General features: G+C 36.6%; 1 pseudogene; it reads right to left on the reverse strand.

Moving 5' to 3' along the window:
* Nucleotides 1–10,690: 10,690 nt before the first annotated feature.
* LOC131492419 (importin subunit alpha-1-like) lies at nucleotides 10,691–59,393 on the reverse strand (annotated as a pseudogene).
* Nucleotides 59,394–72,089: the final 12,696 nt, after the last annotated feature.

Here is a 72,089-nt window from a genome sequence, read left to right on the forward strand (position 1 = left end):
TCTTCTTTTTTCTGTTCCATCTGTTTATAATTCTATTTTTGGAACTTTTCAACTACCATATTCGTCCTTATAGTTTCACACAACAGCCTTTACTGCTAATTACAATGTCCAAATTTCCTATATGCTCATTTTTCAACCCTTGGACCCATATAGTCAGTTTCTCCTGTATCACTCCACTTGCATATCTCATGAGCATCTAACTGACATTGCCTATTTGCCCCCGTCTTTGAAGCCTCCCTTTCTTTTGCACCCTAAATCCAAATGATCGATGAGTTCTGAAGATTTATTATCTTCATAGCTCTAGAATTTATCTTTTCTTTTCCATTCCCTGTGGCATTACTTAACAAAGTCCTCTTTATTAGGGACTACCTAATTACTTAAACAACTTTCTATGTCAGTGGTTCTCAATCTTGGCTGTACACTATAATCAATTAGGGAGATTTTAAAATCCCTGATGCCCTGACCACACCTCAGACCATTACATTAGGATGTATGAAGATGAAGTTCAGGCATTCTAATGTGCAGTGAAGGTGGGGAATCACTGTTCTAAGCGGTCCCTGTATCCCAAATGCTAGTGATGCATTTAAGTATGATGTCAGCATGATGTTGTCAGGTTCTATAAACCTCATCATGCTATCCCCTTTCTGTGGACGATTTAAGAGTTCCCCACCGGGGCGCCTGGGTGGCTCAGTCGGTTGGGTGTCCGATCTCGGCTCAGGTCATGGTCTCGCGGTCCCTGAGTTCGAGCCCCGCGTCGGGCTCTGTGCTGACAGCTCAAAGCCTGGAGCCTGTTTCAGATTCTGTGTCTCCCTCTATCTCTCTGACCCTCCCCCGTTCGTGCTCTGTCTCTCTCTGTCTCAAAAATAAATAAACGTTAAAAAAAAATTAAAAAAAAAAAGAGTTCCCCACCACCTTCAGGTAAAAACTAAATTTCTTAGCATATAGTTTAGTGCTCTTTATACCTTACTACATCAGTTATTAATTTTAATAGCTACTACCTGCACACAATAAATACTTAAAAGAGCGCAAAAAGAAAATACTTTGAAAAAAACCACAAACAAACCATCCTTTCCACGAATTTCTCAACCCCCAGATCCTTACCCCACCTCCATAGGCAACTATTGTTCTCAGGGTCTTTCACAGAATATTCAATGTTTATATTTTTTCCTTTTAAAATGAGATTGATAGAACATCAATTTAAAATGAGATTTAAAGAACATATTACCTTCACTTAACAGTGTATTTGGGAGATACATTCATCTCAACATATATAGGGGGATGGATCATATTTTAAAATATAGCTTCACGGCATTGCATTAGGTACGTGTAAAATCAGTCATTTAGTGAAGACCTGATTCAAGTCCTTACCAGTCTTTAGCAATTGCAAACATGGTCGCTGTGAACAACCTTGCACATGTCATTTTGGGCACATGCCCAAAAGATAGGTGCATTTTTATATTTTGATAGGAATTGCCAAATTATCTTCAAGTAAGGCTGTGCCTATTTAGATTTCTATCAGCAACACCCGTTCCCTACATCCTTTTCATCACAAGGTGTTAATCAACTTTTTGATATTTCCCATTGTGTGCTTATTTCAACTCTTGAAGTGTTGAGATGCCATGTACATCGTTTCCTCTGTGACCAGTCTGTCCATAATTTTTTTCTGAGCCATTTTCTATTTTATGGTTTCCTCAAATATTAACCAAAATCCTTAAAGAAAAGATTGTTAACTTGATCATGAGGAGTGTGGGGGAGGTGTGAGAGAGGAAATGCGAGTGTGTATTCACAAAGCTAGCAAAGACAGAGGGATAGAAGAGGAAGAAAAGGCCTAGCGGGCATCTGATCACAAGTGGCTTTCTTCTGCTAAGAGCCTTAAAGGTCATGGGTGGCAGAGAGAGAAGATACCGAGTGAATGCTTTCTTGGTTGGAGAGCTACACGGACCTGTCAATGGCCTCTCTGGAATGAATACTTCCAGGAAGAATACACAGTCAATTTTTTATCTGAAGAACATGGTTATTTTTTGAGCCCTACTTTGTCTGCCTATCTATACACTAGCAGAAACCAAACTGGAAATTTTAAATAAAGGAAATTTTAGATAGGGTGTTCTTTTGTTTTGAATTATTTTCTTTAGCGTTTGTTCATTTTTTGATAGAGAGAGACAGAGTGTGAGTGGGGGAGGGGCAGAGAGAGAGAAAGGGAGACACAGAATCCTAGGCAGGCTCCAGGCTCCGAACTGACAGCACAGAGCCTAATGCGGGGCTCGAACTCACAGACGGTAAGATCATGACTTGAGCCGAAGTCGAACACCCAACCGACTGAGCCACCCAGGTGCCCCTAGATAGGGTGTTCTTGTTTCCATGCTCCCATATACATTCTGAACCTGAGAGAATAATGGCAAAGAAGTTGAATTTATTTTCCTGTGAAGTGTCATCATGTCTATATTCCATAGAACTAATAACCTAATAGTTATACAAATAAATACATGATTTGTGAGAAAAAACTTTTAAACTGTCAAGACTTTATATTCTCATAAAGAGAAATCATCTCTTAAGGACCGTTTTAAAACAAAACTAGACCTAATTCATATTTCACCAAATTTCACTTGTTGCTGTTTGTGATCATGTGTCCTCTCTGTGTGCTGTACCTCGATGAGTAAAGGAAGCTTCAAGGATGGATTTTTCAAATTTGGTTACAAATATCTGGGTTTTTTTTGTTTTGTTTTGTTTTGTTTTGTTTTTGTTTTTTTTTTTGCCAATGTGCCCAACAATGAGAATGAAAGATCGTAGGAGTCAGGGTGAAATGGAGGCTACAAAGTCTACTTTGAGATGCCAGCCATCTCTTCTGAGAGTCAGATTGTGAAGTTACTCTCTGACCTCGTAGTTCTTAGTTCAGGCCACTATTTTTTCTTTTTAGGCTTAGCTTGTACACTCAATTGATTTGTATTTGCTCTTGTTTTGAGAGAGAGAGAGAGAGAGAGAGAGGGCGCAGGATGAGGGGGGGAAGGGCAGATGGAGAGAGAGAGAATCCTAAGAAGACCCCATGCTCAGTGTGCAGCCTGGAACTCAGGCACCCCGCTGTCCACCCAATTGAATACTCTTCCTTAAATGACCAATTTACACTTTTCATGGAAAGAACAACACACTGGTTAAGGTCATCACACTAATGAAATGATCAGAAATTTTCTTAATGAAGCTTCAGCTTCCATGTTATGGAGGACATAATAGTAATTTTGTTCCTTCTTAAGATAATTTTTATTTTTTTGGAAGACTAAAAAATGTGCTATTAGCTCTCTATTTGTTACTTTATTCTTTCTCCACCTGCTTCTTAAATGTATGCCTTTCTCGGTTTAGTTCACAGTTTTCCTCTCACTCTATATACTTTATTCATGTTGCAGCATCATAAAATTCACTCATGCTATACCTCAGATGTGCAGAGAAATTGTCGTTCCCCAGACTCCCATCTGCTGGTTAGAGGGAAATTATATTTTAGCTATATTTACTTTAAAATTTGGTGTGTATGAGACATGTTAATAGTCTCTAAGGTATCACGTATTCTAAGAATAATAGAAAAAAAAAGAACCAACTACTCAGTCACCTAGATTATTTCATCCTTTGCAGCTTGTTTTACGAGGTAAGAATAAGGATGTGGCTTATGAGACCTCCGTGTGGAGGAGATGGCTTTTGGTCATGAAGGTGCTGTGCCCTGACCCTCCCTTTTGCCTGGTACTTCTGCTATCACTGACATGCCAAGGGTTATAGGTTTTAATTGGAACTCACTGGCATTGCTGACTCTTCAGGGCTGCCTTTGACCCCATTTGGCGTTTACGAGGTGCTAATGTCCTTTTGTCCAAACTTTCTTTCTTCCTTCCTTTCTTCCTGCCTTCCTCCCTTTCTTTCTTTTTCTTTTTTTCTTTCTTTCTTTTTCTTTCTTTCTTTCTTTCTTTCTTTCTTTCTTTCTTTCTTTCTTTCTTTCTTTCTTCTTCTTTCTTTTCCTTCCTCCTGAGAACATTGGAGAATGTCCCTTGATTCTTTCTTTGATCTACATAAATTATCTCTGAGAGGCTCCTTTTCTAGGTCCACAGGACTGCCTGAGGTTTAGAATCTCTTTGGTTTCATTCCCCTTAATGAGTGTGAAGATATTTTTTAGGGTGGAGAGCCCTTGAAACTGAGGTTCAGCCTTCCTAAATACAAAAAGTGCCTGTTACCCCACACTGCCAGTGTGCTGCAAAGGTGTGGGTCTGGGGATCAGATCCTTAACTATTTGCAAGTATTGCAGAGCTATGTTCCCTCCCTAGATTTGGAGTAATATACTCCTCTTTCTAGAGAGTCCAAACCCCTCTTTCCTCAAATATACCTCTTCTGCCTGCACTCATCATCCAGAACATCTGGTCAAATCTCAATGACTTCCATATGCAAACTGCTTCTTAGATATCTCTATGTCTGTTAGATCTCTTAAACCTAACTTGGGCAAAATAAAATGTTTCATTAATTCTCCCATTAGTTTTTCCCAGAGGTCTTGCCATCTTCCCCATTCCCCTCCCAACCTTGAGGTTTGAGTTTCTCATGCCCAGAACATGATGTTTCTTTTTGCCCTGGCTCTTCAACCCTTGCTCATATCTAGTGTATCAGCAAGTATTGTCATCATTACCTCTAAGACCAGAAGCTAATGTATCCATTTCTTCCCCCTCTTTCCTTGACTACTATAACCACCTCTTTTCCCTGACTGGCCCTCTACTCTGTATTGAAAGTGACATAAGTCAGACTATGTCTCTCCCTTGCTTGAAACCCTTAAGGCTTATCATGCTTAGGAGAAAATCCTGTGTGTTACCCTGGCCTCGTGACCCTCTGTGATCTTGTCCTTGTCCCCTTTTGTGTCTTCATCTTTAAGTCACTCTAACTCTTGTCCATTATGTTTCAGAGTTCCTGAACTTCTGTTCCTCAAACAAAGTAGTTCATTCCTGGCCCGGAAAGTTTGCACTATGATTCCCTCCTCCACAAAAGCTCTTCCCCTACTCCTGGTTGGAAGAGTGGCCTCCATCTTGTTATTTATATACCAGCTTGACTGCCATTGTTTCCAAAGGCCTTCTCCAACCACCTAACCTAACATAGCCTCATGGTCTTTGGCTATGACTTTTCTTTATTTCTACTCTCTGCCTAGCATTCAGCATGCTGAATGTTCTTTTCAGTACTGGTTTGCTTATTCCTTTTTTTCCCAGCTCTTTCCATTCCATTCTAGAAGAGGCCTTCTCAAAGCAGGTACTGAAAAATACATTTCTGAACGGAGCAAATCAATGAATAAATGAATGTGGGTTTTCCCAAAAGAGTTTTGTTCAGACAGCTTCTGCTTTGGCACCTATAATGTCCTTGTGAGTAAGGACCGCCTACCCATTTGGAGCAAAGGGAAAGAAAATAAGACATAAATTATTATCTGAATATATTTTCTGCCCACTCTGTCATAGTATATTTAAATAGATTGAGGTGCCTGGGTGGCTCAGTTGGTTGAGTGTCTGACTCTTGATTTTGGCTTAGGTCATGATCCCAGGGTTGTGGGATCAAGCCCCTCACTGGGCCCCATGCTGAGTGTGGAGCCTGCTTGAGATTTTCTTTCTCTCTTTCTCTCCCTCTCTAAAAAAAATTAAAAAATGAAAAATAAATAGATGAAAGAAGGTAAAACTATGTGGCTTTCACATGCTTAAAGTCAAGTGAACATAAGCAAATCCTTGAACATCTCTGATTCTCATTTTTTCTCACCCTTAAAACTTGAGTACTAAATCATGCCTCACAAAGGAATTTTAAGAAGCAATGAAATGTGCATGTGAAAGTGCTTTACAAAGTGTTTAAATAAAAGCCAACCTCGGTAACAGGTTACATTCATGTCCCTGCAAGAGTGGATCATAATAGAAAAGGATGTAGATGCTGAAGACTTATTTTAAAGCCTAAGATTAAATTAGGTTGACCAACCATCTGGGTTTTCCCAGGACTTAAGGGTTTCCTGGGATGTGGGCCTTTGTGTGGACAAACTGATCTGCTGTGGTCACATTATTCACTGGGCTCTGCACCAGTCAAGCCACTGTAAAAATTTATTGCCACTTTCATGGTCCATAAATACAAGGTATTAAGGTAAAGTAACAAACCCAGAGGGGTCTGAAATGTAAGTAGAAACATGAGGAGTACAGAAACCCTGACAAGCCAAGAAGGATAGAAAGAGTCATACATCAGAGTGTGTTTGTGGAGAAGGTTCAGGTAATGAGGACATCATAACTAGCTTTAAACATTTTTTCAGTTATGCAAGATGAATAGATTCTAATGCTCTGCTGCATGGCATAGTGCCTCCAGTGAACAATTAACTACTGTACACTTAATACTTTTTTGAGGGTAGACGTCATGTTAAGGGTTCTCACCACCAAAAAACAAAAATCAAAAAAGCCAAAAAAAAAAAAAGCAAACCACCCCAAAGCCCAAACAGGCATGCTAATAATGACTATGCTCCAAACGCTCTACTAAGCCATAAGAATGCAAAACGTAGAGGAGTCATTCACTGCCTGAATACATCTCTGAATCCATCTAGTTTCTTCCTTCCTATTCCATCTTAGTAGAGGGTAGAGTTCTCTCTAATTTTCCTCTCCTTCTGCCTGGTGTCCAAATATTCAAGTATTACAAGACATGAATCATACAGCAACTGGAGTATGTATTTAAAGGGCTAATCCAATTCTTTCATTCCTTGTTTAATCTTGCTAATTGAAGGGATCCATTGCTATTAAAGATGATCAAAATAGGAGCCTAGACATGACCTAAATATCCCTGGCCCATTGGTACCTCCTGGCCTCATTTTCATGGATCCCATACCACCTGCTCATTGCAATCATTAATTACTCATTCAGTTCCTCAGACACTATTGCCCACTTACCTTCCTCGGGAGCTTTGCACAGACTGTTTCCTCTGCCAGGATCACTCTCATCACTGCTTGCCTGTCCTACTCACAATTCAACCTAATGTCAACATAAATATGACTGCTCATTGGTAATGGGGCGACACTGGAGTAGCCTTCTCTTTATATCTTCTCATTAGCCCTAGTTTCTCCTATATAGTGCTTATTTTGACCCTAGTTTAATAATTATTTGTGTAATTATTCAGTTAAACCCCACAACACGGTGCCAAGCATCCTAACATCAACCACATCTGCCTTCTATCTACTGTTGTGTGTTCCTATATCCCTATGTCCTAGGATAATTCTTGGCACATACTAGACATTCAGCAAATATTTAAGTGAACAAGTAAACAAATGAATAAGTGAATGAGTAAATGAAGAAATCAAAGAAAAAGTTCTAGGAGCCCACAATCCGTTAGAGAAATCTCATGTAAAATGTTTACATGCCTGACATGCTAATATATATTATTAATTTTTTTTTATTTCCCACTAAGTTCCAGTGAGGCAGATAAGGCAAGGATATAATCTGCATTTGACAGAAGAGGAACCTGAGACCCGTAAAGGTCAAAGTAGTGACACCAGGGTCATGTAAAAACAAAAGCAGACCTCTGCTCAAACTGAGATCTGATTTCAAACCCTATGCTTTTCCTTTGCTTTGTATTGTCTCTTTTTAGGTGAGAGAAAAAGGCAGACAACAAACTAATAAGTGAACAAAGACCCTGGGTAACTCTTTAGTTCTAGATACACATCAGAAAGTGACTATGCCATAAATCTTCCCACCTCCTACATCAAGTTATCTGAGAGCTGCTCTTCTAGAAATAGCACCTGCTGAGATGTGAGTGATCTGTGTTACTGGAGAGCTGCCTGAGGGGTCATGTGCATGGCTGCAAATTGAATCTCCATATCCCTGATGCTGACAGCGGGTCTCACTCTCTCCAGTGCACATTAACACGGAACAACTGGCCAGTTATCAAACTCGCAAATCTTCAAAAGGGAAATTACTAAGCAAAATAAGGCAGTCAGAGAAAGATAAATATCATATAATTTCACTCATATGTGGAATTTAAGAACAAAACAGATGAACACAGGGGAAGGTCCAGAAAAATAAGATAAAAACAGAGAGGGAAGAAAACCATAAGAGGCTCTTAAATATAGGCAACAAACTGAAGAGTGCTGGAGGGGAGGTGGGGGGGGATGGGCTAAATGAGTGATGGGCATTAAGGAGGGCATTTGCTGGAATAAGCATGGAATGTTATATAGAAGTGATGAATCACTGGGTTCTATTCCTGAAACCATTACTGCACTGTATGTTAACTAGCTTGGATTTAAATAAAATTAAATAAAGAGCAAGAGAATTTATTTATGTTCAACCATTCTCCATATATAGAGGAACAAAATCTCCTAGAACTGGACCAAGGAATTTATATAATATTCTCACATACTCCAGAAGATTTTGATGATCAGTCAAGTTTGGAAATTTGATGTTCACTCCTTTGATCATTACAATCCTGTGACTTAAGTTTAGATAATAAATGAGAAAGACAATGTGATTTGCCCATGTTAATACAACTAGTAAGTACTGCAGCAAGGACCCCGAACTCAGGTGTTCCAGCTCCTAGCAGCTGACATATTTCATTATGACACACTCTAGTTTTTAATTTTTTAAGTTTATTTATTTACTTTAAGAGACAGAGAGAAGTGAGGAGGGGCAGAGAGAGAGAGAAAGAGAGAGGAAATCCCAAGCAGGCTCCCCACTGTCCGCGCAGCACCTGATGCAGGACTAGTGCTCACTAACCATGAGATCATGACCTGAGCCACCAAGAGTCCGACGCTTAACCGACTGGGCCACCCAGGCTCCCTCGACACACTCTAGTTTTTAAAAGAAATGCTGTATCTTATAGGAAAGGGCTATGAAGAAATTTCAACGAGAGTAGCTAAAAAGAGGGTGTTATTTAGGTTAAAATGTTCAGCCAGATTCTCTCATGTGTTAGAAAGTTAGTTTTAAAAAGGTCCAAGGCAGTGGTCCTCCAACTCCATCATGGGTAAGGCTCATTTGGGGCCGTGCCACTGGAAATTCTGATTCAGTGGGGCCTTGGGATTCTGTACCTTGCAAAAGCCCCAGGGGTGATTCTCACGTGCATAGTTCGGCTTTGGTGAACATTGCTCAAAACTCCCTTCTAGTCTCAGACTATGATGATTATTTGCCTCTAAAGTGGTGGTTCTCAGCCTTGACTACACATTATAACCACTTAGGGAATTAAAAAAAAAATATGTTGAAGCCACATGCTAAGAGATTCTGATTTAATTTGACTGGGATGAAACCTACTTAACAGTATTTTGGTAAAGCTTTTTAGGTGATTCAAATGCGAAGCAAGGGCTTTAGAAGATAGATCAATTTTTGGAGTCACATGTATTAACTTTGCCTCCAGATTAAGGCAGGAAGTAAATTGAAGGAATTCTGATTGCTTTTCTGCTTTCTAGGCATAAACAAAATTATAAGGTATTTTGCAAAGATAATAGCACTCTATGGTGACAATATGCTAACAGTTGTGTGCTTGAAGATTAACATATAATCCACTACTTGAGAGACTTTTTTTTTAATGAAACAATTATGGAGACCACTTTCAAGAGATGTGGAAAAGCAAGCCCCAGCACATGGGATTAAACAACTAAAACTAAAGAAAAACCAGAACCATTTCCAAATCAGCAACAGTTATATTCATTTGATTACGTTGATACGCATTATTAATTTGGCTATTTATATTTTAATTTACAAAGCATACAGACGAATAGCTGTGTAACTTCTGGGAGGCAAAATTTCTTTTCACAACAATAAACAAAAGCAATAGCAATAACAACCACAAAAGAAGTTTAATTTCGGATCACAAGCCATTGTGTCTGATCAATTATGAATATTAAAACAAGATTGCTGACACTCAGTTCTTGTTGTTTAGTTTTAGTTGGAAAGAAAAACATCTTTCCCAGTCATAAAGTAACTTCTTCAAGACTACTTCTAGAATCAGTGACTAAAATCATAAACATTTCTGAATATAAACTATGAAATAGAAACTATGCAAGAGCACAGAGTGCTAGAAATCAAGAGTACTGAAGGTTTCAGTTTCAGAATCATTATTTTTTAGTCTTGTGATCTTGGTCAAGATTTCTTCTTCTCTTTCCCCTCCCCCTCCTCCTTCCTCCTTTTCCTCCCCCCTCCTCCTCCACCTCCCCCATTCTTTTCCCTTTCCTCCTTCCCTTCCTCCTTCTTTTCCTCCTCCTCCTCCTCTTCCTCCTTCTGCTTCCTCTTCCTCTTTTCTTCTTCTTCTTCTTCTTCTTCTTCTTCTTCTTCTTCTCTCTGCTTCTCCTCCTATTCCTCCTCCTTCCTCTTCCTCTCCTTCTCCTTCTCCTCCTTCCTCTTTCTCTTCCTCTCCTCCTCCTCTTCCTCCTCTCTTTTTTCCTCTTCTTCCTCCCCTCCCCCCATCCTTCTCCTCCTCTTTCTCCTTCTCATTCATTTGGTAAAGCAAAGGGTGGAATTAAATCTCTATTTATAGGACACTGCAAGATATGAGATTCCATATAGAAATAAGATACCTATTGAGAAGAGAAGCTTCATACAGTATGTACAGTTTGGAACTGTTCAAGTATAGTTTCTTTGTAGAAGTGCTGCAATAACAAAACATATTCAAAAAGAGTTCTTAGTAGAGAAACAGTAAGACAAACATACCAGAGTACACAACAAACAATTCTATGCCTCAGTAATACAATCTAAAAGTTGCAGGTCCCAGGAGTGCCATCTTGAACTTGGAACATATAGCCTTCAGAAGTAGTGTCTGGCACAACATTCTGACCTTCCTCTTCCTCTACAGAGAACTATTTGTCAATCAAGTTTCATGAAACTTGGTACACAGATTCATTTTCATGATTTTGTACAGCTTCACTTTTGTCCAAACCTCCACATTTTTCAATCATTATACTAAGTTTCTCAGTTTCACCTAGTTTCCCAGAAACCTGAAGTGTGGGGGATAAGCTTAGGAATCCCCCTGGCTTACACCAGTGGGTTAACAAGGCATAAAGAAATACAAAGTCATAAAATGCTCACACCCGAGTTTGGGTAAACCAGATTGTCACCCCAAGAATAGGAGGGTTCAAAGGCACCCTGAGAATAAGGAAGCACAAAGGTGCCAGGAATAGGAAGGTACAAAGGCACCCCAACATAGAGAGGAGGTGCAGAACCCCCAGAATAGAGAGGGAGAGGCAAAGTCCTAAAATAGGAACAGGTAGAAAGGTGACCAATACATAGGTATATGAAATAAACAAGATTAGATACTCGAGGTGGAAGCACCCCCAATTTAGTACTATAGCTGAAAACCTGCTTTCACGGGAGAATAGGGCCAGGTTAGGTAAACTGGTGAATTGGACTATGGACCGCTGTGCTGCAGGCAAAGCAGCCCAGGGAAGAGATGGTTAACAAAAGAAAAGGTGCCTTATTAACCCTGAGGTTATTCCCCCTACCTGTCTCATCCCCTAGGCTAAGATAAACAGAGGTGCGGCCTCATGTCCACTGTAAACAACCTTCCTCCCAACTGTCCGGTGCCCGGATTTTGTGTTATATTGACCTAAACCCCTAACCACAAATATCCTCAAGACCCCCTTTCCCTCACATTCACAAGTTAATGTTCACAGACTCATTGTCCCTTTGTGCATATCCATCGCCATGTTTATAAGCCTTCTGATCCTGATAAAAATGGGGTAAGAACCCTTATTCGGGGCTCTTGTCTTTTCCTGGACATTAGCCATCTCTTGCTTTCCATCCTGCATCCTGCTCTTTTGCTAGACAAGAGAGAACTTTAGACCCAGAGTCTATGGCACTCAAGTATGTTTGAAATTGCATCCAGAAAAACAGAATACTTTTGGTATTTGTTACAGTTAAAATGTTCATCAATGGTTATGTCACCATGAATGAGGTTTACAATCTGTTCAATGCTTCTGCCACTTGTATAGTTAGTCCAAGCCCATACAGTTCCTTTTGTGTCTTAAAATCTGCCTTAGAGAGAACACCAATGAAGAATGGGACTAATCCATGATTCACAACCTGCTCTATCTGGTCCTGACAACCACCTGTGATGATTAATATTGTCCACATAACTTCCTTCTGAATAGTAGTTTTGGGACTCATTAATAGATTTGGAAAGACAACAAGTGCTCCTGCATCTATTACACCCTGAGTCTGTTCATGTGTCCCCGTGACAATATTTCCTGTGGTTCTTAGTGCAGGAGTCACAGTGGGCAATGCAGTAGCTCCTAGAAATTTCACAGTTGTGGCACAACACCTGTTTGCACAAGCATTTCAATCCATTAATTTGGATCACCAGTAAGGTAGGAAATGGCCCAGCAGGTTATCTGCTAATAACTACTTCTGGGTCATCATGACGCAGAAGACAAACTAAGATAGGGAGAATCTGCTCAATAGCATCTAACAGGGGTGCAGGATTTTTGTTGTGACAAATGTTTGGAAGTGTCCAAAGAGCTAATTAAGTAACCACATGCTGAAGATAACATATTAGGAGCTGCAGGGAAAGCCAACAGCCATCCTTGGTAACCAAGTCTTACAAAACAGAACCGTCACCTGTGAGGTTTCCTGGAGCCTAAACAGTTTGTTCACTGATGTAGGCATGAGGAGTTGCCCACAGAGAAATGAATGATGGGATAGCACCTCCATCTACCACAGCCTTGGTCTTTTCTGATGTCCTGGAAGCAATGTTAGTGAGGGCCCAGGCAGATTCAAACTGAATGGGACTACAGTCAATTCTGGGCAAAAAAGACACAAATTTTGGAATCAAACCAGCTCAGATTATGTTGTCTGTGGGGGATATTTTTCCCTAGAAAGCAGGTTCCAGCTTGAGTAGCCTAGGACTCGATTTCCAAATGGTTGCTCTTTATGCTTTTGACAATGTCATCAGTGTCATCAACAGACCAATTTACAGTGCCCTGGTTGTTGTGGTTTTCCTGCAGTGAAGTAGCATCATCAGGAAATGAGCTTACATCTCTCCTTTACAGTATCTCGTCATCCTTCTTACCTCGCCTCAGCCCCCGTTAACTTCTCCTCTGCACTGCCTCATATCTGGACTGTCTTTCCCCTTGTTCTTGAATCTGTTAAGGCTAGCGGCTAGTGAATTAGCATTCTCATTGGTGGACGTGGTTATGAGACAAAGGGAGAAAGCTGTATGGCATGGTGGGCTCAGGCTTCCACGGGAGATGGGGTGGGATGGGCAGGCTACAGGTCAGCTGCCCTCAAAACATCCACCCCAGCTCACTCAAAGACCGTGTTGGTCAAGATTTCTTACCAAAATTTAGGGAACATAGTAGTACTCATTCCTGATATATAATCAGGATATATATGTATATACTTATACATATATATATATACACACACACACACATATATATATATATATATATATATATATATATATATAAAATCAGGCTATCTATATAACATATATTATTTATTTTTAAATGTTTTTTTAAAATTTATTTTAAGAGGGAGAGAGAGTGCAAGCAGGGGAGGGGCAGAGAGAGAGGGAGAGAGAGAGAATCCCAAGCAGGCTCCAGGCTGTCAGAGCAGAGCCCAGTGCAAGTCTCGATCGCACCAACCGTGAAATCATGACCTGAGCCAAAACCAAATGTCTGACGCTTAAACCACTGGGCCTCCCAGGCACCCCATATACATTTATTTTTAATGAAGTGAGATATGTGTCTGTGGACATCTTACAAACTGCAGTATATTCAATCTCAATGTGCTTTGTGAAATACTAGGTGAAGGTCAGATAGGTTGGGAAAACAATACATACTTTATTCCTGTTTTAGAGATTTATAATTGATATCTGTAAATTCAAATAACCAAGAAGTGCCTATCAAAACACTTGCTCAACTTTGTTTAACCAGTTTCCAAAACGATCCATTCTTACTTTTTATGTCTGTCAATATACAGAAGTAGGTTTCTTTAGAACAAACTGGATTAGATTACCCTCAGAAATCTATAGGACAGTGGTGATCTTTTAAAAAAATATTAAAATGTCACTGAAAATGAGGGAGGGAGATTCCTGTAGTTTAGGTTGATTTGAGAGAACTTATAGATGTAAGCCTTGAAGTATACTAATTATTTAATAATGAAATTATTTATTGAGTAGCTACAAATATTTATTGAATATATACAAGGTGGGGGAAGGCATCAGGCTTTGTGTGGTTACTATATTAATCTCATTGAATTTAGGAACTAGAGGGTGAGATAAGACATACACATAATGCAAAGTGGCACCATAAAAAATTAAAATACAGTGGTAAATAAGTTGGTGGAATTTTAGGAGCAAAGTTGCATGTGCAAACACAAAGTATCTATTTAGACATTAGATTGTCCTGAGATGGGGCGCCTGGGTGGCTCAGTCAGTTGAGCGACCGACTTCGGCTCAGGTCATGATCTCACGGTTTGTGAGTTTGAGCCCGGCGTCGGGCTCTGTGCTGACAGCTCAGAGCCTGGAGCCTGCTTCGGATTCTGTGTCTCCCTCTCTGTCTGCCCCTCCCCCACTCATACTCTGTCTCTCTCTATCTCAGAAATAAATAAAAATTAAAAAAAATAAATTGTCCTGAGAACTTCTACTTTATTTCTTTAAATTAGATTTATTAGTTTATTAAACTATGTCCGAGACAGGACGCTCTGGTAATTGGCTATACTGAACAAGCATGCCCTATATTTGAAGTATGTCCTTGTCCTTAGTATCAGGCTTATAAAACACCCAAGGAAATATCTATAGGGGACAAAATTCATGCATTTCTTATTAGTTATCATTATTATTTAGATAATAGAATACTGGACCATGTTTCCACATTTATTCTGAGATCTCTACTTTTTTCAGATATAAATATCTTCTTTACTCACTAAAAGTATGTAAGATAAAAATGTAGTATAATATAGTATTTATCATGTACTTAGAAAATTAACCTAAAACAACCTTTTTGGAACACATTTTTTAAATGTTGCAAAAGTTACTTGAGTCTACATTCCACACTCAAGTCACTCCTGAAAACTCTCTGTATCTATTTTTACCCTTAGTATCTAATCTCCAGTCTACTTCCCAGTAGACAATATGGATGGAGGAACTTGTTAAATTTTCAAACATGGGTACAGATTATCATTATCATAACGTCTTATTATACACTTTTACAGAAAGCTTTTAGATAGTATGATTTTTTTCTCATCTTGGACCCATCAAATCTCTTCTCTCCCTTTAAAAGTCAGGACACCGAGGACGGTAATCTTTTATATAAAGTATCAACAGGCTGGTACGTATAGTTCTGATTCTGTTCTTCTGAACTTAATAAAACTCTTGCTCTGAAGGTGTTCTAGCCCAGGTTGCTACAGCCAAGTACTATAGGCCAGGTGGCTTATGAACAACAGAAATATAGTTCTTACGGTCCTCAAGACTGGAAGTCTGTGATCAGGCTGCTGGCATGGTTGTGTTCTGGTGAAGTCCCACCTCTGGTTGCAGAAGGATATTTTCTCATTGTGTCCTCACATAGCAGAGAGAGAGTAAGAGAGCTCTCTGGGGTCTCTAATAGGGGCACTGATCCCATTCATGAAGTCTACACCCTCATGACTTACTAACCTTCCAAAGGACCTACCTCCTACTGACATCACATAGGGGTTAAGATTTCAACATAGGAATTATCGGGGACGATCATAGAAGGCTATTGAGTGAATGAGCACTGGAGCTATGGAGTCAGAATATCTGGGTTCTAGTCACAGTTACTATGTGTGATCTAGAATAACGGTTGCACCTGATTAAATTTCTGGTCATCCATCCTCGGTCTCCAAAATATGCCCCCCTTACGTATTGGGCAAAATTAAAAATTAAATATTATAATAACATAACACTTGAATTTTAAAGTAGAATGTGACGCTAATCTGTGACTTCTACATGATTGTGGTATTGTTTTTGCATTATTTTTGATAGGGAAAGAGAACGATCCAAGGACTTCACTTGGATATTTGTATTGCAATAGGTAGATTATCAATGAGGTAATGCTAGCTGCTACAGTACACAAATTACAAATCTTACAGTTTTACACAGTAAATGTTTATTTTTACACATGCCACAGTGCAGGGTGGGTGTTAGTAGTCAGATGGATTCCCCTTAAGAGACCTTAGAATCTGGACATTTTCCTCCTTATGACTCGACTCTCTTTTATTTTTTAAATAAAGTTTATTTATTTGTTTTGAGAGAGAGAAAGAGAGAGAGAGAGAGAGAGAGAGAGAGAGAATGATCAGGGGAGGGGCAGAGAGAGAATCCCAAGAATGCTTTAAGCTGTCAGCACAGAGTCTGATGTGGGGTTTGAACTCACAAACTCTGAGATCATGACCTGAGCTGAAATCAAGAGTGGGCATTCAACTGACTGAGACACCCAGGTAGCCCTTGACTTTTTTTTTTTTTTTTTAGATTCTCTTTTGACTAGCTTCGATTTTGAGAAAGAAAAAGAAAAGAGGATTATACCAGAGGGTTTTATGGCTCAGGACTTGAAATAAAATACTCACATTTTCTTGGCCAGAACTCAGTTACATGGCCAAAATTGCCTGCAAGAGAAATATAGTCCAGCCATGTACTCAGGAATTAAAAGGGAACTCAAACTAGAACAAAAAAGTAGGAAATAAACTGGGGTTCCAGTAGGGCTATCAAAGAGATTCAGAAGCCAAATGTCCATTTTTCAGCTGATTCAAGTTAGTTTCAACTGGCGACAGTGTGTTAGCACTGAACCATATTCAACAGTCTCTGATGTATGTGCGTGTGGGTCTTTCCATTTCCTGAGTGTGAAGGAATCTTGTTAATAGTTGCACATCACTTTGGGACATATAGAGCAGAGATTCAGCATGTGCCCACATTTTGAGTATGTCATTGATATTACAAGATTCTTCCTGAAACGATTTGTTATTTCAGGGGCCTAAGTCTATTAACAGTTTCAGATCAAAGACTTTGATGAAGGTCTGTTGTGGTTCCTGCTGCCCAGATCTGGGTGTATGAAAAGTTACTTATCTGTTTCATTCCTAGGGACCCCGTGGTTGATCCACCATGGCCAGAGATCCCTGTGGGTCAGATGATTCTCTTTTCCATGCTGTCCCTACTCTTATTACAGTAATAATGCCCATTATATCTCTGGCAATTAAGTGCTTGTCCTTGGTCTCTGACACTTTTGGATCTGCTCATTCCCAATGAAGTCAGGAAACTGTTTCCAAATAAGCATTTCCTTCTAATACTCCTGGCCCACAAGGTCTCCCATGTAAATGCTTTTGAAAGGTGTTCTTTGGCAGAGTGTGGATGACTGGGGTACACTATGGGGTACACTATGTTTGAGGTGCTGGACTATTCTGTTTCTTGTCCTGGGGGGTGATCATAAATGTATTCTGTTTGTGTTCACTAGCACTCATTGCCTCCACAGTCTCTGATGCCTTTAAAAGCATGCATTTTGAAATCTGTTGAGCATTTTGTTTAGCTGTTCAATGGAGCATATTTCGGTGCAAGGTGACTACAACTACAATCGTCCACTAAAAACATAAACTTTGCTCTTAGCTCTATAGAAAGTAATGATCCAAAATAATTTATCTTTGTACCTGAAAAAAAAATGGTTTCTTTTACCGAGTAGCAATAGTTTAAACTCCTAAGAGGCCCTTCCGGTGAACTCTCCATTACCCTCATCACTCTCTAAAGCCTTACCTTGTTTTATTATTATTTTTTTCAATAGCACTTTCACTGTCTTACAAAATTTATGTTTAGGTTTTTCTCTATTTTCCTCTAGATTATAAGCTGCAGTAGAAGAGACAAATATTTTATTTTGCTGAGTGCCTTATTCCCAGCATCTAGACCAGTCCCTGGTTTATGGCAGGCACTCCATAAATATGAAATGAATGAAGCAATGTTGTTAGTTGTGTGTATATAAATTAAAATTTCCTATCACTCACAGGAAAGAATAATAATCTATTTGCTAGGATTCTACATTTTAATTTCAATTTAATCTTTTAAATTAATTATTATTAGTAAATTAAATGTTTATGTTTGCTTGAATTTCACATATCATATATTCCCTGTACTGACATTGGTTAAATCAAAACAATACTAATAACATATCCTAACTGTAAATTATTAGCCAGCATGTTGTCACAATGGTATGATTTGGGGTCTTCACATGTTGCAAGGTAACTTCTCCCTCTTCTGAAAAGCTGTATTTTTTTCCTCACGAACTACTGATTTATTTGCCATGTATCAAATACAGTCTGAAGTGTGCTTTGATTGTCTTGTAGAGTCAGGTCTCTTAAAACATTGTTTTAAAAACACAAATTGGGGCGCCTGGGTGGCTCAGTCGGTTAAGCGTCCGACTTCGGCCCAGGTCATGATCTCACGGTCCATGGGTTCGAGCCCCGCGTCGGGCTCTGTGCTGACAGCCCAGAGCCTGGAGTCTGTTTCAGATTCTGTGTCTCCCTCTCTCTGACCCTCCCCCATTCCTGCTCTGTCTCAAAAATAAAATAAATGTTAAAAAAAATTAAAAAAAATAAAAAAATAAAAACACAAATTTGTTCTAATGTGATTGATGTATTAGGGAATAATCGGAGTTTAACACGAATGTTGTATTTTCTTTTGTATGATTTCTTAGATGAATTCAGAAAACCACACCCAGTTGAACCAAGCTGGATAGGAATACACAAAGTGTAGGCACACACACACACAGACACACACACACAGACACACACACTCACTCCTGAAACACCCACACTGGATACCTCAGGTCACCATGTGTGTCATCTGCTGTTACAACTTCCCAGGCGATTGCAGATAACCTTCAGTCCACCATTTCACACCAACTCACAAGCTGACACCCATTCAATGCCCACTTCCACAAACAAATTTCAGGTTTTTTGGGTCAAATGCCATATTCACTGTAATATACATATATATGTATATGCTTATGTAACATACATACATACATATATACATACGTATATATATATATACATACATATATATATATACACACACATATATTAAGTATATATTCTTGTATACTTAATATATACAATATAATAAGTATATATTATATTATATATTAATATTAAGTGTATATATGTTACTTAAAATGTATAAATGATAATAGTTTTCTATTAGGTTCTTACCTTTTTTTAATATGTTACTGACACTTTACATTTTGCGTGTTGTCCTTTCACCTTATTTTCCCTCATAAATCCTGTGGGGTTTATTGTGCAAATTTCGCACAGCGTGATGCTTTTTCTGAAATGTGTGTCACATTAAAATAAAATCGACTGTATTATAATTGCTCTATCATCTGTGTTGTCCGAGTCCTTTAGCAACCCTGGTTGGGTTCCCCAAAAGTAGACACTGAGGTGTAGCTGGGCTGCAACATGTTTCTGGGGATCGACATCTGGGAAAGGAAGTATGGAGTAGCAGTAATGGGCTAAGGAGGCAGACACACTGTGGTGTAGGCTTTATATATATATGTATATATATACACACACATATATATGTATATATATATACGTACACATTTATATGTATATATACATATATGTATATATATTCATGTATATATACACACATATATGTATATAAAATACATATAATAAAATATAATACATTAATATATAATGTAATGACATATAAATATATATATAATATATTTAATGTTTTATTTATTTTGGAGAGAGAGAGAGAGAGACAGAGTGCAAGTGAGGGAGGGGCAGAGAGAGAGTGAGACACAGAATCTGAAGCAAGCTCCAGGCTCTGAGCCACCAGCACAGAGCCTGATGCGGGACTTGAACTCCCGGACCATGAAATCATGACCTGAGCCACAGTTGGACGCTCAGCCGACTGAGGAGCCACCCAGGCAGTCCTGTGGGATAGGCTTAACAAAGCCACAGGAAATAATTTTTAAAGGAATAGTGCTTGTCAGAGAGTATGTCCTCTGTTGAACAGAAATGGCCAAGCCTTTGTGCTCCTCTTGCTTTACTCAGTTACCAGATATGGATGTGGTTGGAAGGCTGAGGCTCAGGTAGGGGGCGCTCTCTGCAGCTGAGCCGTATCCTAAAGAAGCTGATACCTGTGAATTGTCTGCAAACCAAAGACCCTAGAGTTGAGCACTAAAACCTTTCTTAAAAAGGAATGCTGCTTGAATTTATCATGATATGGGTATTTCTGGGGTAATCTCATGCTATATTTTACATAGTTTAGAAAAACTCTTAATTTTGAAATAATGTTTGCACAAATAGTACAGATAAGTCCTAAGTACCCTTTATTCACCTTCCTCTTTTGTTAATAGCTTACGTAACTCCAGTACAATGATCTCAACCAGGAAATTAATACGGATGCAATACTATTAACTAAATACAGGCCTTTTTCAAATTTTACCAGTTCCATTAATTTTCTTTTTCTGGACAGAATCCAATTTGGGATCGCACATTATATTTACTTGTAATGAATTATGCTTTAATTTTTACATATGTATCCTTCTGTGTGAAATATTTAAAGGCAAATACTCCATACAAAATATCCGAAATACTTAGCAAAGTGTTTGGTAATATAATTATTAAATGAATAATTGTGGAATGAATAGACTGCAAATTTTTCAAAAACAGATCTTCGTTTAATTTTAATTTCTGGCATTATGACCACACTTGGCCTTCAGTTTGTTTGTTTAGTAATTTCTTTAGCAATGAATGAAATTGAACTTTACATATTGGGTACCTCTCATGGCATAAATGATATAAATTAAACAGAAAAGGGAGCCAGTTCCTTTCTTATCACTTTTAACAAATATGTTGCATGTGATTTGAAGAAATAATATGAATACAAGAGAAGAGAGAAGAAAGCATCAAAAATATTTGGGGAGATGGTATTGAATCTCATTTTGAAATGCGTGATGGGCGTGGGTTAATTAGAGTCAAGAGAAGGAGGGGAGTTTTGCAGAGGATGGTGATGTATAAAGCCACCGAAATATAAGCCTGGAACCTGGACACAAAAGAAGATAAAGCAGCAGGGTGTTTTGTTTGTTTGTTTGTTTTTGTTTTTTGTTTTTGTTGTTGTTATTGTTGTTCCGAAATCAAAAGGCAGAGAAAATTTACGAAAACCCTTATCCATTTTCTGAGTGCTAACTAGATAGAACTTTTGAATGATGAATTTCTTTTTTGATCTTGTGTGGATTTCGCATGACAGAAGCTTGCGGCCTGTTTGCATTCATTCATTCACACTTTGAATGGCTAAGAAGTCCATAATCCTATAAATAAATTACTCACTGGGGTAAAAGGAAATGGATTTGGATGTAATAATTCAGAGTGAAATACAGATTTTCTTCTTAATCATGTGACTATTATAGGAAAATATACAAGCAATCTTTAAAATCTATAGGATAAAGCACAATTTGCTTGGCTAATTAGCTTGGTTTATTAGTTTGCTTGGTTTACGAGAAATGTATTAATTGCATCTTCATTTGTTGATTTGTAGTATCAGTTATTCATTGATAGGATATACTCATGAAGCCATCACTTTTGAGGGAGCACAATTATCAATTAGTCTCTTTTTATTTTACCAAGCACATCACAATATTTTTATTTTTACATTGGATTGCACAATTTCTTACATGGTGGATGGCTAAGTACATACTTCTCTGATAACTCTCAAAATTTTGGATTCTGTTTCTAAATGTCTGGAAAGCCTTGTTTCCTTCTGAAGTGTGAGGCTCTAAATGGAGTGAGATTTTAACTTAGGCTTGGTGTTGTCTTGGGTGAAAGGGATTAGCACACAGTGCTGCAGAGAGCCAGCCGCTGAGTACTCAGAGAAGCTACATTTCTTCTCCTGAAACTTTAATTCTCTTTCAAACAATCAGCTGAAAAAGCAACTGCCAGAGACTAACCAGCATATATTCAGTGTTTTTTTTTTCTTTTTTTGCCTTAGATTTTGAAATCCAAAAGCACAGCTTGTAAAAAAAAAAAGCCAGATAATGCTAGGATGTCTGTCGCATTTAAAAATTAGATCAGAAGTTCTTCATCTTTTAATAATGGACTAGTTTTGGTACTAGAAAGCTCTCTGAAAAGGCTGTTTTTTTAATGGTAATATTTATGAAAAGAGTTTAGATGCATATGAGGTTGTGTTACAATTGTCTTTGCTTGCATTAAAATATTTTCAAATGTGCCTGAGTTTGGAAGAAATGTTCTTCGTCACAGGTATCGGTTGTATGGCATCTTAATGTAACCATCCATAGTTGGTCTGAGGATGCCTTCCAACATATAAATGAACCTCCTCATCATGTCTTCCAAAACGTGTTCCTCCCTTCCTGTCTTCTTCGTTTTTACTAATGGCATCATGGTCTGCAGTTGTTCAGATCAAACCACAGTGCCGGTTATCTCCATGTGGGGCCACACTAGATAACTTGTATCTCACACTTGTGCCTGACAGTGCAGTGATCACTCTGCACTGTAATGCTCTGTTGAAGAGTCTCTTTCCTGCAGAAGATTGTGTGTCTCTCTCCTCATGCTAGATATTAGATCACTGTTTGGCAAGAAATGGACAAGAAGCATCCGAAGGACAAGTGCAGGGTGAAAGAAATGAGTGATGTGTTTCTGTCTCTCGTATCTAATTATCTTCCAAGGTCTATTGATTTTAGTTTTGAAATACTTCTCTTATCCATCACAACCCCTTCATGTCTAGTCCATAAAGCTCACGGTCTTCTTAAGCAATTACTTGGACATTTGCATGAGACTGATGTTACTTTCATCTCTGTCCCTGATCCCTTCTCTATTAACCTCTTTCATATTGCCCTCAGTGCACTCTTCCTAAGAGATGTCTTTGAGGTTGTTATTCCTTTGCCCAGTACCCTCCCTGACCCTAACTCTATGCAGGACAAGGTATACAACTCTCCGGTATAGTTAGCATGTTATCCAAAGTCTGGTCTCAGAACAGCCACCCTTCTTTTCACCGTGTCCACTCATGCCTATGATATTGCACCCCAAATCAGAACTTATTGTTAATTTCTTCCCCCTTGCTGTGTTTTTGATCTCTTGTTTACTGAAATATCTTTACCTTCGTCCCTACCTGTCCCGAGGCAATTTAGCCCAGGTATGTGTTACCTCTTGTATGATTAAGCATTTCTAAACAAATTGTCTCAAAGGAAAGCATTTTCTCCTCACTCTGTGATCTCATAAGACCTTGTCCATAATTCCTTTACTTCATTGCACCTTGTATGATCATTATTTGTATTTATGGATTGTTTCACTAGTTGGGCATAAGCAACTTAAGGCAGAAACCATGGTTTTTGGGGTACCTGGGTGACTCAGTCAATTGAGCATCTGACTTTGGCTCGGGTCATGATCTTACAGTTTGTGAGTTCAAGCCCCGCATGGGTCTCTCTGCTGTCAGTGTGCAGAGCCTGCTTTGGGTCCTCTGTCCCCCTCTCTCTCTCTGCCCCTCCCCTGCTCTCTCCCTCTCTCTCAAAAATAAATAAACATTAAAAAAAAAAAAGAAATCATGGATTGCTATTGTGTGACTCTTCCACAACTTTGAGCATGATTCTTAAGAAGGCAGACAGAAAATGTTTTCTGACAGGATCTGGAACATGTGCAAGTTTCCATTATTACATTTTCTTAATATCACAGGCTTCATGTAGTGAACTACATAAAATGAAATGTGTGTAAGATGGGGTATTATTTAAAATACCAAATTTTCAATTATTTCCACTGTAAAAAGAATTATAAGTTTGCAAGTTAGGTAGAGTAAATGAAAAGTTAATAACATCGACCTAGTCAGAAAACAGGATCACATCATGGGGAAATGAATTTTGATTCTGCTTCAGGGACACATGGAAGGAACATAGGCTCTGGAGAAATCTGGGCTTAAAAAAAAAAAAAACTCTTATTTTTTAGCCATGTAAGCTTAAACCGTTTAACCTGGGTTTCCATTTCCTAACTTGCAAAATGGAGATAATTAATAGCAGTTGCCCTGTTTACATTCCTGGGTTTTTTATGTTTAAATGAAATAGTGAATTTCATAATATTTTGCTCTAAATTTGAGTATACATGGAAGTTATAATTTAATTTTTTTTTGCTCTTTAGGCTATCAGATAAAAAGCTATCAATAAATTAAAAGTTAAGAACAAGTACGTTTTTCTTGTAAATAAGAAATATGATATTATCCTTCCACATCTCATTCTTGATTTTACCATGTTTCCAGTTGTTAACATATTGAGAATTTCCCATTGTTTTGGTGTATAGCAGATACCCTTCAGATAATTGGTGTGACTGTTTAGTCAATTTATGTTATTGACATCCATTACTATTTAATCCAGTCATTGCAACACCTATAGGATCTATATGCTACTTCTCTATCAGTTAACCGAGGGATCTAGGGAGATGGTTACAGATGGTATTGTTGGAGAAAAGAAATTGATCTGAAATAGGTTTAACTCCCTGCTACAATACTATAAAATCCATAAAAACATGAACTTAATATGCTTCCTGTCCCTGTTTTTCATCATTTTTTTCACTGCTGTGCCTGAAATAGAGAGGTTATCTATTTGTTGCATGCATGCAAGACATGAATGAGTGAATGAATGAATGAATGAATGAAATAACTGATTATTTGGTGATTGACCTATATAATAATGTTAAGCTAGAGATGCCAGCATATGTCTCAAGCTTAAGTGAATATTTCCAAAATATTTAGGAGATAGGGCTCTATCTTATTTTTATGGCTAGGCCTATTGAACTATGGTACAAGGGACAGGCAGAAACCCTTCGAAAGTCAATCATGAAACTTGGAAGACTATCTTAACCAAGTTGCCCATTCTGAAGTAGAGTTATAGAAATGCCAAGGAGATTAATATTGGCCAAGGCAGACTTGAGTATAGGGGTGCATTATCATCAGGTTTGTGTCCATGAGCATTAGCTACAGCAGTTTGTATATCAAGCTTGCATCTGAGGGTATTGATGTGACTGGAGCTTTTTGAACATAACTTTATATCAGACATGTGTTCAATTCTTTATTATTATTATTATTATTATTATTATTATTATGTTTTTACTATATATTGCCTTTCTTGCTACATCCGGGTCCTCCCTGTTTCCAGCCTTTTGTACTAAATTTTCATTTGATATGATACATTTGCTCAATTGCTGAACTGGTTACAGCACCCTTATCAAATCTTTTTCCACTAGCGCAGACATTTCTACTGCTGTATTAATCATATAGGATAGCTTGTGATCCATGTTAATAATGATGACATGATTAATACTGGCTTACTTTTCTGAACACTACTTACGATTTATCAGACACTGCTCTAAATATTTTAACATACTGTTTTTAATCTTCATAACTATTCCATGATTAGATAGTATTACAATTTCAATTTAGCCAACAAAAAAACTAAGGCAGGGAGAGGTTAATTGGCTTGCCAAAGTGCCCACAGCTAGAAAATCTTGAAGCCATGCATTGATCTTAGGTAGCCTGGTTTAGGGCCAATGAGTTTAATCACTGTTACAACTGGGTATTGCTTATAACACACACTTCATGGGATTTAAAAAGAGTGTAGATAACATACTCTTAATGATCATAAGATGAAGATCATAACTAAATCAAAAAGGAAAGTTTATTCAGGCAGTAGGGATGAAGCGGAAAAGAGAATGAAAGTGATAAATTGAAGAGCTTTCTAAAATAAGAAATATGAGAAACTTCATACATTTATTCTCACACTTATATTGGACAGCTATCATACTTCAAGAACTATCCTTGGTACTGAGATTATATTCCTATCAGTGGCTGAATTGTATAAATGTAAATACTAAAATATATTTCCTTAAAAATATGTTAATCTGCATAGACAGTACTTCTGACAGCTAAAATCGCTTATATCCTATGAAGATCTGTTTGAAGAGGTAGAACTTTTATGAGGTGGCCTTGTTTGTGACAACTCTGGATCATTCACCACTCACAGCATAGACATGGTTCCCATGGGTCCAAGCCAATGGCTGGTCATGTTGGATGTTCTAGAGCCCATCCACTCCTGCTTGATGTGGGGGCTCTTCCAAAAACCAACCTGCGCTTGAGAACTCCCTTTTAGCTTGGCTGAGACTTTCTCGGAACTTCATTGCCTTCTGAAGCTTTCATACCTAATTTTTCCCTTTCTCTTTTCACAGATTTCAGCCCTGCATCTTGGCCTGGAGGCTCTGCCTACTGACTTCTGCCCCATCCCCCATCTCCTTCCGCCATTCCTCTCTTTTACTCTCTCTCTTTCGCTCTCTCCCTCATTCTCATCCTCCCATCCTCTCTCCCTCTGCTTCTTTCATTATCTCTTTCTTTTACTCACTCATTCAGTCACTCACTTATTCATTCACTCATTCAGGCATGCCCATCATTAAATATCTGACCCTTCTGGTCCTATCATGGTGTCTATTTCTCAATGGCACTGAACTGTCCTACTAGATAAATTCATGAAGATTTTTGCCCCAGGAATTCCATGATATTTTGTATAATACTATTCATGTGCCACTTAATTCAACCAGAATTCCGACAAGCATATTTGAATGTATAAGATTACTAAACAGGCATTCATGGAGACATTATTTCCTTTAACCTTCTGTTTTAAGACAGTGAAATGTTATATTAAAAAGAAGAAATTGCCTTTAAATAAGTCTTTTTTTGTTACTTTTTCTTGACACCAAGACATTACCCAAGTCAGCAAAAATGTAAATATTTAAATTAAATTTAGGAAAAAATGTTTTTCTTTTTTTCCCAGAGCACAGCATACAGTTTATCTTAATACTAAGCATTACAGTGACAAAAAAATACAGAAAGGAAAATTAGGGTGCCACTTAGTCTTTCACCATTTCTTCTTTAAAAACTCCATGATCGCCCTCAGTACTTCCTATTTATGTGTCTTATCCACTATCTAATTAATACCTGATTAAAATGCACACCTGCAGGGGTGCCTGGGTGGCTCAGTTGGTTAAGCATCTGACTTCGGCTCAGGTCATGATCTCGGGTTTCGTGAGATTGAGCCCTGCATCGGGCTCTTATGCTGACAGTGCAGAGCCTGCTTGGGATTCTTTCTCTCTCTCTCTCTCTCTCTCTCTCTCTCGTTCTGCTCCTCCCCTGCTCTCTCTCAAAAATGAATAAATAAACATTAAAAAAAATGCACTCTTGCAGAACTTTACCATCACTTTGGGGCTCTTAACTGTCTACTTCACCCTTTTTAATATGAAATTAAAACCACACAACTCTTGTAGTATATAAATGAAAACAACAGTAATAATCACTTTTAAGATGAAATTTATGCCCTTTATTTGCTTAATATGCAAGAATTTTTTTTCAGGAAGTGCTTCGTGTTCATCTGTGTTTAAGAAACAGACATAATTTGGAATAAGCTACACCCTTTTAATTTCTTGCTTTCTTCCAGTAACAAACCATAAAATGTCTTATCAAATTTCTCCAGCTATTTTGAACCCTGCTGGTTATTCCTACCAGGGTTGATCTCTTCTATAATTATAACCTTTATAAATGCAGGTGTAAGTGAGTCAGAAGCCATTGCTTGTTTATTTGTTTGTTTTGCAAAGTTTTATGGGATTTTATTGATAAACAACATTAAGAATGCCATAGGAAGTTGAGAGAAAGAAGGGATTCAAGCCTGATTCAGTGAAAAAAATGTTAATCAGAAAGACTTTATAAGCTCCGTATGTGTACTAACTTTCCAAGCCTCCTCAGCAGTATAGCACTGGGGACACCCACAGCTGTACCATATGAGAAACTAACAGGGAATCATGGAATTTATTCAAAGAAGGAAAAACCACCAAAATAAAGTTCATCACTGATCAATAATCTCATACCTTTCACAGTCCAAATAAGCATCTCATTTTTGCAGATCTCAAGTTATCTAACTTTTATGTAGCAGAGAACCATAAAAAAACAACAGGCAAGGAGGATACACAAAGCTATTGACAAAATTATTAAACATTTAGCTATTATATTGGAAGAATCGAAACAATCTAGAGGAAATGTTGGCATGCTATGACTTGGAGGCCAAATCTGCATTGTTGTCTATTTCTGTAAACAAAGTTGTATTGGGACACAAACATGCCCATATATTTAGGCATTATCTATGGATGCTTTCACATGAACACAGAAGAGTTGAGAATTTCCAGCAAAGACCATATAGTCTTCAAAGCCTAAAATATTTACTATCTGGCCCTTTAGGGGAAAAGTTTGCTGAGCCCCGCTCTAAAGACAGATGTTTAGGAATACAGTCCATTCATAGAAGGAGAACGTTTTCTTTACTTATGAGAAATCTTTTTAATTAGAGTCATGTCACCATGTAAATATAAATATCATCCTTAGATATGTCAGAATAGCATATGTGGGGTTTGTTTCTATTTAAAATTGTTTAGTAAAGTTCATGAAATTCTCACACTTCTAAGGTATAGTAGTTTTAATTACCTTTATTGTAAGCATGTAACACAGCACATCACTATTAGCTGGGATAATGAAGCTAAAGCTCCCCCTTCCAAGAAGCAAAATTGTGTTACCAAGCCTTCTACATTAAGACTTACTAATTTATAAATTTGGTGAATTAAAGGTTGAAATCCCATTCCAAATGCACTATTCACTGATTGTTGAGGCTTTTCCTTACAGGAGCATGAGAAAAGATAGCCCTCCTTTTATTTCTCCACCATGTTTCTTCCATAGATAGATTCTGCTTATCAGTTCAACTGAAAATCATGGTGTGACATGCTCAAAATAATGCGGCCGATCTCTTAACACAATTGTGCCATATGTGTCCAAAGCTTTACCATGATTTGTTCTTTTGCTTGTTTCAGAATTTTCCTATCAAGGAAAAAAAAAGGTCATTCACATACCCAAATCCCACTTATTCCCCATAGCTCCTCTATGTCCTTCAAAGTGAGTGTATATCACTCCTATGTATTTATGACAATACATTCTATTGTTTTATGTGTTTTCAATGTTACATTAATAGGATCACACTGGGTGTGCATGTTTGCAACTGGATTTTACCCTCAATATTTATCTCTGTTAGAATATCTAAATCTAATTCATTCATTTTAACCTGCATTACAGTGACCAACTCATTTTTAGGATTGGAGAGTTGTTTTAAGATCTTTAAAAAATATTAAATCTTTATGTTGATTAATTTAGCGCTGATAAACTATTGTACGCCTAAGCTATTGCATTTATTCATCCTACTGAAGAGCAATCAAACTGCCTCATTTCTTTACTCTTAAATACGAAAGCACAGTGAATATCTTTATACATAACCTTTATCACGTGACTACAGAGTTTCTCTAGAATTACTTGCTTGTAGATTGTGCTCTTCAAAATGATTACATACTACTGAAAACTCTTCTGAACTGTGACTCTGCTAGTACTATGTAAAGCTTGCTTTCCTTACAGTCTTTCTCAAAACTTTTCATTGCTAAATACTACACATATCTTTTCCCAATCTATAGATTATTTAATAACTTTGCATCTGAGACATTTACTTATTTATTTATTTATTTATTTATTTATTTTTTATATTCAAGACTGAGAGACACAGAGTGTGAGCGGGGTAGGAGCAGAGAGAGAGGGAGACACAGAATCCAAAGCAGGATCCAGGTCCTGAGCTGTCAGCACAGAGCCCGACATGGGGCTCAAACCCATGAACTGTGGGATCATGACCTGAGCCCAAGTTGGATGCTTAACTGACTGAGCCACCCAGGTGCCCCATGAGACAATTATTTTCAAGCACAGGAGAACACACACTCCAAACTACATTCTCTGAGTGAAGGGCACTTGCGAGTAAACCCTACATTTATCCCAGCTCCCTTTTTAGGGACAATTTCCTAGTTGTGAAGTCGAAACAAAGACTCAAGGAAAGCATTCTGAGCCGAGAAAGCAGAGATTGGAATCTTGACTGCTAAAGCAGCTAGAGTTTGCAATCATTAGAGAGGGAGTAGCTAAACAATGGGGAGACTGGGGGATATGAGAAAGCACAAATCTGTGTGACTGTCCCTAAGGGTCCTTGGCTGAGACAGAACTGTAGTTTTTCCAGGCAAGGTCATATGAAGTTACCAGAAGCTCCTGGGTTGAGAATAGAACAAGACAGATATAAGTTAATGTGTGGTGCAGACATTTGAGTTCCAGCACAAGGAGAGTAGAGAGATCTTTGGAATACCTGAGCATTTAATTGAGACACCAGAAAGAACATGTCTTAGGAATAAGGCCCATGCCCTAGCATCCAACCTACTTTAGACACCCCCTAAATCCTAAAACACAGCCACAGCAAGATATGTGGGGCAACAAGAACTTGGAGCTTGAGACCTAACACATTAGAGAAGCTTGGTAAACACCTTGTGCTTTCTACAAATCTACCCTAACAGCGCGTAAAACCAATCTCCTCATGTTCAAGCTATTCATTGCCTAGGGGGAAAAAAAAAAACCAAAACAATACTGTGCAGAGAAAGAAAACAGAATGCAGTGTCTATGTAATGTAATAATTATAATGTCCATTATGTAATTTAAAAATACTAGATATCTAGATAAATAAGAAATTATGATTCATAACAAAGAAAAATTGTAATAAATAGAAACAGACACCAAGATGTTCTAGATATTAGATTTAGCAGACAAGTTTAAAAGCCAGTATTGTAAATACATACAATGACTAAAGAAAAATATGGCCTTAATGAGTAACCACATAGAAAACCATAGCAGAGGCATTTACAAAATACAGCAAAATTAAAATAATAAGTTAAGAGTGTTGCAGGAACTGAAGTGAAAGTTCACAGTAGGCGCTATAGCAGATTGGATTAGAGGTTTTTAAAAATGGAAAGTCAACTTGATGATATATCAATAGAAATTATGCAATCTACTAATTCAATTTATATAATGATCTAACTGAAAAAAAATGGAGAATTAAAGATAGAAGAAAATAAACCAGCTTTAGTGACCGGTAAGCCCTATAATATCAATGATTAAATTAAATATTTATGGACTATACATTCCAATTTTAAGGATTGGAATTGTCAGTATTAGAAGAAAAATACAACTATATAATATCTGTTAGAGATGTGCTTTAAATATAGGTTCAGAAGTAATCAGAATACAAAAGATATAACATGCAAACAATAAGCATAAAAAAGGACATATGTCTATATTGATATCACACAAGCTATGTTATCAGAGGTAAAGAAGGACTTTGCATGTGCTACAGAAGCAAATCCCCAGCTCCTTGAAAGTAGGTCAAAATATAAGGAGAAATATTGACTAGATCTAAATAAAATTATAAAAACATAAAGGCTTCCCAATGTTCAACTGGATATGTATAGTATTTAAAAATTTTTTTATGTTTATTTATTTTTGAGACAGAGACAGATCAAGAATGCGGGAGGAGCAGAGAGAGAAGGAGACACAGAATCCAAAGCAGGCTCCAGGCTCTGAGCTGTCAGCACAGAGCCTGACCTGGGGCTCAAACTCACAAACTGTGAGATCATGACCTGACTTGAAGTCGGACACTTAACCGACTGAGCCACTCAAGTGCTCCGGTATGTATAGAATTTTAAAAATAATTTCTTACTGCTATATAAATAGAATAAGTACCAAAATAATATCTCTATTAATACAAGGTTATGGTTTTGCCACAAAGAATTAAGGTCGTATTTACTTAGCTATTATTGTAAAGAGTCTTACTTTATGGACTCATTCTACTTAGAGATTTAATGAAAGCTTAAATTAATATTTTAGAAATGTGACCTTTCTGAAAACAATCTAGAGGGAGCTTGTATGATTAACTGGACATGTGTTGCTTGTATTTTTATTTATTTATTTATTTTTAATATGAAATTTATTGTCAAATTGGTTTCCATACAACAACCAATGCTCATCCCAACAGGTGTCCTCCTCAATACCGATCAGCCACCCTCCCCTCCCACCCCCCATCAACCTCAGACTGTTCTCAGTTTTTAAGAGTCTCTTCTGGTTTGGCTCCCTCCCTCTCTAACTTTTTTTTCCCCTTCCCCTCCCCCATGGTCTTCTGTTAAGTTTCTCAGGATCCACATAAGTGTGAAAACATATGATATCTGTCTTTCTATGTATGACTTATTTCACTTAACATAATCCTCTCAACACTTGTTGAAAGTGCTGCTATAAACATTGGGGCACAAGTGTCCCTATGCATCAGCACTCTTGTATCCCTTGGGTAAATTCCTAGCAGTGCTATTGCTGGGTCATAGGGTAGATTTGTTTTTAATTTTTTGAGGAACCTCCATACTGTTTTCCAGAGCGGCTGCACCAGTTTGCATTCCCACCAGCAGTGCAAGAGGGTTCCCGTTTCTCCACATCCTCTCCAGCATCTATAGTTTTCTGATTTGTTCATTTTGGCCACTCTGACTGGCGTGAGGTGGTATCTGAGTGTAGTTTTGATTTGTATCTCCCTGATGATTTTTAAGAGTTAGTGGTTTCCTTCAAAAGTTGCAACTATGTTAGGAGAATCAATTTTTTTTTGAAAAAATAAAGAAACAAGTCATCAAGGAGGCCTAACACTCCTATGTATAAATTCAAAAAACATATAGCTTCATAAGTATCAATTAAAATTATCCCCCAACAAAAAAAGAAGAGAAAAAAAGACAAAGTGATTATCATGGTTCATGATTTTAAGATACTTCTCTCAGTATTTGATAAAACAGGTAAACAAAAAATCAGGCAGGTTCTGATCAAAACTAGCAGCCAATTTCACTTAATTGATATTTACAGAGTGCTACATGTAGTAACCATAGAATATGTATTTTTTCAAGTGCACGTGGAATGTTAATTAAGATAGACAGTGCATTGTATCTTGGACCATAAAATGTCTTAACAAATTTCAAGTGATTTAAATATAGCAGAATAGATTTCTGACAAGAAATTAAAACCTTGAAAATCTCTCAATATTTGGAAATTATATTAACTCCACTTCTAATAAAATTTGTCGGGCAAGAAAATTAGAAAATATACATTTTAAATATTTATTTATTGAGAGAGAGAGAGAGAGACAGAAAGAGAGAGAGAGAGAGAGAATGTGCACACGAATGGGGGAGGAGCACAACGAGAGGAAGAGAGAGAAAATCCCAAGCTGTACTGTCTAACAGTGCAGAGCCCGATGTGGGGCTCAATCCCACGATTAGGGAGATCATGATCTGAGCTGAAATCAGGAGTTGGATGTTTAATGGACTGAGCCACCCAGGCACCCCAGGAAATATTTTCACTTTAGTGATCATATAAACCCAAGTGTTGAGATATACCATGTATTGGAAGAATCAATATTGTCACATACTGGAAGATGAGTTGTCATGTGTTAGAAGTGTTAATATTCTGGTTATGTCCATTGTCCCCATATTGATCTATAGATTAAATGTAATTCTAATCAAAACCTCAAACAGTTACTTTTGTTATTATTGTTTCTAGAAACTGCCAGGATTCTAAAATTTATTTGGAAATGCAAAGGATCTTGAAGAGCTTAAATAACTTGGTGGGGGGGGCAGGAAGTACAATTTGGAGGGCTTGTAGCACGTGACTTGAAGACCTCCTGCAGCTCTACAACTACACAAATTGTGACAGTGTGGTACTGACATCAGGACAGCAGGATAAACGTACGGGTTAATGGAACACAATGGAGAATCCAGAAATTGTCCACATACATTGTCAATTTATTTTGAAAAAATCTTCAAGGTAATTCAGTGGAGAAAGAGTAGTTTTTTTTTTGTTGTTTTTTTTTAATTTGCATCCAAATTAGTTAGCATATAGTGCAACAATGATTTCAGGAGTAGATTCCTTAGTGCCCCTGACCCCTTTAGCCCATCCCTCCTCCCACAACCCCTCCTGTAACCCTCAGTTTGTTCTCCATATTTATGAGTGTCTTCTGTTTTGTCCCCTCCCTTCTTCGAAGGGACACATGCACCCCCATGTTTATAGCAGCACTATCAACAATACCCAAAGTATGGAAAGAGCCAAATGTCCATCAATGGATGAATGGATAAAGAAGATGTGGTATATATATATACAATGGAGTATTACTCGGCAATCAAAATGAATGAAATCTTGCCATTTGCAACTACATGGATGGAACTGGAGGGTATTATGTTAAGTGAAATTAGTCAGTCAGAGAAAGACAAAAATCATATGACTGCACTCTTGAGGACTTTAAGAGACAAAACAGATGAACATAAGGGAAGGGAAACAAAAATAATAGGAAGGAGTAGTATTTTTAACCAAAAGTGTTGCAACAACAGAGTACACATATGGAGAAAAATGTACTCTTCATCCTTACTGGATCTAGAAATTACTTGAAAGGAAACATGAACCTAAATATGTAAGTTAAAACTAAAACTTAAAATTAAAACTTCTAGAAAAACACATGAGAAAAAATCTTTATGATTTTATGTAAAGATTCCTTGACAGACTGGAAAAATATAACTATAAACGGAAAAATTGATAAATTAGACTTAATGAACTGAAAAGCTTATGCTTTTTAAGGGACTCAGATAAATAAATGAGAAAAATACAAAATGGAAAAATATTTTCTAAATACGTATCTGCAAAAGAACTTGTATGCAGGAAATGTTAAGCAATTAAACAACCAAACATTTTTTAACAAATGGGAAAAGACATGAATACTCACTTCACAAAAGACATTATGACAAAGAAGCACATGGAAATATACTCCACATTTTTGATTATCAAGAAAATTCAAATTATAACCATAATATGATACTACTTTACACCTAATTGAAATACAGAGACAAAAAATAAAAATTTGATGATACCAAATGGTGGGAAGAATGTGATTCAACTGGAATTTTCATGCATTACAGGTGTGAATATGAAACGATAAAACTCAGTTGCAAAAGTCTTTCAATTTCTCATAAAATTAAACATACACTTACCCACCCTATGACCTAGCAGTTCAATGACTTAGTATTTATATAAGAAATGAACACAGATATCTATAAAAGGTGTGCAAGAATGATTCTACTTACCTTATGCATAATAGGTCCAGGCTGGAAAGAACTTGAATGTTATCCATCAGTAAGTGCATAAGTGGATTTATATCATACTCCTATTCATTTATATTTATATTCACACAATGAAAAGATCAGGTTTGTGTTTGAGCATGGAGGTGTGGAGAAATGACTGCAAGCAGTATGAAGGAACCTTCTGGGGTGATGGCAATGTTCTGTATCATGACTGAGCTGATGATTACACAAGTATATATTTACTAAAATTCATTGTGCTTAAAATGCAAACTCAAAATGTGTACATTTCATTGTTTATAAGCTATACCTCATCAGGATAACAAAGAAAACTGAAAATCATTGTCCTCATAAAGTGGAGAGAAGATATTACCTCTAAGAAATAAAAAAAAGTCTATGTAAAGGGAACACATATAAACAATTAAAACTTTAAAAATTAGAAAATTATGCACAGAAGTGTGTGTGCATATTGCATATGTGGAGAGAGAAAGGGAGGGAAAATGAGTGAGAAAATGGATAAAAAGTTTGAGAAAGAAAATTGTGGAATGTCTTTGGTAACTACAGTAAGATTTAAAAGACTAAGAGAAACGATAATAAAATTAGAAAATCAACTCAAAACATAAATCAACCTGTTGATACAAGAGCAGAGAAATAGGGGAGGGTATGTTTAAAGAAATTAAGCTGAAGGACTCCTGCTTTTATCCTGACAGACAAGTAACTCACACCAACACTCCCACTGAGAATATAAAAGATGTATCAACATTTTAAAATAAACTAAAATAAGATAGAAGGATAAACTCTAGGAGCTCTTATATAGAGTTGAATTCATTTTGGTAAAGTGAAAGTTCATTCTACTCAAATTTATACTCTTAATACTAAGCCATTCGTTCCATGAATAAAGTTATGATTTGTTATCAAATCTTTGATTTGAGATGGGGAATTATTAAGATGAATTTAGAAACATAATTTATACACATTTCTACCTGGGACTTATCTTTAGAGGGAACAGAATAAATACTGTATATGTGTCCTTAGAAGAAAGCCCCTTGCTCAGTCTGAAAGTAATTTGATGATAAATAATGATGGAGTTGGGAATGCCAAGCTGGTGCAGCCACTCTGGAAAACAGTATGGAGGTTCCTCAAAAAACTAAAAATAGAACTATGCTATGACCCAGCAATTGTACTACTAGGTATTTATCCACAGGATACAGGTGTGCTATTTCGGAGGGGCACATACATCCCCATGTTTATAGCAACACTATCCACAATAGCTAAAGTATGGAAAGAGCCAAAAGGTCCATCGATGGATGATGAATGGATAAAGAAGATGTGTATATATGTACAATGGAGTATTACTCGGCAATCAAAAAAGAATGAAACCTTGCCATTTGCAACTATGTGGATGGAACTGGAGGGTATTATGCTAAGAGAAATTAGAGAAAGACAAAAATCGTATGACTTCACTCATATGAGGACTTTAAGAGACAAAACAGATGAACATAAGGGAAGGGAGACAAAAATAATATAAAAACAGGGAGGGAGACAAAACAGAAGAGACTCGTAAATATGGAGAACAAACTGAGAGTTACTGGAGGGGTTGTGGGAGGGCGGATGGTCTAAATGGTTAAGGGACACTAAGGAATCTACTCCTGAAATCATTGTTGCACTATATGCTAACTAATTTGGATGTGAATTTAAAAAATAAAAAAAAAATTAAAAAAAAAACAATAGTTAAGACATGGAAATGAAAAAAAAATAATGATGGAGCAAAATATTTGTCAATACTGTGTACATGTATACATACTTGTAATAATGTCTTAGAAAGTATTAAAATAGTGATGCCAACTTTGGATTATGTATACATCCTCTAGGTTCGCAGAAACAAATTCCAATCAGGATTTAAAAAAGAGAATTTCCTTTTAAAATATATAGCACTTTCACTGAAACTGACTATCTCTGTCTCCAAGCCAAAGCAATTTGAAACAGTCTGTTTGATAAGTGTCTTTAGTAGAAGAACCCAATTTCCCGGTTATGTTGCCTTTCAATGAATTGGGGAAAAAAAGCCTCAAAGAAAGGATGATATATCTCTAAAATAGAATAAAGTAACAAAGAAAAGTTGGATCAATTACCACAGAGAGTCTCAGCAAAGTTTCTAAAGGGGAATTCTTATAATTAACTTTTCAACATTGATGTAATATACACACTTTCCAATTTATCTTCTTTTAAGAGCATATGCTCTATTCTCAAATCTATTATAAATGTATATAACCAGGATGATCCATTTAATAACCTAAGGTAAACATAGTCACAGTTTCAAATTTTTCTTTCAAGATCTAACCTGTCCATACTAATAAGTCCTGTCTTTCCCTTTTGTATCTATGCCAGTCAGAAAGTAAAAAATATTCAAGAATCAAAGAACTTTACTCAGCCTATCATCTATCCATGTCTGTCTATCTGTCTAATGAATTGCTATTTTGATATGAGTGATATTGACAAGTACCATAGGCTTTCAAAGAGAAGATGATATTTCTCAGGGTGAATATGGGTTGTCATTAGGTCTCTTATATTGGAAAACACAGTTTAATTAATGTGATTATGAACAAACATTTATAAATAAACAGAATTTATTTGATGAAACTGTCCTTTTAAAAATTTCCCAGAGCAGAAAGTATTTAATTTTTTTCAGAGCTTTTATTCAATTCACTAATGCATCATTTGAAACAACAGGTATTAAATGTCTCTTATTTACGAGGAACTTAGTTTTATAATATGACACTTAGAAATTAAGATGATCGTAAAGTATATACCATAAAAACCTATCAATTTGATGGGGTTAGTAAGAATTCCAGTTGTTGGTATGGGCATTTTCTTGGAAATATAAAATTGTCAATCCTAAGAATGCATTTTTTTCCTTTTTCTTTATTTATCCTTTTATTTTTTGCAGATTTTGATCTCTATTTTAATAAACACGTAACAAAATACAGCATCACATTTATAACAGATCAAGTTTTTTTAAGTTTACTAAAGAAATACTTTCTGGAGTAATCAATGTTCTGAACAAATAAACAGAAACTTCTTAGTTAATGCAACTGTTAGCTCAGCTGAAATTTGATAACACAAAGAAATATTAAATGTTCTTTTCTATCACTGTCGGTAATGTTCAGTCCATAGAAATAATATTTAGCTGGAGGGCTTTAGAACTGGCAGTCATCTCTCTGATAATAAAAATTTGAAAATGCACCAGTTCCACAAAAGTGAATTTATTTAGATGAATAATTTTTGCAATTTAGATATTGGTATTTAATGAGGCGTGGGTTATAAAATGTAAAACACTTTAAAATCCCCTATTTTCAATTCACTTGCCCTATTGAAAATAAGATTCCTACTCGGATAGTTATTAAACTGTCATCTTTCAGCTGCAAACATACCTTTATATGCGATTGATGCTGAGGCTGGGACTCTCTTCCTCGGAGACTATTGATTTATGCCCATGTGCCCTGGACAGAGATCAAAGGGCAGGAGGTGAGAGAAGAAACTGCTGTTTTTAGTTATTTTTTTTTCTTGTTGTAGTCATCCCAGTAAAGGCCTGTCCTATGAACAGCAGTCGATTCTAATCTTCATCCTTTCTCCCTGCCTATTCCAGAATGGGCCTGTCATACCCTTTTGAGGTCCCAGCAGCCAACTGGCTGTGAACTCATGGGACAGCAGAGCCCCAGACCAGCCCCATTTCTACCTGTCTGTTCTGATAATTTCAGACTCCTCTTTCAGTCCCTGTCCCTAGGGGGCTGGAGCTGCTTCCTGAAGTACCTATATATGTGTTGTCTCAGGTTTTCTTTTTGATATTTTAGCCTTTAAAAAATATTTTTATTTATTTTTCAAAGAGAGAGAGGCAGAGCACGAGCAGGGGAGGAGCAGAGCGAGAGGGAGACACAGAATCTGAAATGGGCTCCAGGCTCTGAGCTGTCAGCACAGAGCCCCATGTGGGGCTCAAACTTGTGAACTGTGAGATCATGACCTGAGCTGAAGTCAGACACTCAATGGACTGAGCCACCCAGGTGCCCCGATTTTTTAGCCTTTTAACATCTGTCTTAAAATTCCTTATGATTCTCTTTTATATATTATATATTGCATATTTACATAAATTGCTATATATAATGTATTATCTGTTTAAATAGCTAGTGTGGTTTCTGGGAGAGAGAGGGAGAGAGAGACAGAGACAAAGAGATTTATTTCAAGGATTTGGCTCATGCAGTGGCGGAGACTGGCAGGTCCAACATCTGCGAGTGGGCCAGCAGGCTTGAGATCAAGGGAAGGCCTGTTGCGGTTTTCATCTGCAGGCTGTCTGCTAGCAAAATTACTTCTTGCTTGATGGAGGTCAGTCTTTGTTCTGTTCAGGCCTTCATCTAATTGCGTGTGAAGCCCACCCACATTAGGGAGGGGAGATTAGAAGTCCAAGATTTAAATGTTAATTCCATCCAAAAACCACCTCATGGAAGAATCCAGAATAATATTTGACCAAATAAATATGTGGGCACCATGGCCTACCCAAGTCGACATATAACATTCAACAGCTCAGATAGCAAAGTTTTCTTAGTTATGACACCAAGAGCATGATGCATAAAAAGTGAAAACAAAAAGATAAATGAATTTCACAAAAATTAAGAACTTGTGTTCTTCAAAATGACACTGTTAAAAGAATGAGAAGGCAAGCTATCTTCTGAGAGAAAATATTCCTAAACTATGTATCTGAGAAAGGAATTGTAGCCAGAGCTCTCCACATTTAACAGTACAAGAGAAAATATACCAATTTTAAAAAAGTGGGGTGAAGATATTTAAACAGGCACTTCAACAAAGAAGATACCCAGATGGTAAATAAGTATAGGGAAAAGTTAAGGATTGGGTAAATGCAAATTAAAACCACAATGATATAACACTACACACCTATTAGGATGGTTAAAATTAAAAAAAAAAAGTCCATTACCATGTGCCAGGAAGAATGTAGGGCAACTGGAACTTTTATAAATTGCTGGTTGAAATGAAAAATCATATAGAAACTTCGGGAAACAATTTGGTAGCTTCCTATGAAGTTGAATAAACACTTACCCTATGACAGAGCAAGCCCATTCCAAGGTATACACTCAAGTGAAATTAAACTGATGTTCGTACAAAATGTGTAGTTGAGGATTTAGTGAGGTATGTTCATAAGAACCAAAGTCTCCATGGAATGTATAACTATGGGATGTATAAACAAACTGTGATGTATCTATACAATGAGATACTACTGCTCAAATAAAAAGAAATGGACTGTTAGTACATGTAATAATATAGATGAAACTAAAATATGCATTATATGTAGTGAAAGAAGCTTAAATCCAAAGGCTACATAATGTATGACTGTTTGTACAACATTCTTGAAAAGGCAAAAATATGGAGAGAAAACACAAATCACTAGTCACAGATGATGGGGCTTGGGGAGAAATTGAGCTAAAGGGGACATATGAGAATTTTGGGGGTAATGGAACAGTTCTTTATCTTGATTGTGGTCTGAATTTTACTGTATGTAAATTATATCTGAAATATGGAAATAAATGGTTTATATACTTTCTATGATTGTGTCATTTTTAATGCAGCCCCTTTAGAATGGAGGTTAATATATATTTAATGAAAATGAAAATTTTATAAATAAAATATCTAACTTTATTAAGACTTTTAAAGATCTAGACAGATATTTTTACCTTAGTTTACTCCATACCTAACCACACACACCGAGGAATCACGATGCCAAATACCTTTAAAATTTTGCAAATAGGTCTTAGAGTTTTGATTATATGGAAAGATATAATCTCTCCTCTCCTCTTCTCTTTCCCTTCTCTTCTCTTCTCGTTCCCTTCCCCTTTCCCTTTCCTTCCTTCCTTCTCTTTGTGCTTAAGTTCAGGTAATTTCCATTGGCTTACCTTTAAGTTCACTAATTCTTTTTTCAGCTGAGTGTATTCTGCTAATGTAGCCATTGAGAAAATTCTTCGTAGCTGATGTGATGTGCTATGATATGATGTGGTGATGTGATGTGATGTGATGTGTGTTTATTTCTAGCATTATTACTTGAGTCTTTTTAATAGTTTCCATCTCTCTCTTGATATTTCCTATCTTATCTATTTATACATGTTGTCCACATTTTCCATTAGACCCATTAGCATATTAATTATTAGATATTTTAAAATCCTTGACTGGCAGTTCCAACATCTGGGTAACTTCTGAAATAGGTTATATCAGCTGCACTATCTGTTGAAAAAAATGTTCTGGTTCTCTTGTTTTGATGTGTATCCCGAAATTTTATGTTGCATGCCAGGGATCAGGTGTTGAAAGACTGGGGTAAATACTATTTATAACCAGGCATGGGTCTGCCTCTTTTACCTTAAGGCAGTTAGTCTAGGAATTTGAGTCAATCTACTCAAAGTAGATCGTACTTTGTAGTAGTAGTAAGTAGTCGTTGTTTATACTGGGCCTGGGTTTTGTTCTTGCTACCATCACAGATGATATGCAGAGTCTGTGTACCACATATTTCAAATTCCCCCAGTGGTAGGATAGTGAGTCTTATATTTGATGTGGGGCCTTGCATATTGGGTGATTCTCATTATTCTTGCTCAACCCTCAGATTTCAACCTGAATTCTCCACAGATCAGGTCTCTCTACTTTTGTACTTTTCTAGGTAGTAGTTGATACTTTTGCTTTCTACTCTGTGCTATGTTTATGGTGGTGGCAGAATAAGGGCTGGTGGTTCTCCTGGTCTATCCTCAGTCTTAAGAAATCCCGAGTACCTGGGCTTTGTGTTTGGACGCTGCTCAAAGTTCTTCCTGATCCTTCCCATGGTATCTGTTGCTATTGTTATTATTTCTATTTTAGAGTGGCCGCGTTTACAAAGCCGTGGGGCAGTAAGCAAGATATAAGGTTGGCAAAGGTAACAGGACTTTGTTCCCCATATTCAGAAAGTTTGCATTATACAAAGAGACATGAAAAAAATAGAAGCATTTAACAAGAGTCAGATCTTTGATGGACAATCTTGAATTTAAGTAATGCTTAACAGTCTCAACAGTGCTTAACAACAATGCCTATTTTGAAGCAATTATGTTTTATTTTCTCATAAAATATTTTAATAATAGTATCCGAAGAATAAGATGTTTCAGAGAGGGGCGCCTGGGTGGCGCAGTCGGTTAAGCGTCCGACTTCAGCCAGGTCACGATCTCGCGGTCCGTGAGTTCGAGCCCCGCGTCAGGCTCTGGGCTAATGGCTCGGAGCTTGGAGCCTGTTTCCGATTCTGTGTCTCCCTCTCTCTCTGCCCCTCCCCCGTTCATGCTCTGTCTCTCTCTGTCCCAAAAATAAATTTAAAAAAAAAAAAAAAAAAAAAAAAAGATGTTTCAGAGAGAGATGTATTAGTTCACTTGCATGTAACCTCTTCTGCACTTCTGAAAGCAATAGAATCCCAAGAGAAATCTCTGGGTTGAATTTTTTTTTTAAGATTATGGATGGTTGCAGCCCTCAGAGAATCATGAGTATGAAATATTTGTAAACTATGGCATTAGAGAAAAACATCTGTGTGGTTCTTTTGAAGAAGGAGACTTTTTGAATAACTTAAACATGCTGTGCTAGAGCATGAGTAGAAAGAGGGATTGATAAATTAATCCATATCTCAGGGATAGCTATTTGGTTATGTTAGAGTGAGGATGGCTATTCCCTTCACTTGGCCTTCCCATTATTTCGTGAGTTCATGTCTGAGCCTGAGCAGATGTGTTTTGCATTCTCAAATTCCACGTCCTTACTTATTCCATGTACTTGAAGCAGGCCTACCTTGGTTGATTCAGGACATAGAGACAAAACCTTAGAATTTCATTAATATAAGTATTGGTTTCTCTGGCATACGTATATGTTTCAGTTATTTATTTATTTATTGTTGTGTAAAAACACATACATATATGTCTGGCATACATATATGTTTCAGTTATTTATTATTTATTGTTGTGTAAAAACATCACCCCAGAACTTATTGGCTAAAAAAAATATTTATTATTTCATAAGATTTGATATTTCAGGATTCAGGCAGGTTCTTCTACTTCAGGTGACATCAACTAAGGTCACTCAATCACCTACATTTACTTGTGGCTGTACCTAAGCCTAATAAAGTTTTACTGACCTATTTGACAGAATCATTTCCTCTCTACTTGGGTTCTCTCTTTTTTTAAAAAGATTTTATTTATTTATTTATTTACTTACTTACTTAGTTTTATATTTTTTTTAAATTTACAACCAAATTAGTTAGCATATAGTGAAACAATGATTTCAGAAGTAGATTTCTTAATGCCCCTTACCATTTAGCCCATCCCCCCTCCCACAACCCCTCCAGCAGCCCTGTTTGTTCTCCCTATTTATGAGTCTCTTCTGTTTTGTCCCCCTCCCTGTGTTCATTTTATTTTTGTTTCCCTTCCCTTATGTTCTCTTTTTATCTTTTTCTCCTCATTCAGTAGTACAACATAATTTTGTTTACAACGTCTTATCTGGCTTCTCTAGAGAGAGAGCAGAGCCTGCCAGGCCTCCTAGAAACCAGACCCGGAAGTGGTACTGCATTCTTCTGCTGTAGTCTACTAACAAAACAAAACTACAGCACTGTGCAGACCCAAGGGGAGGGAAGTAGGCTCTGGTTTATGATGTATAGAACAGCATGTGTATCAAGGAGGGAAGGAATTAATGGCAGCCATCTTTTAACTGTACACTAGAAAGTAAAAGTGACTCTAGTAACAAAAATAAAATTGGCCAAACCTCCTGCTGAGAGGGTCCTTAGAAGAACCTCAGCTATTACTCTCCAGATGCTTTAAGGAAGATTTTAGAGTCATTTTATTTATTTATTTATTTATTTATTTATTTATTTATTTATTTATTTTGAGAGAGAGCAATCATGTGGAAGAAGGGCAGGGGAAGAGAGAGAGAGAGAGAGAGAGAGAGAGAGAGAGAGAGGGAGAGGGAATCCCAAACAGGCTCCACACTATCAGCACAAAGCCCGATGCACAGCTCAGTCCCATGGAACTGTGAGATCATGACGTGAGCCAAAACCAAGAGTCCAAGGCTTAAACAAGTGAGCCACCCAGGTGCCCTTAGAGTCATTCTTAATTGAAGAAGTGATGTACAAAGAAATCAATGATCATAAATCTGTAGTTTTGTTTAGGATAGAATCGTACAAGACCGTTCAGCAGTCTGAGAGTTCTCAGTAGCCTATTTGTAAGTAATTTATAACTTATTGTGAGGTTCATTTTATATATCAACTTGGCTGGGCTAAAGGGTGCCCAGGTAGCTGGTAAAATATCATTTCAGGATGTGTCTAGGGGGTGTTTCCAGAAGAGATTAGCATTTGAATTGGTAGATTCAGTAAATCAGATGGCCCTCCCCAGTGGGGATAAGCATCATCCAATCCATTTGAGCCCTCGATTGGAAAAAAAAAAAAAAAAAAAAAAAAAAAGAAGAAGAAGAAGAGAGAGAGAGGAACACACACACACACACACACACACGCCCCTTGTTGGCTCTGTTTCTCTGGGCAAAATTGACAAAGACACTTGCCTACAAACAAACTCATCTCTTATTAAGGACCAATTAAAAGGCTTTTGTGATATTGTATAGGCTTTTAAACATCCTCTGGGCATTTGGTTACAGATTTAACACTTAAATTTGGTTATTTTCTCTTTAATTTCTATACATCTCTGTATATGTTGACATTCCTGGCATCTTAAGGAAAGTGAAGAGAAACAATACCCAAATCTGATTTATGCAATGTGACTTGGCCTATCTACATATGTGTCAGGGCTGATCGTAATCTTACTTTATTAGTTTTTCCACTGTATTCAAAACAGTCGCTAATCATTTGCTCTCGGATGCATATAGACCACTGTGATGATGTTGTTAGGTAATGTGACAGATGTTTCAGGAAGAGTTAGATATTCACCTAAACTGGAGTGTGTGGTGATGCTAGAACTTGAAATTTTATATGTAGTATGATGAAAAAATTAAAATATACAGGGAGCTGTAAACAAAACTTCTTGAATTCAAGAAATTGTGATTTCTCTCGTGAGACAATTATTCCCTATATTGGTATATTGACTTTTAGTGATCACTTAAGCTATGACAATAAATCTCCAGATTATACTGGGTCTAACCTAAACTTTCTTTCATTTTATTTAACTTCATTAGTTTTTTTTAAGGCTTTCATCATTTAAATATGACCAAATTGGTTCAAATCATACCTTCAATGGGAAAGATAATTGAATAAAATGATATGTTAGCTCGTGGGTTCAAAGGACATAAAATTATGCTTTTCTGAGAATTGAGTACGTGGTATAACAGACATCCCCTTTGAGGGTACATGTTTTTTCCTATTGTTAAGAGTATCTTGAACATAATAATTCTCAATTAAATATCTATGGAGTGATTGTTTAGAAGGAGAATATCAAATTTTTTGTACAGTGTGCTATATTTAAAAATGGGATGATAACACCTCTGGGGGCAAGATTATATAAATCCATTGGAAAATAATTACCTCATGTAAGGGAAACTTTTTTTAGACTTAACTTCAAGGCAATCTCACAATTACTGTTAGAAAGAATTCTTGAAAACGTTTTCATGGTTGTGTAACCAAAGGTGACCTCTCTGGCTGACTGTTTTTGCCATTTGGCAGAGATTGGCAAGGTGGAGCAGGGTAAAGGAAAGGATGTTAGAAATTATTGAGAAATTATCTGAGAGCTCTAAGATTCTACAAGTCTTTATTTAATATTTAAACATTTAAAATAAAGAACTATTAACTGGTGCCTCAGATGACTATTATTAGCATCAGCTGTCTATATTTTGTTTTTTGTTTTTTTTTTTAAAAGACAGCATTTTAGAGTAAGTCACAGGAATAAAAGGCACAGCATAAGGAATAGTCATTGATATTCTAATAACGATATATGGAGACAGATGGGAGCTACACTTGTGGTGAACACAGCATAATGTATAATTTTGTCAAATCAGCATGATGTATGCCCAAAACTAAGTGTGTCAACTATAATCAAAAAAATTACAGGCAGGTGATTCAAACAGGAGGAACATTAAATATAAAATAAACATATGGAAAGATGTTCAATCTCACTGTCAAGGAAGTACAACATGGCTCCTAAAAAGTTCTTGTTGTAAAAGGATAGACGTATGCAATTTTCTCTGCTTGTGTTTTGTTGTATTATTACTATTGTTTGACCTACATATTTTTGTTTATTCTTTAATTGTTCTTATTTTAATAACAGCTTAGTTGAGCTATAATTCACATGCATTCAGATTCACCCTATTAAAGTGTACAATACAGTCGGTTTCAGTATATTTACAGAGTTGTGCAAGCATCATCACTATGGAATTTTAGAATGCTTTTATCACTCCAGAAAGAAGCCCCACACCCATTAGCAATCACTCCCTATCTTGCTGCCACACTCAGCCTATGGCTATAGCAATCATCAGATTGCTTTCTAGCGTATCACTTTGCCTGCTCTGGACATTTCACATAAATATAATCACACATAATGTGGGCTTGTGCATCTGACTCTTACATAGCAAAATATATTCAATGTTCATACATGTTGTAACATGTATAATTAAAAAGATAAGACATTTTAAGTTAATGTTCAACCCATAAATTTGCTTTTTAAAGTATCATACTGCAATAGTTTTTAAAGGTTTGACATTAGATTTAAATTCAAGAGAAATGTGTATGCTACTGTATACTACTTTTAAAATTGAGGCATAATTGAATTTGATACGGAAAAGAGATGATTTCATTTTTAGCTAACATCTAGTTGATTGCATATAGGTATTTTCCAAAACATATTTTCTCCCCTTAAAATTGCAGGAGGTGGGAAAGTAAGGTTTGTCATATTTTATCTAGAAATACTGGAAGAAGGAAATTGGTCGATCTATGAAAAAAATGTTTGTCACTAGATTGTTTTATTGAAATGCCATTTCAGAGTTCAGACCCTTGATCTTTACTCCCATCTTTACCCACATATATATATATGCAAATGGAAACATGAAACCATTTCTCTTACTGTTTTCCAGCATCTAAATGCAAACCGTTACTCTGAGTCCATCCACATCCCTTTTTCAGCTGCCTTAATCTTTTATGAAATTTAAATGGAAAAGCTTCATCTTGAATAGTACAATGTGAGTTTGCATTATTCAAAATTAATTTATATTGCAAAATTTCCCATACACAAGCCGGTGCCTGAATTTTTCATAGAAAGTTTGCTTTTAAAAAGTAAAGAGTGGACTTAATTTAAACCACCAGATATGGTTTAGGAACAAGTTTACATTCAAGAAATATACATTTAAAAGGACTCCTATTATTCTCTCTCATTCCTGAAAATAACAGTGTGCTATATAAGTCAGGTGGCCCATTGAATTTATAAACAGCATTAAAGGAATATGGAGAGAGTAGGCCAGGACATTGCTGTGGATGTAGTCAGGCCACCCTAACCCGGGAACACAAAGCCTATGGCACACAAAGGGTATTATTACAAGTCACAGAACAGCACATCTGTATTTTTCACTTGGAAATCCTTAAAAGTGCCCTCTCAAAGCATATCCCCAATATCACTTGCAAACGAATCTTCTGGGAATCAGTATGGTATTCACGATTTTGCCACTCTCTTGAATTGGGTATCTACTTCTGCTGGCTGCGGGAAACTACTGATTTCTGGCTTGTGGTTGCTAATGTCTAACACAGGCATGCTAATATGCAAGCCCCATGTGCCATATTGTGCCCTTAACTGTTGAAAGCAACAACACTGCTCAGTGGTAGAGACTTTTGTTTCATTGTTGAACCCATTGGCACTTGGTACAATAGTCACCTTGGCTTTTCAGACTCCCGATTAATGTAGTCTGGACATACTTTCTTATCATAAGCCCCTTGCCCAAGGATTAGGCATGAGTCCACATAGGTTGGATCAGAGGATGGCCTAAAATGACAGATGCTCTGGGTGTTCAACATCTTCCCTCTCTTTTGACACAGGCTGTTTTTATTTTGCCCTAACTTTCACATTTTGGTTCTCTTTTCTCATGGGGTGAGCTATTCTTTTCCTTGGACTATTTGTTAACTTAAGAAAATTGAACGCTGATAATTCCAATCTCCTGAAAATCATAAGACATACTTACATTTTAGAAAATGTGGCACAAATTTTAATTAGTGCCATACTAATAATAAATGTTAAATGTAACACTTTTAAAACAATTTTACATCTTTTTTAAAGGTGGGAATGTTAGGTAAAGGGGAAGAAAATAGCATCTTACTGTAACAATTGTATGACTCTTTTGGCCCCAAATCATTTTATACTCTGAAGGTAGTAAAAAGCCTTAGTAGAAGGCTTTCTCTAGAGGTATGAATAAATGATGCCTGTTGCTGATGGAGATTTATTCTGACTTACTATGTAGTATATTTTCTAGGAAATAAAAAAAGGCAGGTGTGTTAGTCAGTGTTTTCCAGAGAAACAGACAATTAAGAGAGAAACACACCCACATGTATACACACACGTGCATATTCACACATATATTTATATATTAATTATTATACTTATAATATTATATAATCTTTATATAATGTATCATATAAATATGATATATTTATATATAATAAGGAGTGACTCATATATGGAGTCTGAATCAGTAAGCTGGAGACCCTGGAAAGCCAGTGGGGTAGTTCCAGTTAGAGTCCAAAAGCCAAAAACAAAGGAGAGCTGATGGTATAAGTTCAAGTCCAAGGTCAGGAGAAGACATATCCCAGCTCAATAGGGAGGCAGGCGAAATTCACTCAACTTTTTTGCTCTATTCAAATCTTCAGTGTCTAGATAAGAACCATCCCTGTCAGGGAAGGCAATCTGCTTTACCAGGCATACTGTTTCAATCACTAAGGCATCCAGAAACACCCTCACAGATACACCCAGAATAATGTTTGACCAATGCCTGGCCACCTTGCGTTCTGGTCAAGTTGACACATAAAATGAACCGTCCCATCAGAAATCTCTATCAGCCTGTATAAACACTGGAGACAATCTACTAAATATAAAGCTGCCTGGGGTTTTTGTACAAAAGTGGCTACAGGACTTTTTTCAAGAAGGCTGTTTTGTTTGAGAAAGAAAACTACAAAAGACCTTTTAGTTTGGCAAAAGTAATGCTTTGATTTTACTCTGAAATGGAGGGGTTGAAACACTTTTGAAGTTTCTGTCTTAATGGGAGGGGTGTGGGCTTCTACAGTGATGGTAACTAAGGAAGATTTCTTTCTTCCTTTCTTTTTCATTCCTTCTACCCTTCTTCCCTCCTCCCTTCCTCCCTCTCTCCTTCCCTCTTTCCCTGCTTTCCTTCCTTCCGTCTTCCTTCCTCTCTTTCTCTCTCTTTTTTTCTTTCTTTCTGCAAAACAATGAGTTAGATGGATGAACTTTGAACATATTATGCTAATGAAAGAGGTCAGACACAACAGGCCACATATTGTATGATTCTGTTGTATGAAATATCTAAAAAAGGCCAATCCATACATGGAGAGAGTAGATTAATGGTTCCTAGGGGCTGGGTAAAATGAGGTTTCCTTTTCATGTGATAGAAATATTCAGAAACTAAATACTTGTGATTATTGCACACCATTGTGTATTCTACATGTCACCAAATTCTGCACTTTAAAATGGTAAAATTTTCATGTTTACATTTAAAATGGTTTAAATGGTAAAAATCATGAATTTGCATGTATTTTGGTCACAATAAAAAAACAAAACAAAGAAAAAACAATTGAAAGAGGACTTCAACTACAGTCCATTTGACCCTAAGCTTTCTGATTAAATTTTTCCTCCAGCTTATTCCTTAACTCAGGCAAAAGACCCTGCAGGCAAAGCATCCTCCACTGTGAACTGAAACTACCCCTCCAAGCAATAAGGACGACCCTGAGCCAGCAAGAGCCCACCAGTGATTGTCTCCAAGACATTGTCTTGACCTTCATTGCCCACCTGCATGTACCCAATTAGCATTGTCCCAGATTTTCCTCATATAAACCTGGAAATATTTTTGGCATTTTATAGATTGTTTTTGAAGCATTAGTCAGCTGCCTTCCAGGTGTTGGCCTCACTGCAATAAATTTCTTTCTTGTTTCCCCACCTCTTGTCTCTCTGCCTTTGGATTTTGTCAGCAGTGAGTGGTGTTTGAGACCCCTGGAGCCAGGCGCTCTTAAACCTTTGCATCCTGGCTACACATACAATGAGTTAGGAATCTAAGTTCCTAGGAGTGAGTTCAGAATCAAGAGGATTCATTACTCCTCACAAGAAGTAAACTGGCTTCTACAACACAGTAGTGGGAAGTTGGAGCTTAGACAGAAAAAAAGGAAGCAGGAGACCACCCATGAAGGGATAAATTGACTCTGTTGGTAGTGATATTAAAGACCATTTTGGTTTTCTCTTTTGGCATAAGAAACTTCTCCACAACTTAATAATTTACAACAATGAGTTATAATTACTCATGATTCTGTAGATGGTTTGGGTGGTTCTGTTCCAGGAGGCGTCCTTAGACTCAATTGCACAGCTGCACTCATTTGGGAGAAGTGTGGGGCTGGATGTTGAGGAAGATCGCATTCACACTCGGGCCATGGTGCTGCCTGCTGCTGGGGCTTCTCAGCTTTTCTTCACATAGCTTCTCTTTCCCTGATGTGATTCACCCTCCAGGACCTCTCCAAGTGATCTTACTTTGTGGCAGGATAGCCTGGATTTTATGACAACATAGTAGCTGGGTTCCAAGAGAGTAGAAACTAAATGTCTCTTAAAGGCTAGGCCCAGAATTGATACCATTGCCACTTCCATTCTATCCTATTGGTCATAACACATCATATGTGTAGTTAATATTCAAGAGGAGGGGAAATAGACTCCTATCTATGGGAATAATGGAGTTCTCAAACAAGGACCGAATGTGTAACTGACCATTTTTAGAGAATATGTACCACAAATATTCTGTTTTATATATTCATTCTCAGCCTTGTAATTTTATCTCCAAATCTTCAGAAGAATAAGGTTAACATCCCAGATATTTTTATTGGCTGTGCTTTAATGAATTAAATGATACATCAGTATCCATTGTAAATGGAAGAAGAAAGGAAAATGGCTACAGTCATGGTTGCTGTAAGCAAGACAGAACCTTAAAGGAAATGGAATGTCTATTTGGGCAAAAAGGCTGGCAAAGGTAATAAGTGAAAAGCATAATCAGTTTCTGGAGCATGCAGGTGTTTTGCAGGATTCTCAGAAAATCTAAAAAAGGAGAGCACAATAAATAAAATATCTACCTCACTGATTCAGAATCTAACCTCTACCTGAACAGCAGAAGTCTCCATTGAAATAATCATATCTCTCATCCCTATTCAGAGGATGCTGTATATTGAATGAACAGCAGTTGGTTCTGTGATTCTTTTGAATAGATACAACTAAGTTTTTACTATGTGTGTTATTATGGTGGTAGAGACAAAGTATCATGAGTAGAAGCTTCTTATTCCAGAGAGGCAATATGAATAGATCATGGGGATTGAGAATTAAAAACAAAAATTATTGATCTTTGTTTTTTCTTCTTGGACACTTTCTAATTAGGACAAAAGACATAAAGCACTTAATCCTGATTTCAGTCTTCACTCATGTTGATGCATCAGATAGACTACAGTCTTCTTTTTACTTAACTTATGACAATGCTGCCTTTCCTGAAGAATCCAGTTTATTAATTTGCTTTCTAGGAAGTTTTCCTGAAAACATATAGCCCTCACACTATACTCACAAGGAAATTGTCCTTGTAAAACATTGAAAAAAAACTAATCAAATATAAAACATAGTGATATTTTAAAAGAGACTTATGATCAATAACAGATTTTAGGATAAGTATTTGGGTCATGATACTATTATTGTCCCTCATTCACAACATGTCCATTAGTAAAAAAAAAAAAAATTCTTTCATTTACTTCTTGTTGCATGTTTCTAGATCAATTACTTATAAGTATTTTCACATTGGTTTTGGTCAGCTTTCACTGTTGTTATTGAAAACTAGAGTGGCATATTTTTGGAGCCAAGATAAATTTACATGATGATATGTTATTTTAGAGATATCTGAACCCAATATGCAAGCACAATAATAGATTAATGGTACATTAATAACTTATGTAATATAATTTGGTTTTGCATGTACTCATTTAATTGTCATTAATTTCTGGAAGGCAGAAAAAGAAACTCATTATTTGGTGTTAAAAGCAACAGTGTCATCATCTATACATAATAAAGAAAATCGCTATGTTTATTATTAGAAAAGAGTGTATATTAAAAGCTAGAAAATGGTATGAGCTCATCGTTAAGAGCACATTTTTTTTTTAATTTGGAAAGGATTATATAGACTCTTACTTTCAGAATAAAATTTCTGAAATTTCTTTACAGAATGAGAGACTATCTCCTGGATTCAAGTTACATAACACATTAATCAGTGGTAAAATTCCTTGCTGTAGCATGGCCACAACCCAAGAGAACACACAGTGGCAATGAGGCTGGGGCAGAGAGCTTGGAGCCCCCATTTGTATCTCATGTCACACTTTTAATTTATAGATCGAGGGGAAACATCCAGGGGGATGAGAGAGAACTTGGGTGGTAGGAGGTGGAGGTGGGATATGAGGAAGAGGCTATTTATCAACGGAAATGGAAATCTTTACATATATTAATAATCTGTATGCTTATATGATAGAGAAATGTTTGGATTTCAGTCACGACATTATTTTCTTTCTTATATTCAACAAACTCTATTCTTTGAGCACCTGCCTTGTAGTTGAATAACAAAGAGGAATGTCTAGTTTCTGTTGTCTAAAAAAACTAATATTTAGCTGGAGGAAAGGGGCTAAAGTGCGTAGAAAGCCAAATAAATTTTATATTTAACTATACATTATTTGAAGCAGATTATATGTATTATATTAATAAAAGAAGAGAGAGATCTTTGGGGCGGTCTTGGAGTAATTGGGGATAGAGAAGTTACCATGAAGAAGACGAGTGAAATCTGAGCTTGAGTTTGACAGGGGGAGAGTGTAAAATAGGTACAGAAAAAGATAGAGGTAGAACATTCCTTAGGTAAGGAGAACAGATCAGCAATAGAATAAGATGCCCATGCCTTCAGTGAGTACAGGGGCAGTATGTAGAATGATTTGTGTAGAGTTCTGATGGTTTATGTGTCTGCCACGTTGATTCACTATTTTGATGTCTGCAACATTTTGACAACATTGAATAACAAATCAATTCACTTTAACTTTTATTCATTTTTTAATCATCGTGTAATATGTATGACAGATTTGGTCATTATCACTCAAAATCTGAGCCACATTTCTTCTTGATCACAATTCCCATAGGAAAATATCTTCTTGGTCAAAATAATCTTCTCAAAATGGCCACCAGAGCTCAACCCTGAAAATGTGGACTCTCAAACTGGACTGAAATACTTGAAAGGCTGAAGTTAATGATTCAGGTCTAGAGTTAATTTTTGAAATTCATTCTTGGGACAAGTACAGTACCTACTGAGAAAGCACCAGAAGGAGTTATTTGTATTCCTGTTTGTGTTTTTAAAGGGGAAATAGAAATTTATGTGAAGCAAAATCAAGCAGGCAAACTGAAGTAAACTAGTCTTAATTTTCTTGCCCAATCCTCTAATTCGCAATTACAGACTACTGACGTGTATCCCTCCAAACAAGCAAAGGGTCAATAGGTTATAATATATTTTTCAGGTAAAAAATATACTTAATTATAGCACATATATGTGCTAATGTACAGATTTTCCTTCATTATCTAACAACATCTTATCTATGATAATAAAAATTAAAACAGAGCTGGTATGCTCTTAAGAATTTTATATTCATCCTTTCCATTTTTTAAAGATTTCATTTTTAAGTAATATGTACCTCTCAATGTGGGGCATGGACTCACAACCCTGAGATCAAGAGTCACATGCTCTACCAACTGAGCCAGCCAGGTGCTCCATCCTTTCTAAACTTTTAATCTTTATGCAGTGGATGAGTTAATATCATGGCTAAAGGCTACATATTGAAATTTAGGTATATAAATCATCAAGTAGAGGCAACTATTATCAGAAATATTCAATTTTAAGGGCACCCAGGTGGCTCAGTTGGTTAAGTGTCCACCTTCAACTCAAGTCATGATCTCCTAGTCCTTGAGTTCAAGCCCCACATCCGACTCTGCACTGATAGCTCAGAGCCTGAGCACACTTTGGATTCTGTGTCTCCCTCTCTCTCTGCCCCTTTCCTGCTTGCTCTCTGTCTCTGTCTCTCTCACACAAAAATAAATAAACACATACAAAAAAGAAATGTTCAATTGTAAACAAAGACATGCTCGGGTTATTCCTCACCACGATAAGATGTCCATAGTGATGACCCTCTTCTGTTAGCCATGTCTGGGTTTCAAAGATGATGAGCAAAGTATTTAACAGATAATGGGTACTTAACCAATCAGAAGAAATCCAGCATAAAAAAGTGTGATTGTACTGGTGCAAAAGAGCTGATTATCAGCCCTTTATATTTTCTCTCATAGGGTGAGAGTTACACTGAATAAACTCCTCATCGACAACCTCTCTTTATCCAGATTAGCGATGTCATATATAATTCTTAGGAAATAATTATTATCTGTTGGTCATTAATAGTTTCATGTATAATAGTGAAGAAAATATTTATTTTCATTGGGGATTAATTTATAAAACCAAGAAAGAAAGTATGAAAATTTTCTCCTTTCTCCCTTCCTTGTACCTTCTATTTTTATCTTTAAGATCTAGATATCATTTTTATAATTATTTAATGCTGTGATTTTCACACTTTTTTTTTTGTCTCAGAAATTTGATTTCGGTGAAATCTTCTGCAGAATCCCATTATAAAAAAGGAAGAAGTCAAGAGTTGTTTGGTTACGGGAGGCAAGCCTTGGAATTCCTGAGGCTTCATTATGTTGTGAGAGGGAGAAGAGTCTCACAACCCCCTTGGAATAGGGTACAAATCCTTCATTTTAATTAGTTAAATAATTACAATGTATTAATTAAAATGTATTAATTAATTAAAATGCTTATTTATTTATTTATTTCGAGAGAGAGAAAGAGCAATAATGGGGTAGGGGCAGAAAAAGAGAGGGAGACACAGAATCCGAAGCAGGCTGCAGGCTTTGCGCTGTCAGCACAGAGCCCGACCTGGGCTCAAACTCACAAACCCTGAGATCATGACCGGAGCGAAGTCTGACGCCTAACTGACTGAACAACCCAGGTGCCCCACCCCGCCAAACCCTCGTTTTATATATGAGGAAACTGAGGCTCAGAGAAATGGAATGACTTTCTCAAGTATAACATCATATATATATTTTGTGAATTTTATTATGAGAAAAAGGAATAGAGTTTATAAATACATTATGCGTTTCATTTAGAGATTTTTATCGTTTATTTATATGGGTATGCATGTTTGGAAATCTGTATATTAAAATGCTAAGAATAGAAGTTTTATGTCAGTATGAGAATATTTTTTAAAATACATAATGAGGGGCGCTCATTATACATAATGAGGGTGGCTCATTCAGTTAAGCGTCTGACTCTTGGTTTTGGCTCGAGTTATCATCTCATGGTTTGTGAGTCTGAGCCCCCACATCGGACTCTATGCCGACAGCGTGGAGCCTGCTTGGGATTCTCTCTCTGCCCCTCTCCCACTCGTGTTGTCTCTGTCTCTCTCAAACTACATAAATAAACTTAAAAAAAATTAACAAAAAAGGAATTATTTCCCTTAAAAGGCATATAGGAGGATAAATTAAAAAATAAAATAAAATAAATAATTATGCAGATGACATAAGAAGAAGAAAGGTGCCAAATATTAGCGGGATGAGCACACACTGAGTTAGTTTGAGTGGAGGAGAGTCCATATTTCACAAGCATCACTTAGTGGACATCATGGCACTGTAGTAAACCAACCTAAATACAATAAAATAAAATGCAAATGAAAGAAATACTAATAAGTGGGAAAAGAAATGTGGCTTTGTGAAATTCAACTTGATTTTGTGACAGTTGGAGTGAAGTTTAGGACGTGCTTAAGTGGCAGACAAAAGTTAACGCCAGGGAGAAAATGGCTTGTAGAAAAAATAAAAGAAAGGAGTTGAGTTTGTGTGCCTAGAAGTTACTTGGACAAAGAACCAGTCTGCCTTCTCTTTCACTATCATGGTCTTGAATACTCATTTACCCACTTTTCCTTGTTACTCTCCTGGGAATAAATGAGGGTCTGGATCTTTATATTATTTCTAGAAAAAATCCTGAGATAAATTAAGACTTGAACCGACAGTTTCCTAGGAAAATTGTCCCAGATGGCCAACACTGAGAGTCATTGTAGCAAACCTTTTGGACTTCAAAGGAGATGGAGGGGCACTTGAGTGGCTCCATAGGTTGAGTGTCTGACTTTGGCTCAGGTCATGATCTCACGGTTTGTGAGTTCAAGTCCCGCATCAGGCTCACTGCTGTCAGCACAGAGCCTGCTTTGGATCCCTGGTCTCTCTCTCTCCCTCTCTCTCTGTCCTTCCACCACTCAGACTCTCTCTCTGTCTCTCACGCTCAAAAAAAAAAAAAAAGGAGATGGAAAAAAAAGAAGTCTTTTGGGCACATAGCAAAAAAAAGATCAAGTTGCTTTCAAGAGAGGAACAATATTGATTTCAGGCTAAAATAATGATGTCAGGCTTTTTGGTAGCAATGTTTTATGCTGTAAGACAAAAGACTAATATATGTAGGATAATCAAGGAAAGACAATGTGGGCTAAGTATTTTATATTCAGGTAAATCAACTTGCAATATGAAAGACACAGGCTACCTATCATAAACATGAAAGAACTCAGGGAACACTATTCCCATGGAATTTACCAGGGAATAGTTTTCCAATAACCAAAGTTACTGAAGAGTCATTGGTGGCTATCACTGAATATATATTTGATTACAACCAGCACTAACAGGTGTGTGTGTGTGTGTGTGTGTGTGTGTGTGACAGTATGGTATGTGATGTTTAAACGCTTTGAAGATTTAATAAATTATAAAAGAGGGGGAGTGAGAGAAAAAAAATCTTCTTAACTACATAAAGATAAACCAAAAGTGAGAAAGACAAATTAAAACAGATAATATTGCAAAAGGATAGAACATAAAACTATTTGATAAAACTGAGGCTAAATTTGTTTGTCATGCCAAAAGCTTTGGCTTAATCTATCAAAACAAAGAAGATAATTTTCATATTGGCTAACAAAACAAAATCTGGTAGTATGACATATAATAGACACACTAAACACAAAGAGATTCAGAAAATTGAAAACAACAACCACCACAACAGTAGGCCTGGTTATACTAGACAAAAGAAGTAAGAAGAAAGGCAGGTAATCTAGAATCTAGAAGACTGACAAGATTTGGGTTAAATAAAAAAGCAGTTAAGGAAGCAACGAGTAACAATTTATATTACTACAGGCTTAAATTCATAATGAGGATCTAACACAAAGGCAACTTTTGTAGAGTGGAAACCAAAGCCAGGGCGTGGAGAGAAAGAAAGTGTCTCAGATTGGGTTAAACAAGAAACACGCTCTTTGACAATAACTTGAGGCCAAGTGGTTTGGAGGTGATCCACAGAGGTGTGTAAACATAGGAAGAGTAAGAAAGCGAATAAAGGGTCTGGTAATCCGTGCTTATTGTGGGCAACTGGCGTGTATTCCTATTGAGAGGGAAAACTGTAGAACACAACTTAGAGTTAGGCCACGACAAGAGTAAGGTACCTGGGGCACTTTTACTCCAACTCACAGGTGGCATTACCCTGAGGGCTGCTTATTTGGTATAAGTCTCTCATAAAGGAAGAAAGTCTTCAGTCAGAAAGTCACAAGAATGTCACTGGTATGTATTTGGAATAGTGGGTCATGAAGGGACATAGTCACAACAACAATATTCATAATAAGACACGTATCTCTGTCCCAGAAATATTAACAGCAACAGTAACAACAACAACAACAACAACAACAACAACAAAATGAGCCTTCAATAAGTGCACATATATATATAATATATATGTCTATCTACCTATATATTCATCCATCCATCCATACATACATACACACACATATCTATCTATCACCTATCTATATTTAAATGTAAGGCTGGAGGATAGAAAATATGGTAACTGACCATAAAAGACACTGAGGTCACAAAGACACCTTCAATAAATCTAAATCCAAAGCTTAAAAGTAATATAAACACTGATAATACAAATAGTATCTCTGTAAATATAATAAAATAGAAATAACTAATTTAAAAACCATGGAAACTATCAATTTACTGTATTGAAGGACATAAGATAAAATTTAGACAAATACATGTTTATGAATCAAAAGACTTAATATCTTAACAAATTCAATTAGTCTCTAAATGTGTAAACTTAATGCACTGCCAAGCACAATCCCAAGAGAGATTTTTCCTAGTTGTTCAGAAGAATTTTAAGTGGCATGTGGTTACATTAAAAATATGACCATAATGGGGTGCCTGGGTGGCTCAGTTGGTTAAGCATCCGACTTTGGCTCAGGTCATGATCTCACTGCTCGTGGGTTCAAGCCCCGCGTCCGGCTCTATGCTAACAGCTTGAGCCTGGAGCCTGCTTCGGATTCTGTCTCTATCTCTCTGCCCCTCCCCTGCTCACTCTCTGTCTCTCTGTCTCTCTGTCTCTCTGTCTCAAATATAAACTAAAACATAAAATCTAAAAAAATGACCATAGCAAGAACATACAAAGATATGTCAATCTTAAAATATATGGAAAAGTCTCTACTACCAAAGAAAGTATCCCACTGACTAGAATTAGAACATAGATGAATGTGCCAGTGACATAGAGAGCACATTCATAGATTTCTTTATATATGTATATTTGAGAAAATATACGTAATGAATTCAAAATTTCACATGAAAAAGTAGCATTTCAATTCAGTGGAGGAAATCAATTTATTTAATAAGTATATCTGGCCAACTTCATCTAAAGGAAAATACAATGTGTGTATCTGTTTGCTAAGGCTGTCATAACAACGTACCACAAACTCGGTGTCTTAAACAACAGAAATGTATTGTCACAATTCTGAAGGCTAGAAGTCTGAGATCAGTGTCAACAGCGTTGATTTCTTCTGAGGACTGTGAGGAAGAATCTGTTCCAGACCCTTCTCCTACCTTCTGGTGGTTTGCTGGCAATCACTGGTGCTCCTTGGCTTTTAGATGCATCATGCTGACCTTTGTCTTTATGTTCCCATGTCATGCTCACTGTCATTGAGTTAAGGATCCTCTCTCCTCAAATACAACCTCATGTTAACTTAGTACATCTGCAACATCATAATTTTAAGTGCACATCCTTCTAAAAATGTGATCCATGGGAATCTATTCCTAGAAATGGAAACAATAATATACAGCAACATATGCTGTTGGATGTTGATGTCTTTGTACTGTTTGTAGTGACAATCAATCAATGTAAAGTGACTATTTTGTAATAAGAGTGTGCTTAAATATTTTGTAGTCTTGTCATACTATGGTATAGTGAGATCATTACAATAAATGACATCGATCAATAATAGCTTAGATACAGAGTTGAGGGAGGAAAACAAGGAGCAGAGAACTATTATATAAAAAATTACATTTTTATGAAACAAATGGAAAATATGTACCATACATGTAAATGCACATTTATATATTATGTGTAGATAGTATATATTATACTTGAACCTATAATTTCTTTATAAGAGTACAGAGAAACATACAAACGAAAGCATCCCAAGTTGTGAATTTTTTCATACATAAGTTGGATAAAGGATAGATCTGGCACAGCTAAGGCTGAGAGAGATAAGAGGTAATAGATAAGACATAAATAGATAAAGGTGAAGAGGAAGAGGAAAAACATCCGATTTATTATTATAAATGAAATTTTAAACAAGTGCATATCTTAAAAACTATGAATTCAGCAGTAATGGCCTTGAAGCTAGAAACAGACACCCAAGTAGAATTTGGTCTAAAACTGAACAAGAACTCTTTCCTTAGCTATGCTCCCTAAGAGTTTTAGCCCAATATTCTAGGGAACAATTGAAAACTAATATGAAGATAGCTTGTGCAAAATGTGTTTTATGCAACCGTCCTAGACCTTTTGGTCAGCTGGGCACCACCCCACCACACTGATCTAAGGCTGCAAACCATGTTGGCTAGAATCTCTTTTCCTACGAGGGGGTTTGAGTTGATCAAGAGGAACTTGTCTGATAGTTGAAGCAGAAAGTTAGGGGATCCATCTTTCTCAGCATGCTGTGTGGATCACACAAAGTAGCTTCACCAGACAGTCATGGCTTCTCTCAGGAATCACCTCATCAGCCTTTACTTTCGAGTCATATGCATCTCTGCAGGCTCTTATCTGCACTCAGGTTCCTCCACACACATTCTAGTCTTCTGGATGGGATCTCCACAGTTGACCCTCTGACCTTCATGTCAGCTTTCCCGACCTTCAGTGGTAACTTCTCTGACTCCCTCTATTCTTCCTAGAGTTGCATAAACCCCTAATTCTGTATGAAACCATTGATACCCCAAATGCATAAAGTGACTTCTCTTTCCTGACAGAACCCTGGCTGATAGTTATCTATGAATAGTATGGTAAAATAAGAAGCGTTCTCATAAAGAAAAGAGAGGTAGTTAAAAATAGTAATAATAATAGAAGAATCAGCTAGTGGAGTAGTAAGGTCAGGGTGAAGGGAGCAGCCATCTCAGAATGAGGCGATGAGAATATAGTGTATTGCCTGTAAAGAAGTGACAAATAATGATAAAACCAGCTATATTTCATTACATTTTTTATTATCATGAGCCCCATGATTATAAACTGTCAGTTATTAAAAAGAAAACTTTCTTATACTGTAGGCCTTTCTTAACTGTCTCCCCCCTTGGTTCATCCCTTGAATAAAAAAATGACAAATAAAAGCACACAGATGCAATTTATCTCAGAATATACAGAAGCGCTTTGGCAATTAGAAGTTCACTATAAGTTGTTTACATGAATTTTGATATCTACATAAAACATGTATCGATGAGATGTGGTTATTAAGGGATTTTTAGCCAGGGGACTTGAAAAGGCTGGACATCGAGATAAACAATATTTATCCTTGGGGGAATCCTAGTCACTTGACTGTTATTATTTTGATAACAAGGTCAAACTTCATGAGGGAGTAGATTCATAGGACTTTAGTAAATTTTAAGGAAATGCTTCACCTTGAATGACAAGACTGTCCAGAGTGTGAGAGGGATGTTGGGTCATCTCAGCACAATGTCATTGTGGGTCCCATTCAACTTGCTTTCCTTATTTCATGCTTAACAAGAAACCTACTGACTATAATTTATCCAAATACATTTGACCAAATGTAGAAAAGTCACTGACCATTCAGACTTAGAATATTCTGGGCTTGAGTAAGTAATTTCTCATTGTAAATAAAAAAATGCTATCTTTATTGTTTTAGTTAGCAATAATCACTGACCTATGCCAGATTATTTCTGGAAATTTTAAGGACAAAGGTGTGGAAATTCAGCATTATGACCTTACTTTTAGAAATGTTTCAGAGGTGCCTGGATGGATCAGTTGGTAGAGCATCCAACTTATTATTTCAGCTCAGATCGTGATCCCAGGGTTATGGGATTGAGCCCCATGTTCGGCTCTGTGCTGATAGGATTCTCTCACATACACACACACACACACACACACTCTCTCTCTCTCTCTCTCTCTCTCTCTCTCTCTCTGTCTCCCTCTCACATCTGCCCTCCTCCCCAGCTCACGCTCTCTCTCTTAAAATAAAGAAAAGAGGGGCACCTGGGTGGCTCAGTCGGTTGAGTGTCCGACTTCGGCTCAGGTCATGATCTCACAGTCTGTGAGTTCAAGCCCCGCATCGGGCTCTGTGCTGATGGCTCAGAGCCTGGAGCCTGCTTCCGATTCTGTGTCTCCCTCTCTCTGCCCCTTCCCTGCTCATGCTCTGTCTCTCTCTGTCTCAAAAATAAATAAAAACATTTAAAAAAAAAAAAAGAAAGAAAAGAGAAACAAATGTTTCTGCTAGTTTTTGAAAAAAATGCTTTCCAAGATAGAATCTGGGTTTGCCAACCACTAATTCTGTACACTTTCAATTACATTAGGTTGTTATTTATTATTCTGACATGTTCTATGAAAAAAGGTGATATTGTTAATTTACACATTTTACACCTTAATATGCAGTTAAGTATGAAAAATGACCAGGTATGTATTTTGAAGGAAGAAGAAAGAAAAAAAACAAACCAGTATTTGATTAAATTCACTCATTATATTAGATTCTTTTAAATGAAAGGTCATATCTGGTTTATTTAGCAAATTTAACAAAGTCTTTAAGCCGAGCACTACACTAGCTTCTGGTTCCAAAGACGAAGGGGATATGAGTAAGAAAAATAAAATAAAATGTTTTCATATCTTTGATCACTTACAAATGCTGAGTACTTCCTTTTAGGCTTACCAAATTTTAGGATATAAATAAAATCTGCCCTGCTCAAGGAGTGTTTTTAATCAGTCTTCCTTTGTCTATATTATCAATTACTTTGTATTCTTTAATTATAATTTGGTCACTCTCCTTTTTTTTTTTTTCCCCTTCCCATTCCTGTTCTCTGGCACATAATATTGCCTAGCCTCAGTGGGTAAGTATTTTGGAAAACAACCCTGAGATCTGTTTCGCCAATGACATTTCTCATTTATTTCTGTATGTATGTATGTATGCATTCATAGATGCATGTGTTTTCAGTTAGGACTTTATTTGGTCAGGAAAAAGAGACCAAACCAAATGTATACAGAAGGAGTATTTAGCATACGTTTACTAGAAATGGAAGAAGGTACAAAGACATGGGGGAAAGGTGTCTATGCCTTACTCAAACTGATGAAATTGAACAACAGTAGACCACAGATAAATTGCATATTGTAGTAGGTAAAATAACGATCCCCAATGATATCTATGCCCTAATCTCCATAACCTGCATGTTAGGTTATACGGAAAAGGAAGAGAGGTAACAGAATTAAGACTGATAATCAACTCACCTTAAAATAAGGAGATATACCTATTATTCAGGTGGGCCTTATGTAATGGTAAAGTCTTTAGAAGGGGAGAAGGAGGTAGAAGAGAAGATCAGATTGAAAGAAGAGCTATGAGAAGAAATCCATCTGCCATTGCTGGCTTTGAACATGGAAGAATGCAGGTGGGCTTTAGAATCAAGTAATGCAGGTGGACTTTAGAGACTGGAAAATGCAAGGGAACAGATTCTTTAGGGGTTGCAGAAGAGAGCACAGTTTTTCCAACCCCTTAATTTTAGCCCTGTGTGACCTGTTTCAGACTTCTGACTTAGAAAACTGGAAGGTAATAAATTTGTGTTGTTTTAAGTCACTACATTTTTGGTAGTTTCTTACTACCCTCATGAATCTAGATTTCTGTATTCAGTAAAAATACATTTGAAAAATAATCAAGCATACTATCAAACAAATATACATAAAAAACAATGGAGGCCAGAAAACAATGATAAGACACCTCTGACATAAATTAAAAAAACAAACACTGTAAACCAGGTTCGTATGGACAGTAAAAAATACTCCAAAAGTAAAGGCAAAGGATTTATATTTATACATAAATAAAAGATAAACTTTGTTGAGAAAATTTGTTTTCAGGACCTGCTGTACAAAAAAAGTTAAAAACAAAAAGAGAAAAAAAAAACAACTAATGGAACATTTGGGTCTGAAAGAAAATGTTTCTAGGACTATAGAAAGGAATGAAGAGCTTGAGAAGTGGAGAAGTGATGCTTTTATGGGTAAAAATATATGTATGTATGTGTTTGAGAGACAGAGACAATGAGAGTGGGGGAGAGGCAGAGGGAGAGAGAGAATCTTAAGCAGACTGGGTGTGGAATCTGCTTAAGATTCTCTCTCTCTCTCTCTCTCTCTCTCTCTATCTGCCCCTGGGGCTCAATCTCACAACTGTGAGATCATGACCTGGGCCAAAATCCAGATTCAGATGCTTAACTGAGTCAGCCAGTCAGCCTGGGTAAATTACCCAGCGCTGGCTATTACTACCCAGCCCTGGGTAAATATTTAAAACCATTGTTTCTTCTCTTCATTTATTTAAAAGGCAATTGACTGCTTAAATTAAAAACAACAATATGTATTGGGGCACCTGGGTGGCTCAGTCAGTTAAGTGTCTGACTTCAGCTCAGGTCATGATCTCACACTCCGTGAGTTTGAGCCCTGCGTCAGGCTCTGTGCTGACAGCTCAGAGCCTGAAGCCTGCTTCAGATTCTGTGTCTCCCCCTCTCTCTGCCCCTCCCCTGCTCATGCTCTGTCTCTCTCTGTCTCAAAAATAAATAAAAACATTAAAAAAAATTTTAAATAACAATATGTATTAACTGGAATTTAAATAAAAAATTAAAAAATAAATTTAAAATAATGGCATTGTATTGTTGAATTGAATACACCTGTAAAAATAAACTATTTTAAACAAATAGCACAAGAAAAGTAGAGAAGGAAAATGGAATTTTAGTGTTATAAATTTCTTAATTTTATATAAGGTAGTAAAATATTAAGTATACTTTTATAAGTTATTTTGGACAGTTTTATAGACATTAAAGTATAATATGCCAACAGTTTTAATGAACACTAAATATTATATCATGAAAAAGTTATGCCAATAAATTTGACAACTTTTATGTGAAACAGAAAAAATACTTTACAAAAGACTAAAAGTATAAAAAGAAGAAACAGAAAATCTGAATTTATATTCAGTATATTCTGATACTGAATTTATAACAAAATTCCCCAGATGGTTTACCCACAAATTCTATTAAACACTTAATGATGAAATGATACCAAAATTGCACAATTTTTCAGAAAACAAACGAGACATTTCTTAACACATTTTATTAGGCTACCATAAACTTTTTTTTTTAATTTTTTTTTTTAACGTTTATTTATTTTTGAGACAGAGAGAGACACAGCATGAACGGGGGAGGGGCAGAGAGAGAGGGAGACATAGAATCGGAAGCAGGCTCCAGGCTCTGATCCATCAGCCCAGAGCCCGACGCGGGGCTCGAACTCATGGACCGCGAGATCGTGACCTGAGCGGAAGTCGGAGGCTTAACCGACTGAGCCACCCAGGCGCCCCAGGCTACCATAAACTTAATATCAAAACTTGATGGCAATACTTGATTAGAAAAAAAATACAGACACATAGTAGCAAACGTTTTCAACAAAAATTAGCAAATTAATTCCAGCAACACATAGGATAATATATCATGTTCAAGTGGAATCTATCTCAAAACAAGGTTAATTAATCACTTGAAAATATTCAATGCAATTGGACATACTTAGATTATAAAGGGAAACAAATTTAGGACATCTCAAGAGGTGGAAAAAACAATACCAACCTCAATTCATGATATACATTTCAGTAACATCGGAATAGAAGAGAACTTCCTCAAAAGGTATATGCAAAAATCATATCATATTAAATACTGAGAGATTAAATACTTTCCCACTTTTATCAGGAACAAAACAAACAAACAAAAGTTTGTTCTTATCACCTTTATTAAATATTGTTCTGGAGTTCCTAGTAATAAGCCAGAATAGTAAGACCAGAAAAAGAAAAGAATGGCATAAAGATTTCAGATGTCATTATATATAGATGATTTATATGTAAAAAGTCCTAAGGAATCTATAAAAGATATTAAAACAAATAAGTGAAATCAGCAAGCGCATAGAATACAACATACGTAAGAATGTTTTATATACTAGCAAATAAAGATGTAATAATGTCTTTATGAAAATATCAAAAACGGGCGCCTGGGTGGCTCAGTCGGTTGAGCGTCCCACTTCGGTTCAGGTCACGATCTCACCGTTCCTGAGTTCCAGCCCCGCGTCGGGCTCTGTGCAGACAGCTCAGAGCCTGGAACCTGCTTCCGATTCTGTGTCTCCCTCTCTCTCTGCCCCTCCCCTGCTCATGCTCTGTCTCTCTCTGTCTCAAAAATTAATAAAACATTAAAAAAAGAAAATATCAAAACCAAAAAATAATAAAATTAACAAAGTGCTACACTCACACTACCAAAATATTGGCTGAGAAAAAATTAAGTTATGACCTAAATGGAGAGATCTATATTTTAATGCACTGACCGACTCAATGTTGTCACATTTTCAACTCTCCCCAAATTTATTATTCTATTAAAAATAATACCAATTAATATTTAACCAACAATTTTTGGGTAGAAAACAAAGAATCATATCTCAAATTTTAGAAATAGCAAAATAATCACAGAAATAACAAAGTTGGAGAACACACACGCAAACTATCTGAATTAAAAACAAAGCTGGGATAACCTAGCCAAGGTGGTTCATGTAAGAAAATAGAATCATGGAACAAGATAGAGAGTGTAGAAATAGACCCTCACATAAACTGTCAACTGGTTTTTTACAATGACTAAATTGAAATTTGATGGAGAAAGAAAGTATTTTCTTTCTTTTTTTTTTTTTTTTTTAATTTTTTTTTTTCAACGTTTTTTTTTATTTATTTTTGGGACAGAGAGAGACAGAGCATGAACGGGGGAGGGGCAGAGAAAGAGGGAGACACAGAATCCGAAACAGGCTCCAGGCTCCGAGCCATCAGCCCAGAGTCTGACGCGGGGCTCGAACTCACGGACCGCGAGATCGTGACCTGGCTGAAGTCGGACGCTTAACCGACTGCGCCACCCAGGCGCCCCGAAAGAAAGTATTTTCAACAAACGGTATAGGGCAAATGGGATAAGTATATGGGGAAAAAATGAAACTCAAACTTTACCTCATATGACAGGTAAAAACTCATTCAAAATGGATCATCTTTCATCAGAAAAAAATAAATCTATAAAGAATCTGAAGAAAATGTAACAAAAATATCTTTGTGAATCACACAGGCAAAGATTTCTTAGCAAGGACGCAAAAAGCACTACCATAACAGAAACGATCAATTACAAACTGGACTTCATAAAAAATAAATACTTCTTTTCTCTAAAAGTCATTGTTACAAAATGAAAAGGTAACAGTTTGGGTGAAAATATTCCCAGTGTATATAACCGACTCAAGACTCTAATCTAGAATATTTAAAGAACCCGCTGAATCAAGAATGGCCAACATCCAGTATTTGGGCAAAGTTCTTCGTCAGCCACTTCACAGAAGAAATCACGTAAGAATGGATGAAAGCCTATCAAAGATTGCTCAGTATCATTAGCTGTCAGGGAAATGAAAATTATAGCTGCAGTAAGATATGACTCAATGTGGTAGTTACAATTTCAAAAATTTTGCAATGTCAACTGTTGGCACGAATAAGAAGCAGCCTAGTGCAAGTTGGTGAGTGTGTAAGAGTCCACAACCATTTTAAAAATTATTTGGCAGATTCTCCTTAAGATAAATATGAAGTTATCTTGTTACCCCATAATTTCACACTTAAGTATTAACACAAGAGCAACGAAAAACATACATCCACAGATAGATCTTGTACAAGAAGATTTTTTTAGCAGCTTTATTCTTTATAGCCTCAAACTGGAAACAACCCAAATGTCTATTAATAGGAACATGATCTAAACATAAAAAAAAAAAAATGTTGTAGTCTATTATACAGTACAATACTATACATCAATTAAAAAAAGAACAAATGACTGATTCATAAAACAACTTGTATTAATTTAAAAACATTATGTAATTTATGTGGAGGAAACAAATACAGAAACAACTGAATACATGCTGCTTTATTTCATTTATAAAAAATTCAGGACAAGTAAAATTCATCTCTGGTGATAAAAATCAAATCAATGGTTGCATATGAGAGGTATGACTGGAAGGAGTCAGGAGTTTTCTGTGTGGTGGAAATTTTTTAGATCTTGACTGTGGTGTTGATTTCACTACTGTATATCTTTATCCTTTAATCTTATGAAATGTTACAGTAAAATTTGTGCTTTGCAGTGTATGAAAACTTTGCCTTGGTAAAAAGACAATGAAAATGTATAATATGGCACAAGTTCAGGTTTATATATTTCTTAGAAATTGTAAAGATCCTGGGGCGCCTGGGTGGCGCAGTCGGTTAAGCGTCCGACTTCAGCCAGGTCACGATCTCGCGGTCTGTGAGTTCGAGCCCCGCGTCAGGCTCTGGGCTGATGGCTCGGAGCCTGGAGCCTGTTTCCGATTCTGTGTCTCCCTCTCTCTCTGCCCCTCCCCCGTTCATGCTCTGTCTCTCTCTGTCCCAAAAATAAATAAAAAATGTTGAAAAAAAAAAAAAAAAAAAGAAATTGTAAAGATCTTAGAAATTGTTAATTTTACTTTTCAGCCTCTCAGTCAAATACACTCTTACATATAAACACAGACACACACACACACACACACACACACACACACACACGTTACAGATTGGTATTTGGACACAAAGGGAAATTAAAGGAATCTTCCTAACTCAGCTAGTTTCAGAACTGGGATGATTTGGATTTTCTGACTCCTGCCTATTCAATCATACCAGATTTCATCTCTATAATACCAAACACCACACATAAAGCAGTCTACATCTTTCTTACACATTGCAAATAATAAAATAAAACAAACCAAGAAACTATTAATGAGTGCGTATCATTCCCTGGGTTATATAACTATTTTATTCTTGACTATATATATATATATATATATATATATATATATAAAAACAAGACTTTTTTTTTTTTATTGTGTGTTCCATGGGTTTGTATGTAGCTTGTGAATGGACTTTGGGAGGCCTACAATTTTTTGAAATTATATGCAAAATGTTGTGTTCATATACTTGTGTTCATTTTTCTGATAACTCCCACAGATTCATATGGATCCTGTGACCTCACCCTTCCACATAAAAATCACTGAAACATGAAGGCTCATTTTCCATCTAAAAATTAAATATGAATGAAACTTCATATAATCATGGAGTGATAATACCACCCTAAGCAAGATTCCAAAAGATGAAACTACAAAAGAAAATATTCATCTGACTATTCGAAATCTTAAAAATACTCTGGATATTCAGAAAAAAACATGAAGAAAAAGATAATACATTAACTAAACACATAAATCAATGAGTTGATAATTCTTGGAACAAATTCTTGGAATAGTGCCTATGGTAGTAAGAATTATATCCACTATTATTATGTCTATACAACATAAAAATTCTGATTTCAAGAATTGTTGATGATATGGATTTTTTTTATCATATATTGGGTTAAAAGTAACCCTTTAAAGTTAGAGAGGGATAGAGCCAAACCATAAGAGACTCTTAAAAACTGAGAATAAACTGAGGGTTGATGGGGGGTTGGAGGGAGCGGAGGGTGGGTGATGGGCATTGATGAGGGCACCTGTTGGGATGAGCACTGGGCGTTGTATGGAAACCAATTTGACAATAAATTTCATATTAAAAAAATAAAATTAACCCTATAATAAAAACTAAAAACATTTGAAGGAAATATACCAAAATGCTACTAAATAACTGAGTCGTAAAATTACTAATTTTTTTTTCATTTTTATCCCTTGCTGTATTTGTTATCTATCATATAAATTGTCTTACAAATTGGGAAAAGTAAAATCACCTAATCAGAAAAAAATAAGCAAAGGATATGAATGTACATTTAAAAAGAAAGAAATGCGAATTATAAAACACATGAAAATATCTTCAACCTCTCCAGTAATCCAAATGATGACAATTTAAACCAAAATTGTAGTTTAAAAATAATGTTAGGGGCACCTGGGTGGCTCCGTTGGTTAAGCGTTCGACTAAGCTCAGGTCATGATCTCACGGTTTGTGGGTTTGAGCCCGTGTTGGGCTCTGTGCTGAAAGCTCAGAGTCTGGAGCCTGCTTGGGATTCTGTGTCTCCCTCTCTCTCTGCCCCTCTCCTGCTTGCACTCTATCTCTCTCTCAAAAATAAATGAACATAAAAAAAATAAAAAAATGTTTTATGTTACATAGTGTTAAAGATACAAAAATTGTTGCCATCTGAAACCATTTTACATTTCAAGTAATTTGAATGCTCCCCCCATCTCTCTTATCTGAGGACTATTAACTTTGTGAAATCACATGGTATTGTTTTACTCTGGTGCTAATTTATTTTAATAAAAATGAGCAGTAGTGTCCACTCTTGAGTCTTACCACGTACCGTATACATATTGTTTTCTCCCATAGCTATTTTGATAAAATAAATTATTTGGAGTGCCAATCAAGTATTGAGGTATTAAGGCTCAGGCACGACTGTCCAGAAAATCACAGTAAATGATACTGTTGGACATGAGACTTCTAGGGTTGATGCTGCTCTGTTTCATAAACAACCAGTCAAACATCAGCCTGAGGGACAGCGTAACAATAGTAAGGCCTTCCCGAGAGCAGCTGCAGTGGTTAAGAATTAGATTTCTTCCCTTGTGCTCTTTTGTTTAATTCTCAAAATATCTTTTAATTAAAGAGATTGATATACTCTTTTACAAATAACAGAATTGAACACAAGAGAAGAAAAATGACTTAGTCAAAGTTGTTTAGTTACTGAGGGGCAGAACCTCAAATCAATTCAGGTCTTATCATTCTCCTACTAAGAAGGAGAGAATGCTATATCCCCAAGGATATCCTTAGCAAGAGCTAAATATAAAAATATAATCACTGGGAGTTTCAGCCTCTTGAAAATGGACAACTGTATTATACATGTACATTAAATGCATATGCCAAACTTCTAAAGCCTTAATAGCTAGTGGAAACGGGAGATATTCAAGAACCAACCATCAAATTGCACTTAGAATTGAAAGATTTGTTCAACTTTCTGTGAACTTCAGTCTATCAATTTCTTTCTTCTTGTTGAGGTTTTTCCCTAAGGGCACTGAAAACTGATGTTAATTGGGTGTTCTCTCTGCTTGTGAGAGTAGACTAGAATTACCTGAATCCCAAATGCAGACAGTTCAATTTCCTACCCCCAGTCCCCCACAGGGCTTTTTAGCTGCCATGTAAGTCAGCTGATTAAGGTATAAATTCTGGAAAAGCCCGGGTCTTTTTCTAGTGCCTCCTGCCAGCCTGAAATTGCATTCTTGGTTGCTAACATCAAACATACACGTTTTTGTTTTATTTTGAACGTTGTGTTTGTAATGAAAGAACATTGATATTGAGAAAATAAAATGACTCTAACATTAGTGTACTTAAGTTACTGGAATGGTAATGATACCAGTTGGTACACAGGGGTCATGTTAGAACCACAGTTTAATTGGATCATGACTTCTGCGTGGAACACTTGATTATCACCACAAGTAGGAAAAGGTAAGCCCTTGAATAGTTTCTCCTCTTTCTAAATATATTTTTGAGCTTTATAACCTATTAGGACTTATGAAATATAGGAAATAAATAGCTCTTAGGAGACCTATATTATAGTTTATTTTTTACCTAATTAGATTTTAGACCAGTCACTTGATCATTGGCCTTCAGTTTTCTCAATTACAAAGGCCCGTATGACCTGAATCTTCCTTACCTTTCAAATAGCATCTCCACCCAGTTTCTCTAACCTTCAGTCACGTAGAAATAGTCTCATCTTCAAGAACATCCCAAACCTCTTCCCACCTAAAGCTTTTTCACACCTTTTTTGTCTGTGTGTTCAATACGCTTTGACTGGAGTTCTTACATGGCTCTGCCTCCTTTTCATAATTCCTGATTAAATGTAATCTCTTCAAATAGGCCTTAGGATCAACTCATCTAAGTAGGTCCCTCCTCCTACCTCATCCTTATAATCCTCTATTGCAAGATCTTGCAAGATGTTTCTATATTTTTTGTTATATACTTGTTTGTTTATCCCATTATTTACTTTCTTCTCCAACAAAACTTATTTCCACAAGTACAGGATCTAAGGTCTTATGTGTGTTCACTCACCTACTCAGTTCTGCCTTGAA

Source organism: Neofelis nebulosa, chromosome 13 (assembly GCF_028018385.1).
Source record: "Neofelis nebulosa isolate mNeoNeb1 chromosome 13, mNeoNeb1.pri, whole genome shotgun sequence".
Taxonomy (NCBI): Eukaryota; Metazoa; Chordata; class Mammalia; order Carnivora; family Felidae; genus Neofelis; species Neofelis nebulosa.